Here is a 72,089-nt window from a genome sequence, read left to right as displayed (position 1 = left end):
TGGGACTTGAGCTGGTGACACGTTGGTGCAGCGGTCAGCACTGTCGCCTCATAGCAAGACGGTTCCTTGTTCGGTTCTTTCTGTTAAGATTCTCCATGTTCTCCTGGTGTCTGTGCAGGTTCTCTCCAGCTTCCTGCTCCAGGTCCAATCACACGGAGGCTGTGGTCATGTGGAGACTCTGAATGAAGCAAAGGTTTGAATGGGAGAGTGAATGGTTCTTTGTCCCAGCTGATTGGATCCAACAACCCTCAAAGGATCAACATAGATAACAGATGGATGGATGGATGGATGGATGGATGGATGGATGGATGGATGGATCATGAAAACACAGGGTAGTAAGGTTTATGTGCAGAGTGACCTTGTGAAGTATAGAGAAAGTCTTAGTACAAAGTTTGAAATCAGAAGTGCAGTCCTCTGTCATCAGACCCATCAGGCTCTTATTTTGAAAGAAATTAAACATCTTTAAGATCAATTATTGTTGGAGCTTATTATTTGTCAGATTCATTTCTCAGTTCTTTAAATATCCGTCCTGGTGACTGTGTCAGTAAACATTAAGTGATATAACAGGTCCCACTGCAGCAGCTGTGTGTTATCAGGGAGAGTTGCAGCAGATATCACAGAGGAGACGTTCTGTTCCCAGAATCTGAATGGATTCCACAGGAAGGAGGTGAATCCAACAGGGAGTCCTGGACACGGCTCCCACCTGCAGGAGGTTTCTCCTCTCCCGTCCTCATCATGTGGGAGGTGAACACCAGCTTCGAAACATGGAGGCGGCGTGTGAATACCAGGTCCGATTATAGAAACATGAGATCTCCAGCCAGACGGCGCCAGATGGACGGAGCAGATACGGGAGGATGAGGCCTCAGAGCCTGAAGCCAGTGAGAACCAGGGAGGATTCACCAGCCTGCCTCTATTACTGTGGAGGACTCATCAGCTCCTGCTTGAGTATTATGGGATGTCTTTAGATTTGTACCTGTGAAGGAAACCGAAGGTCGGGAACGTGAAGGAGACACAAAACTCATTCAGCAAAATCCTCACACAACAGATTTAAACTGTTTTCTTACAATTTCCTCTTTATTACATATGGCAAGGAGGTTCACTTAGTGTGTGTGTGTGTGTGTGTGTGTGTGTGTGTGTGTGTGTGTGTGTGTGTGTGTGTGTGTGGACAGACTGGACAGATTAAATGAAAGTGGTTGGGAGGATGGAGGACGGGTCGGAGAGGAACTCGTTGAATTTAGATTTGGATCCAGGAAACGAGTTCCTCTTCCTCTGAAGCGTCTCTCACAGCAGGAGGACAGACTGACCTCTGACCCCAGGAGATCCTGAGTCACAGGCTCACACACTGAAGAGGTGCACAACCTGAGCTCTGCCTGTCTGTGTGTTCAGTAAAAACTTTATGGACAAGCGAGGTTCACCACGAAACTATGAAACAAAAAATCAAACATCCCTGCTGCCAGTCTAGATAATTAATGGGACATTTGGTCGGAGGGGTACACTCTCACAACTCCCACAATGCAGTTCTCAAGATGTGAACCCAGTTCTCACATGTTACACATCTGCAGGTGCACCCCCCCCCCTCCCCCACTGCAGCATGACAACATCACAACCTGGCAGACAAAGTGAGGAACATATAAATGTCTTTTCCTGGTTGAATGCACATGAGACCAAACTAACACAACAACTAGTGGTTACTGAGTGGAACGACAGGTGTGCAGGGTTGTGTTGTGTGGAGACTCATCACTAGTTGTTGAGCTCAGCTTATGAATGTGAATGTGAACCTATAGAGGAAGTTCTCGCTTCATTGCCGACGTCCTGTGGCTCCAACACAATATGTAACAGCTATCGTTCACTGATGCAGGCTTACTAATACACAAACACACACACAGACACACACACACACATATAACACAATCAACTGGCAGCTCATCAGACAAATAAGATCAGTGATGCGAGACGAAGACGTGCTGAAGAAGTCAAAGTTAATATGTTGCGTGTTGAGACCGACAGAGAGAAGGTAGAGGTCGACTCGTGTGTTGATTTGAAATTGATGAAAATAACCACAAATAAAATGATAACTATGTAAACTCAACTGAGAGAGAATCACAACGTGAAGACACTTTAACACACAACTTTACAAACATGTTGTGGGTGAATAAATGAACTTTGAAAGAATACGGACACGACACTGCATCAACAACACAACTTGTTAATTTCCTTTAAAACTCTTGTGTGGCTCCGCCTCCGCTCACACTGGTGCTTTCAGGTGAATCAGGTTCTGGTTAAATTTAATGAGACACTTTACCTCCTGTGACTTGGCTCCTTCACTTCAGAAGGTGTTGGAGGTGGAGACTGAGCTCAGGTTGTTTACAGATTGTTCACCAGCTCAGTAAATCAGTGCAGATACTTTCCTGCATCTCCCACAGACACACACACACACACACAGACACACACACACACACAGACACACACAGAAACACACAGATACACACACATAAACACAACTCAGAAGCCAACCCGGTCTAATCATTTCTCAGGGGCGGCCTATTTCCCCTGTGACAGCGCCGACAGTGAACTGTAGCTGTGAACATCGAGTTTTACTGGTGACATGAGCGAATGAATTATTCCTAATGATTGTGCCCGGCTGCTCTGGAAGCAGCGTCGGTATCAGTGAGGCTGCTGCAGGTGGAGTGAAGCGGGGGGGGGAGAATGTTCTTCCTCTCGAAGGGGGGGGGGGGGGATGTCTGAGCTCATCCAACGTTACTGGAGTGTCGCAGCGTCTGGGACAAAATATCCATCCATGCGTTTTGTCCGTCTCCTCCAGGATCACAACGTGGTCGAGTGTTTATCACGTGTTGTAAAACACGGAGGCCGGAGAGAAGCTCATTGGTTCATCAGAAAAGTAAACAGGGATCGTTCCTGTTGAAGAAGTAAGGAGGCTTTAAATATGGATTATGGGATGGATCCCACCTCCTCCCATCGGCTCTCTCATCAAATCATCAGCCCCAAAACACGTGAACATCTGTTTTCCTTGTCATCACCTGTTTAACTGAAGGAATCATCTGTCAGTGGATCTTCAGCTCCACTTGGACACGTGGAGGTTTATTGCCGGTGAGTGCGACAGGTGGAAGGAACCTGTCTATTCACAGGTGGACACATGTTTACATCCCTCCACAGCTGCTGAGCCTCAAACCTCAACCACTGAGATCAGACCTGAGCGACGCAGCCGAGGAGTTTAACACACATCTGGTCATTTATCACCTGGAGCCGGTGACAGCTGCTGAACCAGAGACGATCAGTGAGCAGAACCTGCGCCAGGATATGAGGACCTGGTACTGAACCTGGTTTTGAACCTGGTGCTGAACCTGGTGCTGAACCTGGTGCTGAACCTGGTACTGAACCCGGTGCTGAACCCGGTGCTGAACCCGGTGCTGAACCCGGTGTTGAACCCGGTACTGAACCTGGTTTTGAACCTGGTGCTGAACCTGTTGTTAAAGGAAGGAAACGGACTCAAATGATCTTTGAATGTTTCAGTTTCAAAAACAAAATCAAATCAACTCTAAAGATCTAAATCCAAGTTTGAGTCAAACCATGTTTTCTCAGTTGTGTTCATTTTCCTAACAAGTGATGTCTTCTGCTTTTTATTTTGTCTCAATCGAGCCAGGAACATATTTAATGATCTATTTGATTCTCCTCCAAACTTTATTGGTTAATCTTGGATGAAATGAACTTGAATTGTTCTGATTAATTGAAAAAAGCTCAAACCACGACCAGCGTCCGTGTGATGAACCGAGTGATGATGATGTGTTTGAGCTGGTGATTGGCTGGCAGGCTGCTGTGGAGACACACACAGTGACAGACGTCCATTAAAAGCCGAGGAGCCGAGGACGAGTCACTCGGGTCGTTTGGCACATGATGGATTTGAGCTCGGGTTCGGGGACTTGTCGTAAACGGGTCATTTTGGGGCCGTTTAGTCAAACAGAGGATTGGTGTCAGTTCTGTGATGAGGACAAACTCGTGTCCTTGAGTGTCTCCGTCTACTTGTTCATTCATTACAAGTCTCTCAGGGCGGGGACATCATCAGCTAAATCCCCCAGTAATGATACTGAAGGGCAGTTTGAAGGACCTGCTGGATACCACGCCTTGATCTCTTCTTCACCACAGACACACAGATTGCACGGGCAAGCTAATTCCACTGTATTAAAGATGTTCTCATTTAGTTTGCTGATTCAGTGCGAGGCCTCTGGCAGATGTCTTGTTTTATGACTTGTGAGCTTCTCTGGTGCATCTGCTGCTCAGCCCACCAGTGGGTTAACCCTAACCCACTGGTGGGCTGGTTCCAGAAGGCTCCTCCAGCCGAGAGACGCTGTGAGTCCCTGATGAAAGTCCTGTTAGTCCTCCGTCTGTCCAGGAGACAGTGAGGCAGAGCAGAGGGGGATTGGATCCAACTCTTCAGAAGATCTGGATTTAGATTTTGTTATCATCATGATAATGAGTCCACTCAACTCAGCTGTGATCTTTAAAGTCAGCAGCACTGACCTCCTCCTCTACGGCTGCGTTCAGACACTGAGTCCAAGTGAAGGAGCTGCAGACGACTTTCTCCAACCGACAAAACCATGTGATCTCCACAGTGGAGTTAATATGGTAGGTTCGACCTCCGCCTGCTGCACCAGGCCTCACATGAAGCCCTGTGAACTGGAACATCCCCTCAGGTCAGCAGGTGCAAGGATTGCTCAGAACATCGCTCGCTCTCAGATTTGACTCGTACTCCTGGTGTCGTGTGGACAAATCAATTAAAATCTCAGAGAGACCGGTGGTGACTAATTGGTACCGAGACCTTTTATGAGTTAAGATTTTGGGAATATCTTCTTCTGTGACTTGTGCTTTTCAGTCCCGTCACTTTTCTGCAGATGTTGAATCCTCAGAAAACTTCTGTCTTGTCGAGGAGACACTGTCCTGACTCGTAATGGAATCCAGTGAGATCAACATGTTTCCTGCAAATTCCTCCGTCAACGCTAACAAATCTTTAAACATGAAGAAAGACGATGCTGCATATTCATGCCCCCCCCCCCCCCGCGTGGCAGGAGCTTTGATCACTGAAGCTGATGACCAAAGCAAAACCTTATCTGTTCTCCAGACGTGCTCCTGATGTCGATGGATGAATAAATAGCCAGACGGAGGGAAAAGCTCTCAGGGGCTGTCTGGCCTGTAAACAACACTTTAACAGTACAATCAATCTTTAATACCACAATCAACTCTTTAATAAATAACTCTGCCATGGACGATTCAGCAGGAGAGCTGAGGAGGGGAAGCACGGAGAGGTAAGAGGAGAGGGAACCGCTGGAGATGAAAGAGAAGTGAACACGAGGAAGTGAAGAGCTGACGCAGGAGGATAAACAGCTGGGAGGAGATGAAAAGACTGAATCAGGGGAAAAAGAAAGAGGGCGGATGAAGAGTGATGTTGAAAAAAAGCAGAAGAAGGAGAGAGAGAAATGTTGAAGTTATAAACAAAATGGGAGAAAAGTGGGAAAGAGGAGGAGAAGAGCATCTGTGTGGTGAGATGAAAAGGAAGAAAGAAGTAATTAGACAAATGTTTTTAATGAGTGGAAACAAGCCTCAAACCTCCGGTGAAGTAATATGTTAATAAACTGCATCTTCACTTAATGAATCAGCAGGAGGGAGAAGACCTCAGGTAGAAGAGGAGGAGAGGAGGGGGTGGGGGGAGGAGAGGAGGAGAGGAGAGAGGAGGAGAGGAGGAGAGGAAACACGACAAGCAGGAGGGAGAAGACCTCAGGTAGAAGAGGAGGAGAGAAGGGGGTGGGGAGGAGAGGAGGAGAGGAGAGAGGAGGAGAGGAGGAGAGGAAACACGACAAGCAGGAGGGAGAAGACCTCAGGTAGAAGAGGAGGAGAGGAGAGGGTGGGGGAGGAGAGGAGGAGAGGAGAGAGGAGGAGAGGAGGAGAGGAGGAGAGGAAACACGACGAGCAGGAGGGAGAAGACCTCAGGTAGAAGAGGAGGAGAGGAGGGGGTGGGGGGAGGAGAGGAGGAGAGGAGGAGAGGAAACACGACAAGCAGGAGGGAGAAGACCTCAGGTAGAAGAGGAGGAGAGAAGGGGGTGGGGGAGGAGAGGAGGAGAGGAGAGAGGAGAGAGGAGGAGAGGAGGAGAGGAGGAGAGGAGGAGAGGAAACACGACAAGCAGGAGGGAGAAGACCTCAGGCAGAAGAGGAGGAGAGGAGGGGGTGGGGGGAGGAGAGGAGGAGAGGAGAGAGGAGGAGAGGAGGAGAGGAGGAGTGGAGGAGAGGAAACACGACAAGCAGGAGGGAGAAGACCTCAGGTAGAAGAGGAGGAGAGAAGGGGGTGGGGGAGGAGAGGAGGAGAGGAGAGAGGAGGAGAGGAGGAGAGGAAACACGACAAGCAGGAGGGAGAAGACCTCAGGTAGAAGAGGAGGAGAGGAGAGGGTGGGGGGAGGAGAGGAGGAGAGGAGGAGAGGAAACACGACAAGCAGGAGGGAGAAGACCTCAGGTAGAAGAGGAGGAGAGGAGAGGGTGGGGGAGGAGAGGAGGAGAGGAGAGAGGAGGAGAGGAGGAGAGGAAACACGACGAGCAGGAGGGAGAAGACCTCAGGTAGAAGAGGAGGAGAGGAGGGGGTGGGGGGAGGAGAGGAGGAGAGGAGGAGAGGAAACACGACAAGCAGGAGGGAGAAGACCTCAGGTAGAAGAGGAGGAGAGAAGGGGGTGGGGGAGGAGAGGAGGAGAGGAGAGAGGAGGAGAGGAGGAGAGGAGGAGTGGAGGAGAGGAAACACGACAAGCAGGAGGGAGAAGACCTCAGGCAGAAGAGGAGGAGAGGAGGGGGGGGGAGGAGAGGAGGAGAGGAGGAGAGGAAACACGACGAGCAGGAGGGAGAAGACCTCAGGTAGAAGAGGAGGAGGGGGGGGGAGAGGAGGAGAGGAGAGGAGGAGGAGAGGAGAGAAGAGGAGAGGAGGAGAGGAGGAGAGGAGGAGAGGAAACACGACAAGCAGGAGGGAGAAGACCTCAGGTAGAAGAGGAGGAGGGGGGGGGTGAGGAGAGGAGGAGAGGAGAGAGGAGGAGAGGAGGAGAGGAGGAGAGGAAACACGACAAGCAGGAGGGAGAAGACCTCAGGTAGAAGAGGAGGAGAGGAGGAGAGGAGGAGAGGAAACACGACAAGCAGGAGGGAGAAGACCTCAGGTAGAAGAGGAGGGGGGGGGGGAGAGGAGAGGAGAGGAGAGGAGGAGGAGAGGAGAGGAGGAGAGGAGGAGAATGTAAAAGTGGGAGAGGAAACGAGAGGAGGAGTGGATGAATGATGAGGAGAAGCTCTGGAGAGATAAAGACGAGGACTGATGAAGAGAAATAGGAGAAGAAGATGTGGAGAGAGAGTTTAAATGAGGAATCGAGGGCGAGCGACAAGATGTGTTTATATTTACAGAGCAATAAAACATGAGTTTGTAATGTAGCACACTGGAGAGAGAGAGAGAGAGAGAGAGAGAGAGAGAGAGAGAGAGAGAGAGAGAGAGAGAGAGTGTGTGTGTGTGTGTGTATGTGTGTGTGTGTGTGTGTGTGTGTGTCTGTGTGTGTGTCTGTGTGTGTGTGAAATGCCTGAATCAAGTTGTTATTATGATGAAGGGATGTGGAGGAAAAACCAATCACAGCTGGCCTTCTCCCAACTCGCCAGAGAAGAGAGAAATTGCTATTCTCTTGAGAAACATCAATTTTGTCTGCCCACACACACACACACACACACACACACACACACACACACACACACACACACACACACACACACACACACACACACACACACGCTGATTGGCCACATCTTTACATGGCCGGAGAGTCTTTGCCACCATCGGAAGGATTTTTCACAACTGACCAAAGAAACATCTGCAGCAGCAGCCGGCTGGAGTCAACACACACACAAACAAACACACACACAGACACACAAACACACTCCCACACACAGTCCAGTGCTTGGGCAGTTTCATTGGTTTGTGTTTATTTCTGTCGATAAAGTACTGTCTGCATAAATTGACCACAGGGCAGCCAGGTTTTTATTATTTCAAACGGACTGCAGCCTCCCACAGGATGTGTGTGTCTGTGTGTGTGAGTGTGTGTTTGTGTGTGTGTGTGTGTGTGTGTGTGTGTGTGTGTGTGTGCGAGTGTGGTCACAGGCCACAGACTGCAGCTGCTGCTTGCTCTGCTGCGTCTCCTCAGTAACACCCTCCGTATGGATGAATGTGTGTTTGTGTGATTGTGTGTTCACGGTGTTGGAGGCGTTTCTCTCTGACCCTCGTGTCACACTTTGATCTCTTGGTGTTTCCTCTGGGGAGCCCGAGAGCAGCCAGCAGCAGAGAGGAGCAGGACTCACCTTCTACGCCCTTTTACAGAAAAGGGGGAATTGATCTTTTAGTGAGTTTCCTCCCGAGACATTCACACAGATTGAAACGCACACATTCGCCTGTTGTGCGACAAGGAAGCAGTTCCAGGTTGTGTGTGTGAGGTGAAGTGCAGGGCTGGAGACAAGATAACAACCGACTGTGGTTGTGTCGAGTCCACGTTGTGAGTTTGTGTTCTTTCTGTTTCATTCTGTGAGATTTGACTCAGTCTTCAGTGGAACTGGTGTTTTGGTTCACACTTGTTCATACAAGGTGATTTCAAGTAAAATCCCAAACTGTTGCAGCTTCCACTGGTCGACCGGTCACACCTCCTCTCTGCAGGAGGATTAATCCTTATCTCCTCCCGTGTTGGAGGTACCCTGAGAGGGAGTTTTAAAATCAGTGTCACCGCTCGACACATCAATCTGACGCGTGGCCGAGGCGTGAACACACAACCCACCGTCTTCCTTGTGAAAGGTTTTGTTGACTTTATGTATTTTACAGCCGAGTTGTAAGTGGCTCGTTCTGCGGCCGACACATCGACAGGCGGCCGACACACAAACACAACCAGCGTCAGATACGAGCATCACGACAAGTCGTTTGATTCACCGCAGCTGAATGAGCCCTATTACCAGTCTGTGCTCCGACGTGTGGCATTGTGTGTCGGCTGTTGTGTAGCGTGCTGCAGATAAGAGGCCGTGTCACTGCACCCGGCTGCTTTGTTCCCTGATAAGGACGCAGGCAGGGAGACGCTGTCCTCTGCAGGAGACACAGATGTTATCTGCAGGGGGGGGTGTGGCTGCAGAAGATGTACCAGGCGTGTGTGTTTATAGTGTGTCTGTGTTGGATGAGTGGATAGAACAGGTGAATAGGATACAGTGGAGGGAGAGTGTTTGTGTTTGTGTGTGTGAGTGTGTGATTTGTTTATCTACCAACAACAGCCACAAAGTTGTAATTATTTTCCTGCCACACGTTTCCTTTGCCACATTTGAAAAGTCGCCTCATGCACGGAGGGTTTTTCATTTTGCACAACTACACAGATTGTGAGTCTGATAAACTGGAGGAAGCTTCACATGATCATCTCAACTGTAACATCTGAATCTGTGTGAAGTGTGAGTGAGGAACCGTTCACACCTGAAGCTGAACATCAGGTGTGAACCGTTCCTCAGACCAGAAGAGGAGTTCTGGGTCTGGACCAAGCTGAACCTGGTTCTGTTGGTTTGCAGTGAGAACAGGAAGTAGTCTCCCATGAGCCGCTGAGCGTCCTGTGTGCCGATGAGCCTGTCCTCTGAAGACCAACATCAAATATCATTTCTCTACAGATCTGATTCTTCTCAACTCTTCACTTTGTTTATCTAGAGCCTCCAAGTCAGGATTCCTCTTTGAACGTGGTTTTATTATAGATATATTTACTTACATCTACACTTTCTGTCCTGGCTCCTTTGGAGACTCTCACTTGTTTCCCAGAGTTCCACAGAGGAAAGAAAACCAAGCAACTGGTATTCATGTGGGTATGACGCCAATGAGACGTAAATACATGTCATCAGAAATATTATAAATACTAAATGTATATATTTATATTCACTCTATGTATTTGTAAAGCGTCTTTGTTTCTGATCTATGCACAGATGTTGGTCTTTTGGGGGGGGGGCCTTCTCACTCACAGTATTCTGTGAGTGTAGGTGTTTCCTGCCCAGTCATCCTGGATGATCCTGGATCTGCTAAACGCCCGGCAGCTGGAACGTAGGAGCTGTGGGACGAGGGAGGAAGACAACTCCAGTTCCCTGCCCCTCACTGCACAGCCGGGCTGGATCAGACAGGGGTTAAGCACCTTGCTCAGGGGCACTTCAGAATTATTTACTGAGACGGAGCATCTTTGGCTGCGATAGCAGGGCTTTGAACCGTTAACCTTCCAATCACAGGGCCACTTCTCAACCCAACCCCCCCGGTGAACCCACCCTGACCAGGCCGTGATTAATGTAGGAGGCTGAAGTGGATGAGACAGAGGAGGCCGAGGTTCCTCTTCCTCTCCGTCTGTCTCTCTCCATCCGACTCGGCCACCGGCTGCTCAGTACAACAAATGTTCACTTTCCCTCGACGCTCATTAAAGCTCATGTCCTCTGACCTCTGTCTTTGTATCTGTCTCACACTTTTAGAAACTTCACCATTTTAATAAACATGGGACTCAGGTCCTCAGGGGTCATGTGTGTATATGAGGGGTAATGTGAGAATGCAAGACAACAAAATATAAACTTAGCTTGTTGTTTTTAGACATTTTAATGAACTATTTATAGAAAACTTAAGTGAAACTAAACTCTCCCTGTAGATTTGATACGTGATGCTGTTTGTACATGTTCTTACTGTGGAGAGTAAAAGCATTTAAAGAAAATAATTAGTGTTCTATGATATTGTGTGAGACACTTTCTGTTTTCATTTAGTTTTGTGTTCTCATTGTTTATAAATGTGTTGTTGTTGTACTGGAATGATGATATGTGTGTACTGGGGCCCAGCAGCCCGTTGTCGGACCTTCACGGTTCAGCCTCTTCTCCAAGGATTCATGATGTTTTCTGAAAAGGGGCCGATCCATAAGAGCGACTGGTTCTGTCCTCACCTGCAGAGCAGAGACCTCCTGGAGAGCGGAGCTGCAGAGGAGCTGGACCGAGCCCGATGAAAAGAACCCTCTGTTTGCCATCGCTGCTTCATGTCGATATGTTCTCTCCTCTTTCACTGCCTCTGGCCTTGAGACGTCAATTCTTAATTGATTCATAACTGTGTCTTTTCACCTTGGTTACCATAGCATTCAAACTCATAATAACTCATGTTCCCGTCTGGTTGTGAAGCGCTGAGCGCTCCTGCATCTCTCTGCTCAGCGCTGCCTTTTCATAAAGGTCAAATGCTGCCTGATGAAATATGTGTTTTCCAGAGGACTGTTCGGTTAATTTAAGGTTTTGAATTTTATATGAAGACGCACAGTTTTTATATCCACTGGAAACTTCAAGCTCGTTACCAACATTAACGAGGTGATAAATTAATTAGCCTTGATTACGGAGGTCTCCTGTTCATCCCGACCAGAACCCGAACCAGCTCCACCCGCTGCACCACGTCAGGTCCGGGTCCAGCTGCTGAGCTGCGGTTTGGAGGATCAACGATCTTAAGAATCAGAAGAACCATCTCTTCTTAATATACATGTCCATCAGCCAATCAGCTTCAGGAACATCTAATCGGTTCACATGTAAACGTACAAACAGTAACTTCTTCAAACACGTCTATACAAGTTCAGCTGCTTGTGTAATGATGCTCACAAACAACACAACCACACAACGGGTATTGCTGATGGTGTTGTCTCTACCTGCCGGACTCAAACTCCTACACAACCTGATGGAACAAACTCCCACTCTGTTCACAATGTGTGTGACAGCAGAGAGCGACTCTGTCCCCTGAGCGTCGCTCTGTGGACGCTCATTTTCTGACTCCTCGTGTTTCAGATCCATCGTTACTGATGGACTGATGTGTTTGGGACAAATAAAAGCATCTTAATAATAATCTTGATGTTTTGCTTTTTGCTTCACATTCTCTAACAAATTGGTTAAATAAAGATATTACGGAGTCGGTTCCTGACAGAGTCCTGGAGCTGGTCCCCGTGGAGCAGATGGTAATCCACCGGTGCCAGTGGAGAGACGGCTCCTGGATCATCTCACCAACTAATAATCACATCTCTGATAGAAAAACAACAGTCTGGCTGAGGGCCTGCTTCTGTTTCTGAAGGTTGGTGATTTATCATTTTTCTTCCACAGATTGTGAGAAATAATCCAACAGGGCAAACTGCTTTCATTGCAGCAGAACCTTTCATGTCAGAAGGTCCCCGACACCATTACAAACAAGGGTGGATAGAGGAATCGTTTTCAGAGATGAAGTCATCGAGAGGTTCATTCAAACAAAGTCCCTTCTGATGCATCTGTGAGCAGACGACCAGGCCGGTTGGAGGTGGAGTGTTGTTCCAGCTCCTCTGTGGTTGTTCAGGCCAGAGAGCGAGTGTGAGGTCCTGCGGCTGCTCGTGATCCATCTGCCTCAGACTGCAGCCATCAGCCTGTAATGGAACCATCAGCCGGGGAGCAGATGGAGAGAGCCGAGGCTCAGGGAGCTAATGGAGGTGGGCTCGGGTCTGCTGTGTGTCTCTGGATGTAAGTCTGCGCAATTGTGTGCACACAAATGTGTTTGTGCATCTTGTGGAAAAAGTGTAAGTGAGTCGGAGACAGAGGGCAGGCGCTCGGAACCCCCCACGAGGCCGGGCTAAGAGGGGTGAGCTGGTGTTGGTGGCGAGGTCGATCTCACTTCAAGTCTACTTGTTTTCTGTTTCCACATGTTCCTGCTCCGCTGCCCTCGGCCTCCACGTCTGGACGGTCCTCTCTGTGCAGCCGGGCGGAGCCACAGGGGGTCCGAGGCTCCTCTGGGGACGTGAAGCTGTGTGACTGAAAACACAATCAAGCTTCCACTCGCACACTGATAAGGTCACACACTGTTTTCATTGTGGGCTCCATTAGGTGTTTTTGAGGTTCTACCTGCGCTGTCAGCGTGCGACTTGTTATTTGAAGTGATTTCCCTCATGTGAGGATAAATATGCGTTGAATTCATGCGTTAGACTGAACAACATCGGATCCACTCCACATCTCCCTGAAAGGCCGAACTTGAATGGAGCAAAAGGAAACAGAGAGGATGAGTTTGTGCTCCGACGATCGAGTGATGATTATCTTTTGTTTTCGCGGCTTCCTGCTGTTTGTGATGCAGCTAGTGAGAGAAACATGAATTAATTAACACGCTACACGAAGCCTGCGATGATTCAACTTCTAAATCAGTGGATGCCTCATGTGTTCACCTACTCTCAGATTAACATCACACACAAGACACCTCCCACATTCATGTCAGTCAAAAGCAAAAGTATAAACTCATTATTAGCATCTAGTATTTCCTAATGAGGAACAGAGACTCAGTCAGGGTGAGTGGAGCCGGTGGCAGAGAGATGGACTGATCCCTGAGATTAGACTGTGACCCCGGAGACCTGGAGACAGATAACAATGAGAAGCTGCTCTGAGATTTAAAAACCTGCTCTGTCAGGTTTTTAAATCTCAGTTCAGCCGATTTGGTGGATTACGTTCAGATTGTGAAACGAACACCTGAACCCGAGATGAACCGGATGAGAAGAAAACCCTGATGAGTCTGACTGAGAGGGAGAGAAGCTGGAGGACCAGAGAACATGGGAGAGGGGACGGTGGAGGGGTGGAGGGGTGGAGGGCTGGAAGGATGGAGGAGTGGAGGAATGGAGGAATGGAGGGATGGAGGGATTAGTAGGGGGGGGGGGCAACTTGGAGCTAAAGTAAAGGTCAGTGTGGATCAAACAGTGATCCTCAGCCCTCTGTGTACTGCTGCCAACCTGCCACTGTGTGTGTGTGTGTGTGTGTGTGTGTGTGTGTGTGTGTGTGTGTGTGTGTGTGTGTGTGTGTTTGTGTGTGTGTGTGTGTGTGTGTGTGTGTGTTTGTGTGTGTGTGTCTGGTCAACACTCCTCTCCATCCCTTTGCTTTGGTTTGAGATGGCATAGCTCTTCTTCTGTAACACACACACATCAACACACACTGGTGCACAGAAACACAAACACACACTCATGGAGCTGCAGTGTGTCGCAGCTCATTATTAGTGGTAACACAATGATTCCCTCATTGCCTCCACCCCCCCCCTCCCTCTTCACATTAGTTGGTTGTTTGAAAACAGGGAAACGTGAAAGCAGCAGCTCCAGAAGTTAATTCATTAAACAACTTTGTTGTTTGTTTTAACATTTGAATATTTTCAAGGTGATTTTCACTGAATAATAAACAAACAAGAAACATGAAGTCCACTCGGATCATTGAAATGTTTGATTTAAACCTTGACTTCTTTCTTACGTCACGATGAACTTATTGAGAAACAAAACTTTTCTGTTTAAAGTCACTGAAGCTTCACAATGTTGTCACAGTCACAGTTCACTAACTCAAACAGAGATATTCCACAAACTGGTCTGACTGGTTTGAGATCTGCTCTTCTGCATTTTTACTCCTTGATTTAGATTTAAAGCCATTTTCAGACATGACTGGGTGAGTTAGTTTGTCTTCCTGAGAAGTGCAGCAGGAGATTCTCTGGGTCGGGAGCGTTCAGGTGAGATCTGCAGGAGGAAGTGACATGTGGAAGAATTCCACTGGAGGTTCACATCAACCTAAACGCCTCAGATCTCATGTTAGATCTCATGTTCTTCCTGTGTTCTTCCTGTGTGGCTCCTGAGATGTTTGTCTTCCTCCAGTTTCACGTCCGGCACATGTTAGAAACTTCATCAACACGTCAGCTCACTTCATGGCGGCCGCTCTCTCTGACAATGTTGTTTTACCTCCCAGTAGAAAAGTCAACTGTGTTCATTCTCCATTGTCAGAAAGCATCTGTGGTGTCATAGTATCATGTGGAATTAATGTTCAGGACGGAAGAGGGGGGGACGCAGAACCCTGGAGACATCCAGAGGGACCTGCTTCCTGATTTACAGATAGACCTGGACAGGACGGGTGATTTATCATTTTACACATCATCACACTAACTGATGTGTTTGCTGGTTCTGCTTCTGTATGGTGATTGGTCTGACGGCTGATGGTAGTGATGATGATGCTAGTGCCATGCAGGGCTGGCAAAGACTGAACATCCTCTGTAAAGTATGAATGTTTCACCACTTCTCTCATTATATCATCTTTTAAAGGTAGTTGGGCAACAGTAAAGATGTTGTGTTTCTTCAGCTCGTCACGGGTGAGTCAGAGGTTTGTGGTCAGATTTTAAAAAGTGATTTGTGAAACCAAAGCATCCAACTGAACGACAGAGATGAGGGAAAGTGGAAAGTTGGAACTTACCGCCTGTGACTTGTCCTCTTTCAATTCATATAATCATTTCATCCACTGATAATATAAAAGTGTGAATTAATGGAGCTATAACAAAGAAAACTAAATGCTTTATCAAACCAGCATGAGGAGCATCTGCTGGTGAAACGATGTCTTGGTTTTAACGACAGTTCTTCTAAATGAGAGATTTACAGCAGAGTAACATCCTGGAGGTGAAATGTGAACCAAGCGCTCCTTTTACTGCTTCACCTCCAACATCATTTTCAGAAGCTCATGATCCTGCAGCAAACATCATAAACTCCCAGAGTTACCACGGTGGCCAGATGGTCTTGTTAAAAACTTCCTCTGGGCGCGTGTGCACGTGTCTGTGCACGTGTAATGGACAGCCGGGCCGGATAGATGCCAGGTGACATTAAGCAGGAAACCTGGCAACACGGGTGATTCCTCATCTGCAGCATCGATAAGATCCTCAGAGGCGACGGAGGGATAATTGGGAGAGTGAGAGAAGGTGAGAGAGAGGCAATAAGAGAGAAACCGAGGGGGGGGGGGGGGGGGGGGGGCTGGAGGAGGAGAAATCGCTCTGTGGGGTTTTAACGACTTCTCTCCTCCGGGTGAAAACACAGACACTCTGAGGGAAGAGCCAGCGAGAAGAACCAGAACCAGAACATCGTTGTGCTGCTCATTACCAGCAGCACCTGCACAGCACACAGAGGAGAAGAGACTCAGTCTGTTCACTATGAACCAGGAATCCACACAAACCAGTGTTCAGTCACAGTGGGGAGGGGGGGGGGGGTGTGGAGAGGATGACCAGTCTGTTAGGAACCCACCAGTAAATGAGCTCCATCTAGATCTCATCTGGATCTGCACCAGAAATATCAGACCTGGAACTTTGACTGATTTTTAAATCTATTCTGTGAGAAACCAAAGAAAAATGTAGAATCTCACAATGTTCAGGAAAACAAACACACAAATAAAAACTCTCCACAACCTGATTTTGAATTTTGAATTTTGAATTGTGTTCCTTGTGAACTGGTTTGATAATGTGTGAAACATTCAGCTCGTGGTGCTGAAGCTGGAAGACGAGTTCAAAACTCTTCCTCACGATGGAACCGCTGCTAATGATGATGATTCATAGCAAGCTGACCTTTGACCTTTTGGACACAGAATGTTAAAATCATTTCAGTGCTTTTCTCCAATAACACATTTGTCTGAAATCTGTTATAATTAATGCACTAGTTCCTGGGTTATGGACAGAATCTTGTATTGTTTGATTTCCTACAAGGTGTTAATATGAAATCACATTTACTAAACGACAACAGAAGAAGCTCCTGGCAGAGTTTTATTAGAGTCATAATTCAGCCTCAAACAAAACATTGTTTTTAATATTATTTATAAACGTTCTCCAGCTGTTCACTGTGTTTGTTTTCAATGCACTTAAATTTAAAAATGAGTCTGAGCCGAGTGGCTGCGGTTTCACTTCAATTATTAAAATAAATTAATTTCCACAGAAAACTCACAGGTGAGAAATGTTGTGTCTTTGTGTGTGTGTGTGTGTGTGTGTGTGTGTATGTGTGTGTGTGTGTGTGTGTGTGTGTGTGTGTGTGTGTGTGTGTGTTTAGCGGTGGGCTGTATATCAGAGCAGCCGACGGGCCTCCTGCTGGAGACGGATGAGAGGGCAGATTGTGTTGAAGCTGATGAAGTGGCCTGACGCTCATTAGACGGCTTCTGATTGGTTGATGAATGCTTCACGATCTCAGGGCGTCGCTCACCTCATGATGGACGAGTTTGGGTTATGAGTCCTCTCTCTCTTTTGTGTATTGATAAAGGCAGTGTCGATAAAACCAACTCATACTGTGTGTGTGTGTGTGTGTGTGTGTGTGTGTGTGTGTGTGTGTGTTTGTGTGTTTGTGTGTGTATGTGTGTGTGCGACTTAGGCTTGCTCAGGCTATTGATTGGTCGATGCTAATTAGGGAGATATCTTCATCATCTTTATATTAATTACTGATCAATAATCTTTAGTGACGTGCGAAGCTGTTGTGGGATCAGTTTGTTCTGAGGCCCTTGTGCCCCCAGGAACCAATCAGAGCTCTTCTACCAGACCTCAGGTCTGTTGTGAGGCAGGAAGTTTGAGCTGATTCTGGACACAGGACTTTATAATGTGATGCAACATGTGATCACAAAATAAACTAAAGTCGTTAATCTTCACAGAACCATGAGAATCTCTGCAAAGTATAAATTCATTCAATCATTGTGAATGATTGAATGAATTTAGTTTTGGATTAACTTCACACAGTTTACAATTCAAGATGAAACTTATTTTAACGTCAGTTCGGTGAAATATTGATCATTTCAGGAAAATCTGTTCATTTTGTGATGTTTTGTAAAGTTAAATGTTTTATTTAATCAGACCCTCTGAGGACTAAGTCTCCTCCCAGTTCAATGTGACAATGGAAACCTACACTGGGAAGTTCCCAGGATGATCTTCTTCAGGTTCCCAGCCTCACCTGGATGGCTTCAGTATCACTGAGGAAGAGGGAACTCATTTTAGCTTGTGTGTTTTCATGCTGAAACCAATCCAGGGAGTAATCCTCAGTTTTCCACGGACTCAGAGTCGGAGGATGCAGCTTCACATTGAGCTGCAAACCTCCTCATCGTGCACAGAACACTGTGATCACAACACAAACCATCATCTGCAGATCTGCAACAACACATAACTGAGGCCTGGACACTGTCCCAGCTAGGACTCAGGGAAGAGAGAGCAACCCTCCCGACTGGAGAGCATCAGCAGAAAACGAGTCTCCACCACGAACACCCAGCTCGTGTGTCACGAATGGAGCGCTCCTCCTTGCAGCTGCACTTATTCATGAGTTTGTGAAGTAGTTAAAAAATGCAATTCACCAGAGTGGGAGACAAATGTGCTTTCAAAGGCGAATAAAGAGCAGTAAATTAGATTTATAAGGTCCAGTGACACGCAGTAAGTAGTTTGAAAAACAATACACGGATTGGTTATGATAAATAAGCTTTGGGAAAGTGCTGTGGGTCAATAATAAACTTTAAAATTATACGCTTTGTCGAAGCAGCGATTCTTCAAACTCGAGTTTTGCAAACTCGAGAAGAAAAACGGTGAAGGTCAGCAGCTGTGTGTCTGAAGGAGAGAGAGAGAATCTGTTCAGGAGGAGCTGCTCCCAGATCAGGGAGGAGCTTCACCAGGAACCATTCACTTCATGAACCTTCAGTTGGTTTCTGGCAGGAGTTGATTTCTGTGTGACACAGTTTGATGTTTGCATGGAGGTGAAAACACGGTGATAACTTTATGATATACATCCTGTGGAGGTGCTTTGATCAGAGATGATCCACAGCAATGAACCTTCTCTCACTTCAGATCAGGAGCAGATGTTCCACTGGAGGAATGAGAGGCTTCCAGAAGTACTTTGTCCTGCTCAGTTCTAAAACCACTGCCTCAGTGCACAGCTTTTACTTTTACACAATTAATTCAGTTTCAGGAGAAAATTCAATGATTTTTAAACGGAACATCGATGTCTTGAAAACAGATGAATGATGAATCTGAAACTGCTCAACTCACAAAAGAGTGTATATTCATTACATCATGTGAAATTAATGGAATTGAAGATAGAAAATTCTTATTTGCATAAAGGGGTTTATATTTATCTTTGGCAAAGTGAATCTTTTAAAGTAAAGTTCAATATTCCACATTTTTAAGGCACCAAAGAAATGTTAAAATCATCAATCAATTATCTGATAGTATATAATGTGTTATTTAATGTGACATGACTTTATATTTTGCCACATGATCTAAAAGGGAAGGATATATGTTTACAGTATGTGAGGTGATACAACCTACTGTGGTGATGTTGTCATGTATAAATATATATATGTGTGTGTATATATATATATATATATATATATATATATATATGTAATGCTATAGGACGTGATGTGGAAAGGTGATAAATATCAATATATCCTGCACATAACTCCTCATAAATCAATGCTGTGCTCCTGCTGGAAATCAAATCAGAGAATCCCAGTGTGAGTTATTCCTCGAGTTGTGTTCACAGGATTGAAAACGAGCGACTGATATGAAGTGAAAGTATTTCTGGAGCCGTCTGGAGTCAGAGGCACCTGAGCACTTTCACCAGAGCCACGTCTAATGACCGTCTGCTGGGAAGATGCTTTTTAGGATGAATGAGATTTTTCGGCTCCAGTGCCAGCAAGGGGCCGAAAAAAAGGGAACAGCAAGGGGCGTCGCAGAGCCCCCCCACACACAGTCCAGTAAGGAGCCTCCTCCTTACTCCTTGGGTCCTCCTGGTGGGCGGCGGTGGACGGTGACTGAGGACTGAAGTGGTGTCTGGTCTGGATGGTGGATCGTGGTCTAGATGGTTGCTGAGCATGGACTGTGCTTCATCAATGCTGCTAGAGACTTTGATTATTGATGATGTTCTCCTGCACGTGGCATCTATTGCACTTCTGTCCGTCCTGGGAGAGGGATCCCTCACATGTGGCTCTCTCTGAGGTTTCTACATATTTTTACCCTGTTAAAAGGGTTTTTTGTAGTTTTTCCTTACTCTTGCTGAGGGTTAAGGACAGAGGATGTCACACCCTGTTAAAGCCCTATGAGATGAATTGTAATTTGTGAATATGGGCTATACAAATAAAATTTGATTGATTGAATTTGATTGATTGAGCCTCCTCTGGATGAATAAATGACGCTCCTCTCTTCACTGTGGACTCATCGTTTCTCTTTCATCATTTTAATGTTCCCTCTGCGTCACCGACACGTTTGTGTTGAATCTGATGTGTGATGGGAACCTGTGTGCCCCCCCCCCCCCCCCCCATCCTCCTGAAACAAGGATCTCTGTGCAGAATAAATCTCTGTTCTGATGTGAAGGCAGAGCAGGAGGCGCCAGGGGCATCATCTTTATACAATTCACTTCCTACATTTATTCTGGTTATTTTATCATTACTATTATTATTTATTTATGTACTTAGGTTTCAATGTGTAAATTTAAAGCTCTCTGACTCTGGATCTGTCTTATGACTGAAACACTCAAACATGTGGATGCAGTCGAGTCCAAAAACCTTCTTGGATCACAAATGCAGTATGTTTTAATTGTTTGAATGTTAACTGCACAACACACGTCCAGTTGTTGTAGCTGTTGTGTCTTTAATCTGCTTTTAGATTAATAATATTAACAATTATCAAGTTAGATTTAAGATTTATCCTCAGTTTTACTATCCAGGTCCAAACAAAAAAAATTGATGTTCTTGTTGAGCACGGGGGGGGGTCGAGACTTCTCGCACAAGCAGAAAACAGAAACACAAAAGTCACAAAACAGAAACACAACAACAGCCGAATTGAGGAACAACAGACGTGTGTGTGTTGTGTCTCTTGCCCTCTTGTGTTCTCCGTTAAGCCTCTTGTGTCTCGGCCTCCGCAGCTGATTCCTTATGAGGTGAAGATGAATGAGGATTCTCACAATGATGTGGTTCGTTCTATTTGATCCATTAAAGAAAAACACAGAGACGAGTATTTGATTTGACTTTATCACAATCTTTTTCCGGGCTGGGTCCTCTCCTCATTTCCGTGGACACTTGGAAGTGAAGGTTTCCACAGCGGGCGATTACATTTAAATCAGCTCGCCACCGGAGAGATAACACTTGATGAATGCAGCACTCTGTCCTCAGCCGTCAGGTGGGATGTGTGAAGAGAGGCGGCCACCGCACTGAAAAACAGAATCACATTTTAAATTGAATTTTGAAGTATTGTTCGTCATGTGGCGGCGAAGTGGGAGAGATGGATGATGGGAGGTTTGTTTTTCTCTTTGCATGAATACCTGTGTGTTTACATCACATGTTTAAGGAGATTTACGTCCGTGCAGCTCTTTCATTGTGATCTTCTTACTCAACTACACAATAGGTGCAGAGGATGGAAGTGCGCTGTGCATGTGGGCTCTGTGGGAGACGAGAGTAACTGCTGAGTAAAGATGTCGGAGCCACAATGACTTAACGATGCTCCTGCAATTAAGGAGTGATTATACGAGGGGGGGGGGGGTGAGAGGAAGAGAAAAGGAGTAACAGCTGAAGGAGAACTCATAGAGGAGCTTCAGGAGATTAGTTTTCTGTGTCTGATGGAGGAACGAGGAGTCACCGTGATCCTGACGGAGAAGTGTCTCCTTCAGAATAAAGGCCGGGTTGCTAGAGAACACAGAGAGCTTCACAGGGCCGTGGAATTTAAATAGAGAGTGAAAGAGTGAAACTAGATCCGTATAACTACGACCACAGAGCACCGGGTTCGTCTGCTTCACCTCCTTTTCTCTCCATTTTGATCTCATCCGTCCTGCAGCTGAGGCAGAGGACAGTCCTACCCAGTTAATGACCTGGAGGCTACTGCATGGGTTCAGCTACAAGGTGTTTATGATCATCTGATGTCTGTAGCTGGACTCAGGCTCTTGATCCTCCTCTGACACTGCAGCCGTGGTCTCCTGAGGTCATGTGATGGTCTGGGGCTGCTTTGCTACTGGTAAAGTGGGAGATTTGTACAAGGTAAAGGGATTTTAAATAAGGAGGCTATCACTCCATTTTGCAGTGCCATGCCATACCCTGTGGACAGCGCTTGATTGGAGCCAATCTCCTCCTACAACAGGACAATGACCCAGAGCACACCTCCACATGATGCAAGAACTATTGAGGGAAGAAGCAGGCAGCTGGTGAGCTGTCTGTAAGGGAGTGGCCAGCGTAGTCACCAGAGCTCAACCCATTGAGCTGTTGTGGGAGGAGCTTGACCTTATGGTACACAAGAAGTGCCTATCAAGCCAATCCAACTTGTGGGAGGGGCTTCAGGAAGCGTGGGGGGAAGTTTCTACAGATTACCTCAACCAATTAACAGCTAGAATGACAAAGGTCTGCAATGCTGTGATTACTGCAAATGGAGCATTCTTTGACGAAAGCAAAAAGTTGGAAGAACAGAATTAATATTTCAAATAAAAACCTATTTCGAACCTTGTCAATATCTCGACCATATTTTCTATTCATTTTGCAAATAATTCGATAAATAAAAGTCTGACTTTTCATAGGAAACACGAAATTGTCAGGGTGACCCCAAACTTTTGAAAGGTAACGTACACATAAGGTTCAGTGCTGGGAAACTGAATTAATCCCATTCACGTAAAAAGTCAAGTCTTGTAATTATAATAACTTTAGAAAACTTTTGTTACAAAGTGTTTCACAAACAGGATAAATACGACAAGAAAAACAAGACAACAAATGATCAAATACAAAATCTCAACAAAGAAAACCTATCGCGTAAAAAAAACTTAATTTTCTATCACTCCTTCCAGTGAAATTACTTTTCTTTTCAATTTTTCATTTACTTTCTATTATGTTCATGATTCTTCCATTATTTCTAATAATAATTCCCTTGAATCGGGCCTGAAGACACACTGCAAAGTGATTTATTTTAAACGATAAAAAATGATATATAAAATAAATGATCAAATATGCATCTTATACATTTGATCTTCCTGCTGTTCTCCTGGATTTTTTACTTCCAGGCGGCTGCTCGCAGGAGAATCAACGCTTCCTGGAGCTTCTATACATCCGCTGTGTCCCCGGTGTGAGAAACGACCTTGAAGCAAACTCTAACAAACCTTTATTTAACTGACTGAGATGAGGAGTCTGGACTGAGCTCACACTCCGGTGTTCAGCTGCCAGAGCCTCGTCCTTCTTTGGATCTTAGTGTGAACAGAGTAGGACGACATCTGAGGATCCTCAGTGAAGTGTCAGAGCCTGCAGAGGCCGGAGGCTGTGAAGAACCCGTCTGTCGCTCTCATCCTGACATCAGTGGCTCGACTCGGGCCTTCAGTGAGAGGGCCGGATGTGAAGATGCATGATTCGGGTCAGCAGGTTTGTAAGTGAGGGAGGAGCGAGGACCTGCAGCTGAAAAGTCCCCAGCAGCTGGAGTCTGTCGGAGATGTGTTGTACGACCACATTAGACACTTGAGTGCTTACACAGCGAGAAAAGCAAAATCCACTTTAGGAAAACAGATATTTAGGGAAATGGAGCCAAGTGCATCTGAGATCCATCGACGGCCGAGCAGCATGAGGCACAAAGAGACATGTAGGAAGGTTCTGGAAGGGAAATCAATGCTTCCAACATACTGCACCCCCGACAGCACCATCTATACAGAGGAAATATGGCTGCCAATAGGAGGACGGGGAAACAGCGTGCGGTGAAATAACCAGAGGAAGAAAAAAACAGTCCCTAAGAAGTGGAGCTGCACGATGTCACGGCCGAGAAACATTCATTAAAACAAGGTCTGTCCACAGCAAGAGGTGAAGACGAGCGGCCATTCATCCTGAATGTGGAGCAATAAACGAGTGTTAACGTGGGAGGAGAGATGATAGGAAGGAGGGAGGGAGGGGGGGGGGAAAGAGAAGTGCTGCTGTGGATCAATTCTACAAAGCAGGAGAGCAGCCAAGGAGTAGATTTAGATCCACGATTCTAGATAATCAGAGTCGTATGGATGACCCGGAGTGATGGATGGATGAAAGTGAGGGTGGAGGAATGGAGAGAACTGTGCATAGAGAGAGAGAGAGAGAGAGAGAGAGAGAGGGAGGGAGGAAGCTGTGTGACCAGAAGAAGACACGAGGTGGTCAGAGATGGAGCGGCTCTAATCAGACGTATAAGATGTTGGCAGGAGAACAGATGGACTTCTGTGGAGGAGCGGATGGAGGGATGCAGGAGGTGAAGATGGAGGAGGTGTGACAAAGGACTGGGTGTTCCTATAATAACTGGAATAATGACGGACTCCCGTGATGGAGGGAGAGAAACAGAAATAGTGATTGGCACAGAAATTGATGGTGGTCCCAAAAATAAAAAACTGAGAAATGAAAAATCGGGAAACAGATGATGATGTCATCCAGCGTGATGATGAAGTGGTAACATTTTCCTTATCACTCCCTTTTTAACCACTTTACAAACTACATTATATTATATTATTATCATAATATTATTGTTATTATATATTAAGAGGATCTTGTCTTGTCTGTCTGTTAATTAGCAGGATTATTTCAAACTTGGTCCATTGAGCTTTGGACATGTTGTTGTTGTGTCGATGGAGCTACTTGCTAACTAAAGGCTAAAGCTACGTTCTGAGTGAGAGTTCAATGCTGAAGAGACGTGTGCAGTTCTTCCTGTTGCCTGTGAGCAAGGCAGCTGTTTCAGCACCGAGCTCAGGCTCTGAAATGAGCCACAGAGAGGAACTGGAACCAACCTGAAACTCCTAATTCTGCCTTTTCTGATTAACCTTTATTCCAGGCAGATTATTTCCAAAGAAAGAATATGACTTTGTTTTCAAATGAGAGAAAAACATCTGAATTAAAAAGAGGCAAGTCATTTAGCAGCAGCAGGATGGAGGGGTGTGTCACCTGGGGGGTGGGGGGGGGGGTCGTGATGAGTCGTCACTCTGAAGCACAAGAGGACAGAAGGTGATTGGCCGGTCGACAGAGGAAGTCAGTCCTCTTTAATAAAAAGTGTTGTGGTTCAGATTAGAGTCGAAACTTGATCCCCTGATCGGGAGGAGTCGGGACGCCACTGACTGATGGACGGCTGGAAAACGAGAAGTGATCCAAAAATGAAACTAATGGAGGTAAATGAGAAGAAACTCGACCTCACACACACACACACACACACACTGATGCAGAGCTTCACCGGTGAGGGGACGAGGAGGAGAGCAGGCGGCCTGATGGATGCTGATGTCACCATGTTAGGAACAAAGCATTTATTCCCACATGAATAATGTATTCACTTCACCATCAACCCGTCTCTTCCCGCCCTTCACTCCCCCCCCCCACGCTGCTGTCCATCCATCCATATCGCTCTGCCCGCCTTCTCATCTCCGAGCACAAATAAGAACAAATTGAAGCTGTAGGGATTGTGTACGTACGTGTGCACGTCCGAGGATGTGAGTGTTTCCCGTGTGTACTCGTCAGTGTGTGTCTGTCTGTGTGTGTCTGTCTGTGTGTGTTCACAGGAGGAAAGTTACAAATTGACGCGGCCTCGAACTACAAGGCTGCACGCGGTCGTCTGGACTGAACCATTCACACCTCACAGGAATACAGCAGGTGACTGTTTCCACATGAAGAAGATTCACATTTATAATCAAATGAATTCTACATTATTTAAATTGTTTTATCTGTTGTGTTCAGCACATTGGATTCAGGTGAACCTGGATGAAGGGTTCATGAATCAGATGCTTTCACACCTGTTTGTTTGGTTCAGATCCTCAGACGTTTGAATCTCTTGTGGGTTTAACAGCAGTTTTCACTCTTCACCAGATTTAACTTAATATAATACGATAAGTTTATTGTGAAACAGACTCAAGTGCAGAAAATAAAAACCTAATACAGTGTTTCCTCTAAATCCTCATCAGTTGAACCGTGGTGTGAGTTTCTGGTACATTTCAAATCCACACAGTCTGAGATCTCATGTGTTTGATGGGTTACTTTCCCACAATGCACCGATGCAAAACAAAGAGCGACGCCCCCTGGAGGAGACAGGACTCCTCCGTCCCTGCTGTGATGCTCCCACGTCACAACACACACAAACCAACGTGGTCAATCCAAGCTGCTGCTGCAGTTTGAAGCTTAAACTATAGAACTTGTTCTTCTTCACTGTGTTTGAAGCAGGAGAAGAACGACCCGGACTGTGGGATCCAACCAGTGACGGTGAACACAGTGGACACCCACAGCGGCTCCCAGTGGCATATAGGTGAGAGTGTGTCACTTCCTGTCCACCGGGTCGCCGTGCTGTGTCCACCTGAGGACACCAGACGCAGGGACACACACACACACACACACACACACACACACACACACACACACACACACAGCATGTACAGCAAATGTCTAAAGAGGGAGGTGAGAGGTTTTCTGAGCTTTGTGAAGCTTCACATCAAATCTCACAATAATTTATTCATCAAAGTCAGAGAAATCAAACACAAATGTTGAAAGACATCACACAATATTAAAGTCTTGTGTATCAGTGGAGTTGTTTTCTCTGATCTTGCTCACGATCAAACAAACAGACAGCGATGGAAACACAAGTTTTTATCTGTGGAGATAATAAACTGATCCATTCAGAAGACCCCCCCCCCCTCCCCCCGCTTTAAATGAGATTGAATTATGTTGTCACGGTTTTACTCTTTATGTAATAAAACTGCATTTCAAATTCAGAAATCTTTACCTGGGTGTTTACAAAGCTCTGCACCAGAACTGACTTGTGACTGATTGTAATCACAGTGTATCACACAGTAATTTCCCCCCCCCCCCCCCCCCCCCCCGCACTGCTCCCACAGGCTCTTACCTTGCAGCCTCCTCGCTAATTTTGTATATGTGTGATTTTAACTTCAGGCATATTTTATTGTTGTGTTTGATTGTGATTGTTCTCTGGTTTTATTTGTTGTAATGGCTGCTTTGAAAGGTCTTATGCAAATATAGTTTTTATTATTATGACAAAGCAAAGAGTGAATCCATTAAGAGAAGTGTGTCTGAGCTCTGAACTCGTTATTCCTGTTTCCTGCTTCTAAAAGCGACCTTGACAACCTTGACAGGCGCTTTATCAGTTATTATTATTATTTTTAATAGGATGCAGTCTTTTGCAGTTTTTACATATTCACCATAGACAAAGTAAATAATGTTACTGTTTTTAAAATGTGAAATAAAGAGAAACGAGGTTGATTTGACAGGAGAAGCAAAGGGAATGGAAAAGATCATTTAAGATTTTCCCTCAAGTCTCAGTGTCCTGTTAAGAGTTCAAAGTGGTCCTCACAGAGAGAGTCAAACCTGGACACACACATACACACACACACACACACACACACACACACACACACACACACACACACACACACACACACACACACACACACACACACAAAATCTATATTGCAATTGAGCACACTCCCCTCCTGAGCAGAGCTCCTCGTGGACAGAGGGAGGTGTTTCCACTTCAATTGCTCCACGAGAGATTCATTTGCATTTCTTAAAAGTCAAAGTTAGCAGCAACTGCTTGAAGAACTGGAGGGGGGGGGGGGTGGACGAGAGGAAGGACTGCGAGCGAGTGATAGGAGAGACGAGAGGAGACGAGGAGGAGGAGGAGGAAGGAAAAGACATGGAGGAGGAGGTAGAAGTGGAAAGTGACTTGTCTTGTTTTTGCAGAGTTTGACGACAACTGTTCCACCATCTGCACTCGTTTCCCTCTCTCTCTCTCTCTCCCCCTGTCTTCTCCTCCCTCTCCTCCCTCGCCACGTTTTTCTTTCTCCTCTCACCTGATTTCCTGTCTTCTTGTTTCAACTTGCATTTGCAATTCGAATGCGTGAGTGTGCATATTTTAAACTTTTTCACTGTTAGTATTTTTGTGCTGTTTTCACCGAGCAGCAGTGGAAGCAGCCGCCTGCTCTCTCCCTCCTCTCCTGCCTCTGCTGTTGAAAGGTGGATGAGCAGTGGGCAGAGATGATGAAGTAGACGGATGAAGCCACCTGTTCCTGTTTGTGTGAGTCACAGATTCACAGAATGAGCCCCAGAGAGCAGAGGCGTGGCTTCACTCACACACCGGCAGGAATTTACATCTTCAGCAGCCTGATCTCAGTATTTATAGCAGGTGATTTGGAATTCACACACGGGTGTTAGTAATATAACCAGGAGCCCAAACTGGGAGGATTCACCGTGGTCTTCCTCTGGGATGAAGGCTCATTAAAACACTCTTCTCCAGACCGAGGCTGGTTTCAGCCCCCGACCCAGTACGGAAAACCACTCAGCTCCACTGGGATTCAATATTCAGGAATTTGGGCCAAGTTCTTGGTGTTTATCAGATTGTCAGTGATCTATTGAATGACGTGTCAGGCGGTGGGCATCATGCTGTGTGTGTGTGTGTGTGTGAGTGTGTGTGTGTGTGCTGTCTTTCCTTTCCTGCTTTCTCTGCTCCTCCCCCTGTTTTCTCTACAGGTGAGATGGGAGTGGTTCCTTCCTCCAGCTTTTCCAACCAGCGGGGGGGGGGGGCCTGACCTGTCGTTGTGTTGCTATTAGAGCAAACTGGTTAATGTACAATGGTAGACATGGTGGGGAAGGAAGGACTGGTTTTTATCTTCTGGATTGTTTACTCCAACCAAATGTTTTGTAATTAAAGGACTTTTCAAAATAAAAGGCAAAGTCCACATGTTCCAGAGGAAGTTGTTGTAAATCCTTGAGCACTTAGTGTGTCTGTATGAATAGAAACAATGCAGACAGTGTTTACTGGTTCATAGGTTGATGTGATGTGTTGTCAGTGCAGCATCAGAGAACACACACTGGTTGTGTTCTGATAAAGTCTCACAACAACTGCCTGATTTCTGGAGAGTTGTTCTCCTGCAGAGACGTCGCTGGTGTGTGGGTTTACAGAGGAAACACTGAGTGTGTGGGTGTTTTGATGCACATCACATGTTGTTGCTCTTTATTTTCAATGTAAACTGGCACAGTCTCTGTGACACCCCCCCCCCCCCCCCCCCGTCCTAGTTCTCCAGCTCAGTATTGTTTAAGTCTTATCCTTTGGAAAGCAACGTGTTATTCAGAGCCTCGACTGACACGTCGTACATGGTGATGTGTTTCTGACCGGGGGGGAAGAGGTCATGGAATTCATACAGAGCAGAAGACATTTCACTGAGCTTTGACCAGGAGGCATCTCAAAAGATCTTTTTATGAAATCTACATCATGAGGATGAATCCATGCACATAAAACAAGGAGCTGCCTCTCTCAGAAGAGGATTCACCTTCAGTAAAGCAGGTCTGATAGGAGACAAACAGGATGTTGGACAGGACACCTCCTGAACTCGACTGTGGAAAATCTGTATTTTATTGTTGTTAACTAGATTTAAGTGTTCTGGGCCTCGAGTCCTTGAGCAGGTTTGAACAATTGCTCACATGATGATGTCTGAGAATAGATGAACGTGTGAGTGTGTGAGTCAGAGCTGAGAAGAACTCAATGTAAAGAACTTCTGTGTCATGTTTCCAGATGTGTCAGAAACTTCTTCTTCTACTTTCTTTTCTTTTTTAACTTTATATTTTCATACATCGATCCTTTTAATTTCTTTGAACTCTATAATTCATTTCACCTCTTTGCTGCTTACATGTTTTTTTTATGTCTCTGTCCAACACATTGAATTGAGGTGATGCTATTTGCACATTTCCAGTTTGCCTTCACCTGACGTCTGCAGCACTAAAACAAAAGAAGGAGAGAATAGAATGAAACTCTGAATATGATCCTATCTCAGCGATGAGCAGATGAATAGACTCAACAGTTCCTCCTCTTCCCTGAGTCCAGCAGCGTAAATAAAGTAAACTTTGCTTCTGTCTCTTTAATGAGACTTCAGATTTGCAGTTACATCACAGACTCCCCCCCCCCCCACCTGCACCACCTGACGTTTGTCTTTAAGATCTGACAAAAACCTCCTCTTGACAAAGTTAATATTTTATCATAACTTATCTTTACTCTTACAGAACTACCTCTGAACTTTGAACACTGATCAGATCACAATCATATTCAAGTAGCTATTTTACAACCAAGTCTCTTGTCTGTGTGAACTTGTTGCTGCCAAATGACTTTTGACCAGTTATCAAATCCAAGGCTTGAATTACTTTTAACAATCGTGTCCTGACACACCAGAGAAACCAGGAAGCATCTGTTCCTCCCTGAAGAGACGCAGGCTGAAAACCAGACGATCACATTCACCTTCCAAACCAAACTGAACCAAACCAGACCAGACGTCCTGAGTGAGTCCAGCTACAGGAGAGAAGAGTCAAACTACAACCTGCCGACGCTCCACACACTGACCGTGAGTTTAACAAACACCTCGACTCAGAGGGGAAGTGAACCTCAGTGAAGTTCATGGAGCTGTGACTGACTGACTGTCTGTTTTCAGCTTCACCTGGAGACTCAATGGCTTCCAGATTAGAAGAGGATCTCTGCTGTCCCGTCTGCCATGATGTCTTCAGAGATCCTGTCATTCTGTCATGTAGCCACAGCTTCTGTAAAGACTGTGTGAAGAGCTGGTGGAAAGACAAAGAAGTAAAAGAGTGTCCACTTTGTAAGAGAAGATCTTCAAAGTCTGAACCACCTAACCTGGTGTTAAAGAACCTGTGTGAGACCTTCTTACAGGAGAGAGATCAGAGCTCTTCACCTGCTCTCTGCAGTCTGCACTCAGAGAAACTCAGACTCTTCTGTCTGGACCATCAGCAGCCAGTGTGTGTCATCTGCAGAGATTCAGAGAAACACACCGACCACAGATTCAGACCCATCGATGAAGCTGCACAACAACACAAGAAGCAGCTTCAGGAAACTCTGGAGCCCTTGAAGAAGAAGTTACAGCGTTTTGAACGTGTTAAAGTAAAGTTTGAACAAACAGCAGAACACATTAAGGTCCAAGCTGGACTCACAGAGACGCAGATCAAGGAGCAGTTTAAAAAGCTTCATCAGTTTCTGGAGGAGGAAGAGGAGGCCAGGATGGCTGCACTGAGGGAGGAAGAGGAGCAGAAGAGTCGGATGATGAAGGAGAAGATTGAGTCTCTGAGCAGAGACATAACGTCTCTTTCAGACACAATCAGAACCACAGAGGACGAGCTGAGAGCTGAAGAGGTCTCGTTCCTGCTCAACTACAAGGCTGCAGTGGAACGAGTCCAGCAGCGCCCCCTGCTGGATGATCCACAGCTGGCCTCAGGAGCTCTGATAGACGAGGCCAAACATCTGGGCAACCTGAGCTTCAACATTTGGAACAAGATGAAGGACGTGGTCTCCTACAGTCCTGTGGTTCTGGACCCAAACTCTGCTCATCCAGAGCTCGTCCTGTCTGAAGATCTGACCAGTTTGAGACGAGGAGAGGAACAGAAGCTTCCTGACAATCCAGAGAGGTTAGATGAATACGCCTCAGTCCTGGGATCTAAGGGTTTTAACTCAGGGACTCACAGCTGGGACGTCCTGGTTGGAGACAGTACACACTGGTTCCTGGGTGTGTCAGCAGAGTCTGTCCAGAGGAAGGGAAAAGATCTGTCTGGATTGTGGGGAATAGGGTTCTGTGAAGGTAAATACTATGCAGGGTCACCATCAGCATCATCTGTTCTCTTTTTGCAGAAGATCCAGAGGATCAGATTGAAACTAGAATGGAACAGAGGAGAACTGTCATTCTCTGATCCTGATACTAACAAACACATTCACACCTTCACACACACTTTCACTCAGAAGATGTTTCCATACTTTAACATTGGAGGTCACTTGAAGCTGTTACCTGTGAAAGTCTCTGTGATGCTGGTTTAGAGCCGTTAGAGATAAAGATTTTATTCATCATGTTTATTTCTTCAAGAGAAATCTGCTGAATTTAAAAGTTAAATTTGTAACCAAGGTGTCGGATTATGAAAAAAGTTATCTAAAAATAAGAAAATAATTTCAGATGCTAAAATATGGCGACGCCTGCGAGCTAGTTCTGGCAGGCAACTCGAGATGCGCTGCACCAATCACGTGACATACATCACGTGACATACATCATGTGACATACCTCAATCTCCACAACCATCTATAATACACACCCACCTTATCAGGTGGTCTATTTAACCAGAGAGACATTTCCCATCAACCCCTCTTGCTCGCACTGCTGCTGCAGTATTGCTACCTGTTGCTTCAGTCCCTCCACCACCCCAGCATCCACCTGTAGGCTCCAACGGGGGGTTACAAGTATTTGCTCATCACTCCCATCATTCCTGTGTAATCATATGGGGAGTGATTAAGTTGGAGCCTAGACGCCAAACACTAAATCTGTTGTAATAAATATATTACATGATCAAACGTGAGTTGTCTGACAGAACTATAAATATCCGGGTCAGGAGGCTCACTTCCTCTTTCCCTTCTGTTATTGTCAGCCGTGTGGATCAGCTTTGAGTTGCACTGTGTTTTTGTTGTGGATGATTCCTGCTAGCATAGCGTGGTTTAAGTTTAACCTGTGAGTGTAGCTTCTTGCTAACGGCAATACAAAACCCCATAAGGTTTTGTATCATTTAGGGATGATGTTGGTGTGTATGTTTACTTGCACCTACCCTGTAGGGCTTGTCCCTAATAGCACTTGACATATTTGTTTAAATTTCTGTTAAATGTTTTGTTCTTTGTTAATGGTTAATTTATTAGCCAAAAGTTTGTGTGTTATAGCGATAATCCTGACGTCTTTATGAGATTTTCTATTATTTGAACTGAACAAAATGAAATTATTTGTTTTCCTTAATGACCTTTTGTAGGTCAGGCTTTTTTCCCACCTTTAGTCAGATGTTGCGAAACCCAAACTCTGACAGTTATGAAGAGCTTTACAGAAAGTCACTAATATGAACCAATCCTCCGTGCCACTACGAGTGGGAGGAGCAAACTCACACTAACCCCCTTTTTTTGTTTTTCCCTTTTTAACATTCCAACATGGCTCAACATAAATTATATTAATGAACTGAAATATACCTCTGAGCTGAAAATAGAAATGAACTGAGAAATATTAATTTTTGTTGTAAGTTTGTTTTACTGTTTATTGTTTAAGTGCAAATACAAATTCTATTTGAAACCTACCTGCATCTCCTGTGTCTTCACATTCACACTTTGGGCTCCAACCGAACATAGTTGTCCGAAATATGCCTGAATACATGTGGTTACAGAACATTAATGTCTAAACTTAGCCTTCAGACTGCGTTCATGCACAAAACAACACAATTATTACACAATGAACGAATCGTGTTCCACAACTCTTACATTTCTTCAAACCTCAATTCTGTAATTTGTGCTTTTCACTACGATTTAAAGATTTAAAAATCCACTGGAAGTAATCATACTTTGTAAAAACGTGATGAAATACAGAAGCGTAATGTTGTTTCTGTGGGACACATCTGTAAAGAGAGGACAGATGTGTGTAGAGACAATCCAGAGAAGAACTGGGCAACGTGTTTTAAATCACACGTCTACCGGGAACTATATGGATTCTGTCGTCTTTGAGAAGGAGATGTTTTCTTCTTCAGACGACAGGAAAACATGGATGAAGGGTTGAGTTTGCTCAGCTTGTTAAAACAGGAGCAGATCAGCTCTGACTGGGAAATGATCAAACGCTGAAGAGTCTCAGAGTTCAGAGGGAAACGTGACAACAAAGATAATGAAAGTCCCAAAGCAACAAATGCACATCATCCAGAAAGAAACTGAAGGGAAAGAGTTTCTTCTTCTTCTGTTCTTCAGTGGAGTGACAGCAGATTCTGCCTCGATGGATTACCTTCTTCACTTTAGAGTCAAACAGCTGCTGCAGCTTGGAATCTACAGCGTGAACTTCATCAGAGAAGTTCACAAAAAAATCCATCACTTGTTTTGATTTTGATTTCATACAGAGCAGAATGCATTTCATTGAGCTTTGACCAGGAGGCATCTCAAAAAGATCTTATTATGAAATTTACATCATGAATGATGAATCCATGCACATAAAACAAGAAGCTTCCTCTCTCAGAAGAAGAGGATTCACCTTTAGTAAAGCAGGTCTGATAGGAGACAAACAGGAGGTGGACAGGACGTTGGACAGGACGTTGGACAGGACATGAACAGGAGACTTCTTTACTGGACTGTGGAAAACCTGTTCAACGTGACTTCAGGAGAAAAACAAACTTGGACAAACAACGATGTCATTGTTCTGTTTTGCAGCAAAAACAACCATGGATGAAATCATGAATTTTTTGTTTGAAATATTGTTTGATTTTAGTCACAGCTGTACAAGAACACAACATCTGGTCCGTGACGCTTAGATAATCGCCACCAAGTGACCAGGCGATGGTCCTAAGGGATAAATTGGGTCTGAGTCTGCAGCGGCCTTTAGTGATGCAGACAATCTTGAATTTTCAATCTTGAATTTTCAATCTTGAATCTTGAATCTTGAATTCTGAATCCTGAATCTTGAATCTTGAATCTTGAATCTTGAATCTTGGATCTTGAATCTTGAATCTTGAATCTTGAATCTTGAATCTTGAATGAAGGAACTGTGTCAGTCACTGCTGAAACATAAAACCATTAACAGGGCCTTCTTAGTCTTATTTTTAACTAGATTAAATTGCATTAGGAATACATTTTTCTGGGCCTTGAGTCCTTGAGCAGATTTGAACAAATGTGAAAAAAACAAAAAAACATTTTATCAGTAATTTTTCAGAAAACATCCTGAGTGATGATGTCTGAGAATAGATACACTTAAAAATTCTATTAAACATGGCCACAAAACACAAAAAGACTGGACTCACGGTACACAGCCAAATGTACTTGGACCACCTTCATCACTACAAGAGAGCCCTCACCACTGCTAAATCTTCATACTATTCCAACCGAATCAACACCGATACAGGCAACAGCAGAGTCCTCTTCTCAACAGTCAGCCACTTACTTCAGCCTCCTAAAACCCTCCCTCCAGATATCTCCATTGATCAGTGCACTGCCTTCTTGGACTTCTTCTGCTCTAAAATCAACACCATTCACCAACAACTGGCCTTATCTAGCACCTCCTCAAACAATCCACCCTGGATGATCACCACTGGCCAACCTCTCATCAGCTCCCTCTCCGACTTCACCCCAGTATCAGAACACACCATCTCGGAACTCATCCATAAAGCCAAAACCACCACCTGTCAGCTCAATCCTCTTCCCACCTTCCTTATCAAAGCCTGTCTGCCATCCATTTCCCCCATGATCACGAACATAATTAACTCCTCCCACACTCCTGGTACTGTACCCCCCACTCTCAAACTGGCTGCCATCACACCTATCCTGAAAAAACCCGGTGCTGACCCAGCTGTCCTTAACCATTACCGGCCCATCTCCAACCTCCCCTTCATCTCCAAAACACTTGAAAGGGTGGTTACCGCCCAATTACAGTCCCACCTTGACACAAACAACCTCCATGACCCCTTCCAATCCGGCTTCCATCCAAAACACAGCACTGAAACAGCCCTGGTCAAAATCACTAACATTCTCCTCCGTGCAGCTGATTCCGGACTCCTTACAATTCTCATCCTCCTCGACCTCAGCGCAGAATTTGATACCATCTCGCACCCTTTGCTCCTGGGCCGCCTGGCTGGCATTGGAATCACTGGCGCAGCACTCTCCTGGTTCATACCTCACTGACAATTCGTGCAACTAAGGAACCACAAGTCTGGGTGTTCGGGTGTTTCACAAGGAGTGCCCCAGGGGTCACTCTTGGGTCCCCTACTTTTCACCATTTACCTCCTCCCCCTGAGCACACTCCTCCGTCACTATGGCGTCCATTTTCATTGCTACGCCGATGACACACAGGTCTACATCTCCTCTAAACCGACCGCTGCCATCCCTCCTACCTCCCTCATCACCTGCCTTGATGACATCCGGAGCTGGATGAGTAGGAAATTCCTAAAGCTAAACGGCAATAAAACTGTCATCACCAAATCCCAACACACCCAAGCTCCACCCATCAATCGTCGACGGATTCCCTGTACCCTTCTCCCCTCAAGTCAAGAGCCTCTGCGTCATTCTGGACAGCACCCTTTCATTTGCACCCCATATTCAAAACATCACCCGGACTGCATTCTTCCACCTCCACAACATCTCCAGACTCCGCCCATCACTGACCCAGTTCAGCACCGAAATCCTGGTCCACTCATTTGTCACATCCCGTATCGACTACTGCAATGCCCTCCTCACCGGACTCCCCACCAAACTCATCAACAGACTGCAAATCATTCAGAACTCGGCCGCCCGGATCATCACCTGTACCAAATCATCGGATCACATCACTCCTCTGCTCATCCAACTTCACTGGCTCCCTGTACAATACCGCATCGACTACAAAAACCTTCTCCTCACCTATAAAGCTCTCCACAATCTAGCCCCCACTTACCTCTACGACCTCCTTCAGGAATACACTCCCTCCCGCACCCTCCGCTCATCCTCTTCTGGACTGCTAACCATCCCCACGTCATGCCTCAGTACCATGGGTGCCCGAGCCTTCAGCTGCTCAGCACCAAGGCTCTGGAACTCCCCCACACATAAGACAATCAGACTCCATCACATCACTCAAGTCTCAACTCAAAACTCACCTGTTCAAACTGGCATACTCTTTATAACTGGACCCTGTGCACTTCACTTGTTTTTATGTTGATGTTCTGTTTTAATGTTGTTTCTTTCTTTCATGCTTTTATCTTTTATCCTGTATTATCTTATTGTAAGGTGACCTTGGGTGACTTGAAAGGCGCCTCTAAATAAAAATGTATTTTTATTATTATTATTATATACGTTTGGGTGTGTGAGTCAGAGCTGAGAAGAACTAGAATTAAGGAATTTGTGTGTCACGTTTCCATATGTGTCAGATACGGTAGCGTTTTTCATTCAATTTACATTTCTTTTTATTATCTCGGAAAAACTGCTTTTTTACATGCTTATATTTTGAAATTTACTTTTCTAACTTTTCTATCGACAGAACCCCCCTTCAGTTAGAACCCCTTTCAAAAGAAGAGTCCCAACCAACACCCTGCTTATGTCAGGAACTACACATTAACCTTCCATAATAAAGCCACTAACAACTGGACACAAATTTAAACTATCCTCAACCTATCTGTAGCATGTCCCCGAAAGGCAGTCGAGACTTTCAGCAGATGTTTTCAGGTTTATTTGAAACTTCCCTAACATCACCGTGAGAGCCTGTGCCTCTTTGGAGGGTTGCTAAAACAAACAACTTCTTCTTTGTTAAGTTACAGATTCGTAACAGGAAATGCACGTCTAGACAGGAACTTCATTTTCACAATAAAAACATGTAAAAAAAACTGCAATACGCTTCCGTGATAAGATGCTTCTTTTTCTACTTTCATTTTTTTTTTTTTACTTTACATTTTAATATACACATTGATCCTTTTTATTTCTTTGACCTCTTTAGTTCACTTCACCTCTTTTTTTTCCTTCTTATAAACTGTACTTTCAGGTTTTTTTATGTTTCTGTCCAACACATTGAATTTCCAGTTTGCCTTCACCTGACGTCTGCAGCACTAAAATAAAAGAAGGAGAGAATAGAATGAATCTCTGAATATAATCGTATCTCTGCGATGAGCAGATGAATAAACTCGACAGTTCCTCCTCTTCCCTGAATCCAGCAGCGTAAATCCTCCCTGTGAATAAACGCCGGCCGGAAGCCGTCCTCCGATCCTCTGGCCGCCGTCTGCTGCCTTTAAAATTCATTCCTATTGAACATGTTTGCCAGTTAATCATTTATCACTCGAGTCATCAGGGTCTTATCTGCAGTGTTTAGCTGCTAATCCTGTTTCATAAACTAATTAATATGTGATCTGACGAACATTATTGTGTCTTTTCTTCCGGTCACATCCTCGCACTCTGAAGAAGAAGTGGTGACAGGCAGTTTCGTGCTGTTTCACACTGCTGAGTTTTATTTTTAGCCTCCATTGCTCCACGAGACGCTGCAGTTAAAGCCACAGTTGTGCAAGTCCAGCAGTAATGTGAGACAGTGCAGCTGTCGGCATGGGAGCAAGTCAGTGACCATCAACGACCATTAGAGACAAACCAGACTGCTGTTGGGAAGAGGTCACAGGTATGTGTATGTGCGTGTGGGTCTGTGTGTGTTTGTGTGTCTTTCAACAAAAGATCCATGTTTGTAGATCCTGGTTCTCATCATTACATCTCATGTGTTATTTTAAACATGGTTTCCCTGAAGCGTGACTTCCATCAACTGCAGCACTTCACACGAATATTCATCACAAGTGTCATTAGAAGAGAAGATATCTTCATAAGTTTGATGAATTTAATTTCATCTAAACTTATGACTTTGCTTCTGTCTCTTTGATGAGACTTCAGCTCTGCAGTTACGTCACAGACTCCCCCCCCCCCTGCACCACCTGAACTTTGTCTTTAGGAACGTCCTGAGTGAGTCCAGCTACAGGAGAGAAGAGTCAAACTACAACCTGCCGATGCTCCACACACTGACCGTGAGTTTAACAAACACCTCAACTCAGAGGGGAAGTGAACCTCAGTGAAGTTCATGGAGCTGTGACTGACTGACTGTCTGTTTTCAGCTTCACGTGGAGACTCAATGGAGAGAGATCAGAGCTCTTCACCTGCTCTCTGCAGTCTGCACTCAGAGAAACTCAGACTCTTCTGTCTGGACCATCAGCAGCCAGTGTGTCTCGTCTGCAGAAATTCAGAGAAACACACTGACCACAGATTCAGACCCATCAATGAAGCTGCACAACAACACAAGAAGCAGCTTCAGGAAACTCTGGAGCCCTTGAAGAAGAAGTTACAGAGTTTTGAACGTGTTAAAGTCGAGTTTGAACAAACAGCAGAACACATTAAGGTCCAGGCAGGACTCACAGAGACGCAGATCAAGGAGCAGTTTAAAAAGCTTCATCAGTTTCTGGAGGAGGAAGAGGAGGCCAGGATGGCTGCACTGAGGGAGGAAGAGGAGCAGAAGAGTTGGGTGATGAAGGAGAAGATTGAGGATCTGAGCAGAGACATAACGTCTCTTTCAGACACAATCAAAACCACAGAGGACGAGCTGAGAGCTGAAGACGTCTCGTTCCTGCTCAACTACAAGGCTGCAGTGGAACGAGTCCAGCAGCGCCCCCTGCTGGATGATCAACAGCTGGCCTCAGGAGCTCTGATAGACAAGGCCAAACATCGGGGCAACCTGAGCTTTAACATCTGGAACAAGATGAAGGACGTGGTCTCCTACAGTCCTGTGGTTCTGGACCCAAACTCTGCTCATCCAGTACTCGTCCTGTCTGAAGATCTGACCAGTTTGAGACGAGGAGAGAGACAGAAGCTTCCTGACAATCCAGAGAGGTTTGATTATTACCCCTCAGTCCTGGGATCTGAGGGTTTTAACTCAGGGACTCACAGCTGGGACGTCCTGGTTGGAGACAGTACTTACTGGTCAACAGGTGTAAAAGAAGAGTCTGACCAGAGGAAGGGAAGCAAAGAATCTGGATTATGGGAAATATTGTTCCGTGAAGGTAAATACTCAGCACTGTCACCATCAGGATCATCTGATCTTACTATGCAGAAGATCCAGAGGATCAGAGTGAAACTGGACTGGAACAGAGTAGAACTGTCGTTCTCTGATCCTGATACTAACAAACACATTCACACCTTCATACACACTTTCACTCAGAAGATGTTTCCCTACTTTTACATTAAAGATGATGATCACCCATTGAAGCTGTTACCTGTGAAAGTCTCTGTGACTCTGGATCAGAGCCGTTAGAGATAAAGATTTTATTCATCTTGTTTATTTCTTCAAGAGAAATCTGATGAATTTAAAAGTTAAACTCGTTATTCTAAAGCTTTGTTTATTTCTCCTTTTACTTTTAACTCATTTTTATTTCTCCTGTCGACTTTTCCACGTGTGTAAAAAGATTTGATTATTTTCTGATCTTTATCTTTGTTTGTTTTTTACTTTCATGGAAAATGTTTTCTATCATTTAGATTTTGTGTGGATCCATGAAGTCGAGCAAACTGATGAAGATCCACATGAAAACACATTTATCAATAACAGCTGATCATTGTTCACATTCAACAAACTTTATTAAAACTCACACATGAGACATGATTCATGTTTAATCACATAAAGTCTGTTCACATATGAAATAATCCAACATATATGAACATTTGTCTGTTTGATGTGATGAAGCCAAAATGATTCTGTCTGTAAAAGTGTTTATTCAACAGCAGCCGAGTGATGTGATTTAAATATTGTGATCAAAATAATTAAAACTATGAAACAGAAACAGAGTTTTGACCTTTTTTTGTTGAAATGTAAATGTGAAGCCAAAATGATTGTGTTTGTAAAAGTGTTTTGATTCATACCTCAACAACAAAACAACAGAGGTTTACTTCAGCGTCAACATTTTAATTCCTCCTAAACGCTGAAGATGCATCGACGCCTGTTTGTGAGCAACATAATAAAAATAGTAGACATGCTTCTGTCACAAACTCTGGTCACATCGTTTGGTTAAAGAGCAAACTAAGCATCAGCTCCCCATAGGTAGCATTAGCCGCGCTAGCATTAGCTACGTTAGCATTAGCCTTGTTAGCTAACGTTACCCACAAGCCACCATTCTTGAGGGCATTAAAGTGAAGGTCATGGCCGACCCACAATTCAACAAATTATTATAAGTACATGCTGAATTAGTGATGTTCTCCATGTTTCATCTACAAACATGCCAAGTGTTATAATTTGATTAATTAAACACAATCACCAGTATCAATGATATTATTTTATATATATTTAGTGATAAAAATTAAACTTATGTCTGACCTGCAGTTAACATGGGAGGGTAAGTAATCTTTTGAAAAATGATTATATATTGATATGAATTAACTCTTGATGACTACAGTGAGATGGAAGATTTCATTCTTGTAGTTTCCTTATCCTCACCAATGATGGTAATCATTTGTTTTTATTTTGAACTTTACCATGTTCCATGCTGTATGTTACAGATACTGTCACCTTTGTCTCTATGACATCTTTTGAACATATAATAACTGTTTATTTTGCCTGTGTTATCTTTAATTGATGAAATCCAAAGTTCATCTTTGTGTCTGTTCGCTGCAGCGGTTGGATTAACTTCACTTCAGCAGCTTCATCACAAACTGCTGCAGGTTCGTATTTATGCATTTAAAAAGGAAAACGCACATTAATTAACAAGTGTAGTGGAGTCCATCATATAATGGGTCAGATTTAATGATGCAGGCTAGTTTTCATCTGCAGGTTGATGGTAGAAAAACATACAAATACATGTATAACACCACAAGTACACACACAGTACATTAGAATCAACATAATACTGTCATATTCTTATTCATCATCCTCAATGTAGCCCAGTTACTGTGGAGCTTTTCTTTACTGAGGTTAAATGTGAAGATGTAAAATAACAAAACAGTAAAATAAAAGTGTACGAGGTGAAAATAGATGATTATTCACAAATAACAATGATCTACAGATGTAACACTGGTGTTGGTGGGAAACCAACATGAGATTTAAGTGAAGTGAACGGGACGAGAGCATCGATTCAAAACAGAAGGTCCAAACCACATCGACTGCTCCGCCCCCTCTAACCAGTGCCTCCACTCCTCCAGGGCCATCTTGACAGCCAACAACTCTCCATTCCCAATATCATAACATTGTTCGGCTGGTGACAATTTGCGGGAGAAAAAAGCACACAGGTGCATCTTCTGGTCCTCAGCTGACTGCTGGGAGAGGACTGCTCCCACCCCGGAGTCCCATTCGTCCACCTCCACCATAAACTGGTGCTCTGGGTCTGGAAAGACAAGGATGGGAGGAGATGAGAACCTGGACTTCAACTCAGTGAATGCTCGTTCAGCAGCAGAGGACCACTGGAAGGTGAGTTTCTTGGAGGTGAGATCTGTTAGAGGAGCCGTCAGAGAGCTTTAATGTGGATGAAACGATGGTATAAATTGGCAAAACCCAAGATCTGCTGATGCCTCTTCTGAGTGGGGGGGTTAGGCCAATCAGACACTGCTTTGACCTTGGTGGTGTCCATCAGGATACGACCAGCCCTGATGATAAACCCCAAAAATGTTACCCCTGTGGCATGAAATCACATTTTTCCGCTTTCATGAAAAGTTGATTCTCCAGGAGCCTCTGGAGAACACTGTGCACATGCTGAACACGCTCCAGTTCAGACTTACGCCGGGTTCACACCGGACGCGGAAGCGGCGCCGAAGCGAGGCGTAAGCGCTAATCCCTAGAGCGCCGGCGCTTGGCGGTTCACACCAGGCGCGATTATCAGCCTGCAGTAAAAACGGCATTTAATATTTTTTTTCAAGCATGTACTTACTTGTTGCTCCAAAAGTAACTGCAACAGCATCCCAACATGTGTCCTTTTTAGTGTTGTCTTTATACAACATGTTTCGAGGATCATACAACTCACTGTACTTCTCCACTTCAATTATATGTTGAAGAACTTCTCCGCTGTTTGCTCCGTTAAATGTCGGGTGCGTTAAATGTCAGATGTCGAGGGTAAATGACGTATTCTCCACTCAAACCTATGTGGAGAATACGTAGCCCACCCCCCTCTCTCTCTCTTTTTATCTTTATGTCTTCTTGTGTGGCTGTAGTGCATGGGCAGATGGGGACATTTAATAATGTGGTCGGTAAAAGTGGTAAAATTAAAACTCCTGGACAACAGAAGGTGTATACAAATTATGGGATGCATATTTGATAATTAATCTCACATAAAATATGTCGTCAATATCGTTTAAAATCATTTTTCAGTGTGTTTCCTGTTGCGATACGCTCGCGTCAAGCGGAAAAAATAGACTCGACGCCGAAACGATCGCCGCACAACGCTACGCTTCAGCCTCCGGTGTGTTCAGCACAACGATTTAACATGGGAGTGGATGGGAGCCAGAGGATTGGCGCTGCGCTTACGCCTCGCTTCGGCGTCGCTTCCGCGTCCGGTGTGAACCCAGCGTTAGTCTGGAGAACATCATTCACCATAGTCTGGAAGACAGCAGGAGCATTAGTAAGTCCAAAAGGCATAACCAGATACTCATAATGACCACTAGGGGTGTTTAATGCAGTTTTCCATTCATCCCCCTCCCTGATCCGAACAAGGTGATAGGCGTTTCGGAGGTAAAGCTTGGTGAACACTGAAGCCCCTTGCAACAGTTTGAATGCAGAAGAGATTAGTGGGAGGGGGTTCCTGTTTTTAATGGTGATGTTGTTCAGACCTCGGTAATCAATGCAGGGTTTCCACAAAAAAGAACCCAGCTCCAGCAGAAGATGAAGAAGGACGGATAATGCCGGAAGCCAGCGAGTAATTAAGGTACCTCTCCATGGCCTTGTTCTCAGGAGTAGACAGGGAGAAGAGTCGCCCCCTGGTGGTGAGGTACCAGGAAGGAGATTGATGGCGCCGTAATACGGGCAGTGTGGGGGAAGTGAAGTGGCCTAAGCGTTGTTAAACATCTCCTTTAAGTTCTGGTACTCAGATGGAACTCGTGAAAGATCTGTAAACTCATTAAGCAGATTTTAGGCAGACAGCATTACAGTGGTTACTGTCTGCCAGTGCCAGTGACTGTCTGCCTGGTCAAAAACCAGGCAGACAGTCAGAGGTAGCAAACAAATCCGATAGGGAGCAGACAAAAAGGGAAATCCAGGGTCCAGAAGGCAAGTCAGTGCGGAGATCAGGTATATCAGTGAAACAAGGGATAAGGCTGGATAGCTAGGAAAAAACCCACAAGACCACGGGCCTTCAACAGGGGGTCCGCAATCCCTAGGGTATCTGCGGAGGTACTGCAGTTGGGTCGCAAAATTTTTGGTTGATTAGACAATTTTTAATCCTTTTTTTTTTTTCAACCAATTTTATTTAAATGTCTTTAAATCAACATTAACATGAATCCAACATATTGTAGCGAACGTATTAACCGAGGCAGAAGACGTTATCTGTCAGTCAGCGACACACAGGAGCTCTCACCAGCTGGGCACCGGTTCACTCACAGCAGGAGACGAGCCGAGACCTGTCCCTCCAAGCCTCCTGTTCACACACAGGAGGACCCGCCCCTCGCTGCTGTGCCAATCACAAGATAGCATGTTACACGCGGGTTCCCCGTGATTGGCCGAGAGCCTATTCAGTCCCCAGCTGACTAAGATCCCAGGTACAGGGACGCATGCTGCAATATTATTGAAAAGAATATTTGGGAACATTTAATTCACCCACAAATCTGTTTGCAATCATATTCGCAAGATATACCTGGTTCTTAGTATTGAATGCACAATAGCAGGGTAACTATGTTTATACATGGCAGTATGCCCAGTTTAATATAAAACACAATTTTATACAATATATATATATATATAGAAGGGGGTCCCTGCTCCATCTCTATCAGTTTGGGGGTCCTTGGCCTGTACAACATTGAAGACCCCTGCACTAGACGATCTGGCAAAGAACAGAGGAAATGGGCCGGTATGTATACTGGGTGACCGATGACTGATGGAAAGCAGGTGGGTCTGGGGCTGGGGCAGGTAATGGGATTTGTGGGAAGGGGTGATGCAGAGCAGGGGGGAGTAGCTGAATTCTGAAACAACCTGAGAATTAATACATGAAAAACCAGATAACAGAAAATGAAAATTCGATGAGCTGACTGAAGTTGTGATAATTTGTAGTATTACAGCAGCAAGAGTCAAAAAGACATCAGCAGGTAATAAGAAACATGTAATACTGAAGTCATGAGGAATATAGAAACATGGAAATATGTGAATGTAATTAAAATAATATATAGACAGTAAAGATATATGCAGTGTGAGAATATGTACAGTGAATGTATCACACGTGAAATGTTGATTTTGCAAAACGCAGATGAATCAGGCACAGTTAAGAGTTAAGAGTGCATTCCATAGGGGGGTGGATAGTTTTCACTGGCAGCAGAGCTGCTTGTACATTTGTTTCAGGTTTTACAGGTTTTATCATCCAGCATCTCAAGCTCCACCCTCTCCTGACACACCTGAGAAACCAGGAAGCATCTGTTCCTCCCTGAAGAGACGCAGGCTGAAAACCAGACGATCACATTCACCTTCCAAACCAAACTGAACCAAACCAGACCAAACGTCCTGAGTGAGTCCAGCTACAGGAGAGAAGAGTCACACTACAACCTGCCGACGCTCCACACACTGACCGTGAGTTTAACAAACACCTCGACTCAGAGGGGAAGTGAACCTCAGTGAAGTTCATGGAGCTGTGACTGACTGACTGTCTGTTTTCAGCTTCACCTGGAGACTCAATGGCTTCCAGATTAGAAGAGGATCTCTGCTGTCCCGTCTGCCATGATGTCTTCAGAGATCCTGTTCTTCTGTCATGTAGCCACAGCTTCTGTAAAGACTGTGTGAAGACCTGGTGGAAAGACAAAGAAGTAAAAGAGTGTCCACTTTGTAAGAGAAGATCTTCAAAGGATCTACCACCTAACCTGGCGTTAAAGAACCTGTGTGAGACCTTCTTACAGGAGAGAGATCAGAGCTCTTCACCTGCTCTCTGCAGTCTGCACTCAGAGAAACTCAGACTCTTCTGTCTGGACCATCAGCAGCCAGTGTGTCTCGTCTGCAGAGATTCAAAGAAACACACCGACCACAGATTCAGACCCATCGATGAAGCTGCACAACAACACAAGAAGCAGCTTCAGGAAACTCTGGAGCCCTTGAAGAAGAAGTTACAGAGTTTTGAACGTGTTAAATTAGAGTTTGAACAAACAGCAGAACACATTAAGGTCCAGGCCGGACTCACAGAGACGCAGATCAAGGAGCAGTTTAAAAAGCTTCATCAGTTTCTGGAGGAGGAAGAGGAGGCCAGGATGGCTGCACTGAGGGAGGAAGAGGAGCAGAAGAGTCGGATGATGAAGGAGAAGATTGAGTCTCTGAGCAGAGACATAACGTTTCTTTCAGACACAATCAGAACCACAGAGGACGAGCTGAGAGCTGAAGACGTCTCGTTCCTGCTCAACTACAAGGCTGCAGTGGAACGAGTCCAGCAGCGCCCCCTGCTTGGTGATCCACAGCTGGCCTCAGGAGCTCTGATAGACAAGACCAAACATCTGGGCAACCTGAGCTTCAACATCTGGAACAAGATGAAGGACCTGGTCTCCTACAGTCCTGTGGTTCTGGACCCAAACTCTGCTCATCCAGAACTCGTCCTGTCTGAAGATCTGACCAGTTTGAGACGAGGAGAGAGACAGAAGCTTCCTGACAATCCAGAGAGGTTTGATACTTACACCTCAGTCCTGGGATCTGAGGGTTTTAACTCAGGGACTCACAGCTGGGACGTCCTGGTTGGAGACAATACTGACTGGTTCCTGGGTGTAAGAGCAGAGTCTGTCCAGAGGAAGGGAAAAGATCTGTCTGGATTATGGGGAATAGAGTTCTATGAAGGTAAATACTATGCAGTGTCACCATCAGGATCATCTGTTCTCTCTGTGCAGAAGATCCAGAGGATCAGAGTGAAACTGGACTGGAACAGAGGAAAACTGTCGTTCTCTGATCCTGATACTAACAAACACATTCACACGTTCACACACACTTTCACTCAGAAGATGTTTCCAGACTTTAACACTATAGATGATGATCATCACCCATTGAAGCTGTTACCTGTGAAAGTCTCTGTGACTCTGGATCAGAGCCGTTAGAGATAAAGATTTTATTCATCATTTTTATTTCTTCAAGAGAAATCTGCTGAATTTAAATGTTAAATGTGTAACCCAGGTGTCAGATGATTTAAAAGTTATCTAAAATTAATAAATTATTTCTGATGCGGTCAGGTGGGTCACTTCCTCTTTCCCGTCTGTTATTGTGAACAGTGTGGATCAGCGTCCGGCCGCCAACACAGCGTGGAAAACTTGTGTCAGATCAGCAGTGAATCGCACTGTGTTTTCATTGTGGATGATTCCCACTAGCATAGCGTGGTTTAAGTTTAACCTGTGAGTGATGATGTTGGTGTGTATGTTTACTTGCACTTAGCCTGTACAGCTTGTCCCTAATAGCCCTGGACATATCTGTTTGCATTTCAGTTGAATGTTTTAATCTTTCTTAATGGTGAAATTATTAGCCAAATGTTTGGGTGTTGTTGCGATAATCCTGACGTCTCTTTATGATATTTTGTATTATTTGAACTGAACAATTAGGAATTATTTGTTTTTCTCAATGATCTTTTGTAGGCCAGGTTTTTTCCCACCTTTAGTCAGATGTTGTTTGACCCAAACTCTGACAGTGATGAAGAATTTCATAGAAAGTGACTAATATTAACCTAACCTCCTGGCCACTACGAGTGGGAGGAGCAAACTCACACTAACCCCCTTTTTGGTTTTTCCCTTTTTAACATTCGAACATGGAATGTCCTTGGATCAACATAAATTATATTAAAGAAATGAAAATATACGACTGAACTGAAAATAGAAATGATCTGAGAAATATTAATTTTAGTTGTAAGTTTGTTTTACAATTTTTTGTTTAAATGCAAATACAAATTCTATTTGAAACCAACCTGTGTCTCCTGTGTCAAAATATATGCACAAAACAACACAATTATGACACAATGAACGAATCGTGTTCCACAACTTTTACATTTCTTCAAACCTCAATTCTGTAGTTTGTGCTTTTCACTTTGATTTAAAGATTTAAAAATCCACTGGGAGTAATTATACTTTTTAAAAATAGGGGTAATGTTGTTTGTGTGGGACACATCTGTAAAGAGAGGACAGATGTGTGAAGAGTAAATCCAGAGTAGAACTGGGCAACGTGTTTTAAATCACGTCTACCGGGAACTAGATGGATTCTGTCGTCTTTGAGAAGGAGATGTTTTCTTCTTCAGACGACAGGAAAACATGGATGAAAGGTTGAGTTTGCTCAGCTTGTTAAAACAGGAGCAGATCAGCTCTGACTGGGAAATGATCAAACGCTGAAGAGTCTCCGAGTTCAGAGGGAAACGTGACAACAAAGATAATGAAAGTCCCAAAGCAACAAATGCACATCATCCAGAAAGAAACCGAAGGGAAAGAGTTTCTTCTTCTTCTGTTAATTTACCATAAGCTCCTCGATTTGGATTTGCAGGAATTTCTGATCTTCATCAAAATATGTTGTGATATATCTTTTTCACAATCCTGAATATATTCAGGTTCCACACATCACGTGATCAGGATTTCTTATTCCTGAAAATCAGTTAAATGCAGTGTAAACAGTTTCCACCTGGACCCTCAGCAGTTCACCAGTCAAGCCAATCAGATGGGTGTGGTTAAGACCACTGATCAGGACACCACCAGGACATTGGTTCTGATAAACAACTACTTCTCTATCTAGTGTCAGTTATTATTTATTCCACGTCATGATGTCATCAGCCAGTTGAAGCAGGAAGCACCGTGTTACTGTCAAACGATCACTGCTCATCTCCTCAGTGTATTTAATCTTTCATTCAAACAATTTAAATGTAACTTGTTAATTTAATGGTTATGAATGTGAGTAAATACCCGGTAAAAAAAATAAACCAATGTCTCTCTCCGTTGAATCAGATTTTTATTAAATATTTCCAATCTCCTGCTGCTCTTCTCTTTTTTTAGGTTTAAGTATAACGTTGTAAAATTGGATTAGAAACGTAAAACTGTAGTAGTTCAGCTGATTACTCACAAAAATCAGAAAATGTATTTAAAGAGATTTAAAGTAAAGATTAATATATATATATATATATATATATATATATGGAAACTGTGCATCAGCCCAACACTTGTCCACAATTACCCAGATACACTGAACTCTACTACCACCTCCTGTGTGTGTATGTGTGTGTGTGTGTGTGTGTGTGTGTGTGTGTGTGTTTGTGTGTGTGTGTGTGAGCGAGCAGCTGGCTGACAGAGACAAGAGAAAACAAGATAAGAGAGAAGAGGAATCACATCGTCTTCACGCAATACACCTGACAACAAACACCACTGCTCCCTCCCTCTCTCTCTGTCACACACACACACACACAGACACACACAAACAGTTTGTGTCTTTGTTCTGAACGGTCTTGTCGAAGAGATAAAGAGAATCAGAGTCCGCGGCTGCTCTGTGTCACATTCAGATATCAATTAATCCTTTATCTTTTAATTCAATTTGATACTTTTGTCTAATTGGTTTAAGCAAATAATCTAAAATAGTCCAGATTGTGGCGGAGACGTTTAACACTTGTTAAACTCTCAGAATTTCTCTTGTGAAACATTTGTCTTCTCTCAGTGGAAGAGCAGATAAACGAGCCATTGTCCGTTAACAACATGTCACATGTTAGAAACCCTGGATCATATCGGATCATTTAAACTTACAAAGGTCAACTGGACCCAGAGAGCAAAGAGGCTGAGGCAACAGATCAACTGGTGCCAGCCCTGACGCCAGAGGCTTGAATCCAAATGTTCTGTTCCCTGTTCCGCTGCCAGCGTTGGACCCAAGCTGGTCCAGGTGAAGCTAACTGCAGTTAATTGTTAGTCCACAGCTCACAAACCCACAAAGCTGAGGTGGTGTGTGTCCACGGGGCCGGAGCTGGCTCCCATCAGCCTCAGAGCAGCTCGGGGGGGGGGGGAGGGAGCGACCCAGTGGACCAGGACAGAGAGAGGAGAATGAGAACAGTTCTCCTTTTCAGCGAACTGGCACCGGAGGGAGAAGAGCAGTCGACTGTGTTCTATTCTAAGCAAACTGAGAAAACACACACACACACACACACACACAAACACGTTGATAATGCATCTGCAAGGTCCGATCTGGGCCAGTGTCACAAACTGCATCAACCCGACAACCTTCCTGTGGTTCCGTCTTTCTGTCCCACTTCATATGAGCCCAGTTTTTCAAATGTTTCAAGCTCCATTTTGAATCTTGCCTGGAACCTGCTGCCACAGCAGCACTGAACAATTAGTTTATCACTTTTAAAGCTCAGGCCACAATGGCTTCACGGGAAGACTGTGATTGCTGGAACAGCCACAGTTTCATCACCCTCCCTCTATGGCGCCAGGTTTTTCCTCCTATCTTTGAATGTGGCTGTTGGGAGCGATTCTCAACGACCCAACATCATAAACACTAATTTGTTTGGAACACCTCTCCGCCTTGAGGCTCCAGATGCTGAGGCTGTGTGACGGCCTCCACAGGACCCGTCATGCTCCATTCAGCCCCCAACAGGAAGCACGACACCAGGAACCGGAAAGGAAGGAAACAGCTTCACACCAGAGAACACACACACACACACACACACACACACACACACACACACATCAATATATATACACACGCACACACACACACACACACATTGTCACAGATAGAGGACTTGATAGAAGCAGACAGAAATGGATTGTTCTCAACTCTCTCAATATATAGTAAGTCTGTCCTCTGTGTAGGTGTGTGTGTGTGTGAGAGAGAGAGAGAGAGAGAGGGGGGGGAATTAGAGCTGTCACTAGTCTGATAACAATGTTAAGCTGAGGAAGTGTGGTTATTACACACACGCACACACACACACACACACACGGCCTCTTGACAGGAAAGGTGACTTTAGTCCGAGCATGAACGAGAGAGAGAGAGAGAGAGAGAGAGAGAGAGAGAGGAGAAAGAGAGAGAGAGAGAGAGAGAGAGAGAGAGAGAGAGAGAGAGAGAGAGAGAGAGAGAGAGAGAGAGAAAGAGAGAAAGAGAGAGAGAGAGAGAGAGAGAGAGAGAGAGAGAGAAGAGAGAAAGAGAGAGAGAGAGAGAGAGAGAGAGAGAGAGAGAGAGAGAGAGAGAGAGAGAGAGAGAGAGAGAGAGAGAGAGAGAAAGAGAGAGAGAGAGAGAGAAAGAGAGAGAGAGAGAGAGAGAGCGAGAGAGAGAGAGAGAGAGAGAGAGAGAGAGAGAGAGAGAGAGAGAGAGAGAGAGAGAGAGAGAGAAAGAGAGAGGTGTAAATACCTGGAAAGAAAACAAAAGAAGGAGCTCCAACAGTTGATAAAGTGAGGGTGAAAGTCAGGAAGAGGAATAAAATGTGTGAGTTTATATTTCTGAATGACAGCCTCCTGAAAGCAGGTGTAGGATTAAATGTAGGACAGATATATACAGTCATTCGTCTGCAAGGAAGCTCAGGATTAATGTAGGACAGATATATACACTCTCCTTGAACCGTCACCTTATCGTGGTGGAGAGGTTTGCGTGTCCCCGTTAACCTGAGGGCTGTGTTGTCTGGAGCCTTGTGCTCCTGGTAGGGTCTCCCATGGCAGAGTGGTCTCAGGTGAGGGGCCAGACTAAGAATGGTTCAAAACCCTCAATGAATATCGACGAAAGAGGAGATGGGACCCAGCCCGGAGGAAGCCCGGGGCCCCCGTCTGGAGCTAGGGCCCAGACGGAGGGCTCGATGGCGAGCGTCTGGTGGCCGGGTTTGCCACGGAGCCCGGTCGGGCATAGCCCGAACAAACTACGTGGCACCCCCCTCTTTTCATCTCATGGGCCCACCACCTGTGGGAAGACCCGTTGGGGTCGGGTGCGCAGCCACATGGGTGGGCAGCGAAGGTAGGGGGTCTCGACGGACCAGACCCGGGCGGCAGAAGCTGGCTCTGGGGACGTGGAACGTCACCTCGCTGTGGGGAAAGGAACCGGAGCTTGTGAGGGAGGTGGAGCGCTATCAGTTAGATCTGGTGGGGCTTACCTCCACGCACAGTCTCAGCTCTGGTACCATACTCCTGGATAAGGGTTGGACTTTATTCTTCTCCGGAGTTGCCAAGGGCGTGAGGCGTCGGGCGGGTGTGGGGATACTCATAAATCCCCGGCTGAGCACCGCGGTGTTGGAGTTTACCCCGGTAGACGAGAGGGTCGCCTCCCTGCGCCTAAGGGTTGTAGGGGGGAAAACTCTGACTGTTGTTTGTGCGTATGCACCAAACAGCAGTTCAGAGTACTCGGCCTTCTTGGAGACCCTGAATGGAGTCCTGTATGGGGCTCCAGTAGGGGACTCCGTAGTTCTGCTGGGTGACTTCAACGCCCACGTGGGCAACGATGGAGACACCTGGAGAGGCGTGGTGGGGAGGAACGGCCTCCCTGATCTGAACCCGAGCGGTCGTTTGTTATTGGACTTCTGTGCTAGCCATGGATTGTCCATAACAAACACCATGTTCGAACATAAGGGTGCTCATAAGTGTACCTGGTACCAGAGTACCCTAGGCCGAAGATCAATGATCGATTTTGTGATCGTGTCATCTGATCTGAGGCCGCATGTTTTGGACACTCGGGTAAAGAGAGGGGCGGAACTGTCAACCGACCACCATCTGGTTGTGAGTTGGATCAGGGAGTGGGGGAAATTTCCGGATAGACCTGGTAAGCCCAAACGAGTAGTGCGGGTGAACTGGGAACGTCTGGAGGAGGCCCCCGTCCTAGGTATCTTCAACTCACACCTCCGGCGGAGTTTTTCTGGCATTCCTGTGGAGGTTGGGGGCATTGAGCCGGAGTGGGCGGTGTTCAAAGCCTCCATTGCTGAAGCTGCGGCGGCTAGCTGTGGCCTCAGGGTCTTAGGCTCCTCAAGGGGCGGTAACCCTCGGACACCGTGGTGGACACCGGTGGTCAGGGAAGCCGTCCGATTGAAGAAGGAGGCCTTCCGGGATATGATATCCTGGAGGACTCCTGACTCGGTTGCAGGGTACCGACAGGCCCGAAGGGCTGCAGCTGCTGCCGTGTTGGAGGCTAAGCAGCGGGTGTGGGAGAAGTTCGGAGAGGTCATGGAGAAGGACTTTCGGTCGGCACCAAAGTGTTTCTGGAAGACTATCCGGCACCTCAGGAGGGGGAAACGGGGAACCATCCAAGCTGTGTACAGTAAGGATGGGACTCTGTTGACCTCAACTGAGGAGGTTGTCGGACGTTGGAAGGAACACTTTGAGGAACTCCTGAATCCGAATAACACGCCCTCTATGTTGGAGGCAGAGCTCGAGGTTGATGGTGTTTCATCGTCAATTTCCCTGGTGGAGGTCACTGAGGTGGTCAAACATCTCCGCAGTGGCAAGGCCCCAGGGATTGATGAGATCCGGCCAGAAATGCTAAAGGCTCTGGGTGTTGAGGGGCTGTCATGGTTGACACGCCTATTCAACATCGCGTGGGAGTCGGGTACAGTGCCAAAGGAGTGGCAAACTGGGGTGGTGGTTCCCCTGTTCAAAAAGGGGGACCAGAGAGTGTGTGCCAATTACCGGGGCATCACACTTCTCAGCCTCCCTGGTAAGGTCTACTCCAAGGTGCTGGAAAGGAGGGTTCGGCCGATCGTCGAACCTCAGATTGAAGAGGAACAATGCGGTTTTCGCCCCGGACGTGGAACTACAGACCAGCTCTTCACTCTCGCAAGGATCCTGGAGGGGGCCTGGGAGTATGCCCATCCGGTCTACATGTGTTTTGTGGATCTGGAGAAGGCGTATGACCGGGTCCCCCGGGAGAAACTGTGGGAGGTGCTGCGGGAGTATGGGGTAAGGGGGTCTATCCTCAGGGCCATCCAATCCCTGTACTCCCAAAGCGAGAGCTGTGTTCGCGTCCTCGGCAGCCAGTCAGTTTCGTTCTCAGTGGATGCTGGTCTCCGCCAGGGCTGCGCCTTGTCACCAATCCTGTTTGTGATATACATGGACAGGATATCGAGGCGTAGTCGGGGTGGGGAGGGGTTGCAGTTCGGTGGTCTGAGGATCTCGTCACTGCTTTTTGCAGATGACGTGGTCCTCATTGGATCATCGGCCTGTGACCTTCAGCACTCACTGGATCGGCTGGTGGCCGAGTGTGAAGCGGCTGGGATGAGGATCAGCACCTCTAAATCTGAGGCCATGACTCTTAGCAGGAAACCGATGGATAGCTTACTCCGGGTAGGAAATGAGTCCTTAGCCCAAGTGAAGGAGTTCAAGTACCTTGGGGTCTTGTTCGCGAGTGAGGGTACTATGGAGCGTGAGATTGGCCGGAGAATCGGAGCAGCGGGGGCGGTATTGCGTTCGCTTTACCGCACCGTTGTAACGAAAAGAGAGCTGAGCCGCAAGGCAAAGCTCTCGATCTACCGGTCGATCTTCGTTCCTATCCTCACCTATGGTCATGAGGGCTGGGTGATGACCGAAAGGACGAGATCACGGGTACAAGCGGCCGAGATGAGTTTTCTCAGAAGGGTGGCTGGCGTCTCCCTTAGGGATAGGGTGAGAAGCTCAGCCATCCGTGAGGAACTCGGATTAGAGCCGCTGCTCCTTCACTTAGAAAGGAGTCAGCTGAGGTGGTTCGGGCATCTGGTAAGGATGCCCACTGGGCGCCTTCCTTGGGAGGTGTTTCAGGCACGTCCAGTGGGGAGGAGACCTCGGGGAAGACCCAGGACTAGGTGGAGAGATTATATCTCAACACTGGCCTGGGAACGCCTCGGGATCCCCCCGTCAGAGTTGGTCAATGTGGCCCGGGAAAGGGAAGTCTGGGGCCCCCTGCTTGAGCTGCTCCCCCCGCGACCCGACCCCGGATAAGCGGATGAAAATGAGATGAGATGAGATGAGACAGATATATACAGCTGGAGCGAGTGAGGGACGGACGGGAGGATGGAGAGAGGAGAGGAGTGGAGGTAGTGAAGGAAGGAAGGAAGGAGTGATGGGAGGATGGCGGGAGGGGGACACACAGACTGACGATGACTCTGGGCCTCTTCATAAGGATGAAGAGCGTTAGTTTTAGTTTAACCACTGAAGTACGAACTTGGATTAGAAAGGATTTAGAAGTTAACCATCACACAGACACACACCCTCTGATTGACCTGTCGTCTACACAAACACAGACACACACACATCCAGAATCTGACGAGTGTAAACTCTGCCTGACCCGACTGCAGCGCCGCCGACAAACTTCTCTGCTACTTGTGTTTTTATACTTCATCACTATCTGTTCTCACTTTGACTCTAAGAGGCTTAGCTCGTGGTGTCACTCTGTTTCTCAGGACATCCTAAACAGACGCTGCTCACGGCAGCAGGTTGGACTCCTAGAGAGCCGGCAGCAGGTTGTGTTGTCAGCTGAGGACGTCAACAGGGAGGTTTGTGTTTGTTTGTGTTCTCTGAGCTGCACGGATGTGTTGTTGTCACTGAAGGTTTCCTGAGCTGCTGCTGCTCCCTGGCTCCAAACCACAAATCAGTGTTTCGGGTTCAAAGTGAGATTTTAAACATTTGGAGGAAAAAAGAAAAGCAACACCTGCTCGTCCAGAAATAACTGGAACAGACGGAGCTTTGTGAATTAAGAGTCAATGAGTCACTTCTAGAGAGTTGCACTTTACGACCTTCTTATTTTATAGAAATGTATTTCTTCTGCTCTTATCAGACCTGGTCAATATTCAGGCCTCTAAATGAGAACTGAGGAGTTCGTGCCTTGCCCGAGGGCACACTGGTTAGAGCTGTTTAAGAATTCATCCTTGTTTTACACCTTGTTTTTACATCTGCAAGGTCACACACATCTATTCCTGCGATTATTCACTATCACTGGGAGACTAACAAAAGCCTTATTCTCATTCTGCACAGCACTTAATGGAGCACGGGACATTTAAAGTGGCAAAGGGCAGCAACTGCAGCTCGGGGAATAAATCCACACAAAAGTCAATTAAAGTCGTAAAGTGCAATCACAGACACACAAGGAAATCACACACTCACACACTTTAACGTTCTCAGATCCATCGTACGTTCAGAGATGGTGTCGGCTGTTAGACGTACAGAAAGCGGTTCCATGGAGGCTTCTTCACACTTTACAGAATGTCTCAGGTCACGCTCCTGAAAACGTGGCTGATCCAGGATCTGCTGCAGATTCTCTTTTTCTCTGATAACCGTTCTTTCCGTCCACACTGAGATGTTTGTCTCATGCAACAATAATCCATGTCTGGATTCATCTGAGTTTCCCTCTGAACCCGACAGGTTTAGACTCAGTGTTGATCTGAGGAAGGTTTTACAGAATTCATCCATCACAAACCATTTAGTGAGGTTTCTAACACGCTGCAGCTTCGTTCACGTTCCTGCACACGGTCGTTTCTTTACTCTCCTCTCATCTCTTTTCTCTTTTCTTCAAACCTTTGATCAATGATATAGATCGAAAACTCCACAGGTCACATTTCTGCTCCGAACCAAGAATTCAACACTTCTTTTGAATCATATTCCAAGTCAGGATGAGACTTTGTTTAAGAGCAGAATCAGTCACTCTGTAAGGTCTTTAATTTACAGTTCAGACTCAGAACTAAAGAGTGGAGTCTGTGCTGCGTTGTTTGAAGATGAAGATGTTCTCAGGACGAAGCTGTGAGGACGGGTGCTGAGCTTTGTTCCGCTCAGACTCCGACTCACGACAGATTCAACTGCTCGGCCGGGAAGATGAAAACCTTTCTGTGGGAGAAAGAAGATTATTGCTCAGAGACAGAGACTCTGCTGTCACGCTGTCATCTGCTCCCTCTGCACCTTCTGTGCTTCCTCCCACTTCTCCCACTCGTTCAGAGTTTCACCAGTTCAGACCAGTAAGATTTATTATGTCTGTGCCTGAAATATGCTTTGTACAAGCTTCATCACATATGTTGTGCATGCAGGGAGTAATTCTACCACATGTTGTAACATACGTGTCATGTGAAGGAAAGTTTTACTGAGAAACTACAAGTCTCAGCATGAATCTCCTGTAAGTTGTGAAACTTCAGCCTCACAGAGGATTGAGTCTTGAGTTGTGTTCGACCTTTTCACAATAAACTGCAGGAAGTCCTGTGGAAACTCTGCATCAAGCAGCAAAACAAAAATAGAACAAAATCCCATCAATCAAACATCCTGGAAATGTTCCATTTTATAGGAAACAAGCTTTTTGCTCCATGGAAGAATTAAACATGAATTACACAAAGCAAAGTCATGTCTAAGTCACTGTTGTGTAACATCAGCTCCTGAACACATCAACACATGTTTAGAATAAAAAAACAAACACTGCATTTGACTCGGCCTCAGAAAACAAATATATCAACATTCATCCGGGAGATAAAATCACAGTTTGGGTAAAATAATGAGTTGATGAGAAGATGTTGATGACAGAGCTTAGTGTTTAATGTCATAAATGTGATTTTTCTGCAGTCGACATCAAAGCAGACTCCTCCTCTAATTCCTCCCTTCCCTCTGTTGACTCCTCACCTCCTCTCCTGACTCCTTCTCTTCCATCCACCTCTCACCTTGTTTCCTCCCTCCTCCTCCTCCTCCTCATCTTTGCTTCCTTTTCTCTAGCTTGGTCCTTCTTCCACCTCCTCACTTCTCCTGCTGTCTGGTCCCTGTCTCCTCCTCTCCCTCTTCTCTCCCTTCATCCTTTCCCATCGTCTCACAGAAGAAGGAATCAGCTCCCTGGATGAGGAGTGTAGGAATCTGAGCACACAGCAGGAACGTGATATTTGGGATTAAGAGCAGCTCAGCACTTGTGTTTCTCACACTTCAGTGGATTGAGTGAAAGTCTTCTGACTCGTGTCCGACATGTTTCTCTCTGATCCCTCAGCTCACTCCACTCCACTGTGAGCTGGTGTCTCTCTGTGAAGGGTTAAAGAAGAAGAGTTGATGAGGACGTGAGTTCAACGAGCAGCGATCAGGGTCCAACACGTGCACACTCAGCGATCGAGTGCACTAACCGCCTGGACTCGTGAAGTGTGCCCACTTTCACCCCCCCCCCCCCCGATGTGCTGCATCTCCAAACAGGCCTTTTAAAGACCCAGTGGAACCAGCATGACCCCGTCAGCGTCAGCTGGTTTATACTGGATGTGGAGATGAGGAGACATTAGTTTTATAGCGAGAGCTTTTACAGCCAATGAAAACGGGCTAATTGCAGCAGTGCACTCTGGTCCGTTCAATGGGTTTGATGGTTTAAATGGAAAACAGCAGCTGTCGATAAACACTGATCACAATCCAGCGTTAAACCCTCACGAGGCCAAAGGAGGAGGAAGTGTGAGACCACGTCGACCTGCACCATGTGACACCATGAAGACCTGATGAGCAGACTCTTTAAATCCAGAGCGGAGCAGAGACAGAGGAAACATGTGTGGACACCACCTGGTGGAGCAGACGTCCTGAATCCACAGGTTTGATTCCGATGATTCAAAACGTTCTGTAGATTTGTGAATCATGAATGCATCATGGGACATGTTGGGCCAGGAAGGATCCACCCGGTGGTCGGGGGGGTGGAAGGACACATCAGTCGACCGTCCACTCGTGCCTCTGTGAGGTCACAGCTTTAATGTGCTTTTCATTTTTGACATATATCTCAAATCGCTGCCTCTGGCAACTACATTCTTTATCATAATCATTTTCTTTGTGTAAATGTGTAAATGTGAAAGCTTCATTTCAACAGACTTAAGGAAACGTAAAAAGATAAAGTCTGTGGAAACTGCATCTCACTCAGACATGCACCTCCTCCAGAGAGGAGGAGGTGCAGAGTCCAGCTCACGTGTGAGAGCCGCTGCACTGGTTTGTCATCATTGTGTTGTTAATGTGCTGCTAACATGTTGCTAATGTGATTCAACTGCTGGAGACCAGGTGAGTCACTTTTTGAAAAAGGCCAATGAACAGCTCGTCTGAGCTGGAACCCAGTTTCACTCCACTCGGTCACAGTGGGAGTCCCCAACCAGATCAGCAGTTAGTCCCCCCCCCACAACACACAACCACACACACAACCACACACACACAACTGCATTTCAAAGGCACAAACACATTAGACATCAGCAGAAAAATTGCTGTTGATTCGCTCATAAACTGAGTCACCCACTCCCCTCGCCCCCGGCTCTTTCTGATTGGCTAAGAGTTGTCAGCTTTTGTGCAAGTGCATGTGTGTGTGTCTGTGTGTGTGTGTGTGTGTGTGTTGCCTGAAGCGCCCCAATAGGTCTTGATAAGAGTCAATCAGAACAGAGAGAGAGAATAAAGACAGATTGAGTGCAGAGCGACCGTAGGCGAGAGAGCGACGCTGAAGAGAGCGAAAGGTTAAGCGACAGAAATATATAATAGGAGAGAGAGAGAGCGGGAGAGGGACAGAGAGAAAGAGAAAGAGAGAGAGAGACTGACAAAGCGTGACAACAAAGATGGAGAGACATAATGACTAACAGAGAAAAAGGAGAGAGGGAGAGAAAGAGGGTTAGAGGAGAAAATTACCGCTCACTCAGACTCCCAAGAGGAAACGATGAGGAGTGTCCACATCGACCAGAGCTGACACCTGTGACACACACACACACACACACACACACACACACACACACACACACACACACACACACACACACACACACACACACACACACACACACACACACAGTATTAAGAGGTAGCCTAAAGGGGAACCTAGATTCTCTCCATCAGCTCTGAGAGAGGAGGAGAGGAGGAGAGGAGGAGAGGAGGAGATGAAGAGATGAGGAGATGAGGAGAGGAGGAGAGGAGGAGAGGAGGAGATGAAGAGATGAGGAGAGGAGGAGAGGAGGAGAGGAGGAGAGGAGGAGATGAGGAGCCGTGTGAATTCCTGCAGCCGCTGACTGTAACACAACAGGTGATGGGAGTTTCCTCATTACATGTTGCTCTTTCAAAATAAAAGTCATCTTGTGAGATCCCAGGCAGTGTAGACGTCAAGCCACAAATGAAGTGAGCCGATCCAGAACACTGGCTGTGTAATACACATGTAGTACACATGTTATACACATGTTACTGCAGTATTCCACTAGAGAGTACCCACAGACAGTAAGAAAACAACATGGTGACCCTGGAGGTCGTTCATCAATCATCTGAACAGATTCTGGTTTGGACGTCGTCTTGTTTATTCTCAAGTTCACATGGAGACGGATCACAGTTATTAATATTTTCAGTTTTTCATACGACATCTCAACACGTTAGAAAAAGATGAGATTCCAGAGTGGACAAGACAAAACATACAAAAACTCAAAATACAAGTTATAACCTCCACAGTTAGAAAAATAAATGAAAGAAAAACAAAAGAAGAAAACATAATTAACTGCAGTGACACAGGAGCGTGCACATGAATAAATAAACATATTAGAATCGAGTTGTGTTGTGATTCTTGACGCTCGGCTTCTCAACAACAGCTTCTTAAACTCTCCGGCTCAGAGAACGAGTCGAGTTGTGCTTGTTACACTTTGACCCGACTGCTGCTACACAAGATGCTCACAGCAACACAACTGAGCTAAAACACAAGAACACAGGACAACACAGGCTCCAGCGACCTCCAGTGACCTCTGTGGGCCTTAATGATTGTGTCTCTGTGTGCGCTCCTCAAACCAGTGAGTCAGTGATTCCTCTGGAGAGTTTGTGCTTCTGTGCTTATGCCTGAGTACATCTAGTTATTAGAGCATGTTGCTGTGTGTGTGTGTGTGTGTGTGTGTGTGTGTGTGTGTGTGTGTGTGTGTGTGTGTGCTGATGAAGTCTCTGCACGTTGCAGCGAGTGAAAAGGGTGAAATTGGGGAAACATGAGTTGAAAACATAACTCTGAGGTTAAAACCCCAATCCAGGAAATATTCACCCAAATGAAACCAAGTTTTCTGAAGTAATTTGACTTATGAATATGTTTCCCTGTGATTTTCTTCTTCCTTTTCTCACTCGTGTTTGTTTCCTGTGAGATTTCATGATCACTGCTCATTTCTTTGTGTTTTTTATTTATGAGGTTTGGTCTCAGTCCGTGTTCTTCACTGCTGTGACCCTGTTTCACATCAGGATCGATGAATCTTCAAATCCATTTAAACTCATTCGTCACTTGTCATCTCCTCACGCAGTTATCATCATCGTGATCAAAGCTCCAGACTGATTAAAATAAGAAAATCTCAAACTGTCAAACTGTCGGGTGACGAAATCCAAACATCCACGAATCCAACGAGAGGCTTCAGACGCTCAGAAGAGGCTCGACAGAAACTCACTAACAAATCAGATTAAAGCAGAAAAGACCTTGAGTTGATCTGTGAAGGTTTGAATGAAGTAACTAAGAGAAAACTTTCTTCATCAGCGTTTTATCTGAAGTGAAATATATTTACACGAGTAGAAATAAACACTCGAATACACACGCGTGCGTAAATAGAAAACTAGATTTAAACTGTAAGATGAAGTTGTGGAGGGAGGAGCTTGTGTTCGACCTCCTCACCGACAGGAGCCAGCTGAGGGGATCTGAGCACCTGGTGCCACGTCCCTCCGGAGACGTCCGGGGGCTCGACCCGACGGGGATCAGACCCCCGGGAGCCGATCCTGGACACGCTGAGGGGGGGGGGGGGGGGGGGGGGGGGGTGTCTCCCATCTGGCCCTGCAGTGTGTTCAGGTCCCACTGGAATCACTGAAGAAAGCTGGTTGTGTAAAGGAAGCTCGGACGACTCTGTTCTGTCGTGTGTTTTAAAAATAAAGATGGATTCATACATTTTATTACTGGAGAGAAAGTGACAGTTATTTTAATATTTTGATTATTGGGCTGGTGAAAAGGAGCCTGGTTATTGGAATGAAATTAACTGTTTTAATGTTTATTTTAATTCAGTGTAAAAAAAACAACCCTCATTATTATTGTACAAAACTATATATTTTGAATAATGAATTATTCTTTGTCCGGTTTATCTTCTAATGTCACATTGTCAATGGTTAAATTATTAGTTTGAAGAGTTCAAAATAATGTAAAACAATACATGAATAAAGATTGTTTCTTCAATCTGTGTTTTATCCTTTAACTGTTTTGTCTTTTTATGTTTTTATGGCAGGTGCAATGTTCAACTCATTTTTATTCTGCTCTATTATTCTGGGCGTTACACCAAATGTCCTTGTACTGTTCTTGTTGTTGGGTCCAAGAAAAATCTACCACAGGGAACAATAAATTGTGTGTGTATGTGTGTGTGTGTGTGTGTGTGTGTGTGTGTGTGTGTGTGTGTGTGTGCGTGCGTGTGTGTGTGTGATTTATAACACACAGTGCGATATAGAACTGTTGCTTACTACAGTGATTCACATCATCTCTACTAGTGGAAGACTCTCAGGTCTGTGATTGAACTGCAGCTGTTGTCTTTTTAAAAGACACTGAAGCAGAAGTTAGAACTCAAGAGTCAAACTCGTCCACAGATCAGATAAAGTTAGGAGATAAAGTGTCTCTGGTCATTTTCCTGAGGAGAGCTCAGAGGGAGGGATTCAGCTCCTGAAGAGAAACGTGTTCTTCTCCAGAGAACCGAGGATTCTGCAGCTCATCGTGAGTAGATCAGGATTTCTCCAACCTGGATGTATGAGCCCAGGACAGATGGAGGCTGTGGTCTCTCCTCCTCTCTCCTCCTCTCACCTCCTCTCTCCTCTCTCCTCTTCTCTCCTCTTCTCTCCTCCTCTCATATTGATATGGATTAACAGGACTGATGCTCGGGGCCTCCACCAGCCGTCGCTCTCATCAATAAAAACACAGTCACTGCAAACATCTGTCGACCGATACCTCAACATCAAATCATCGGAGCTTCATCACTTCACCTCCATCTTTAATAACTTGTTCTTATAATGAGCCAATTTTCCTCCTCTGATCAATAAACACCCGAGGCTTCATTCCATCAGGTTTCTGTGGGAGTGGGATGTTGGTGGTTTGGTTTCAGTCCTTCGGAGCAGCAGGAGGTAACATGACTTTAAATCACACAACAGCAGCCTGAGTGATCGGAGCAAACGAGTGGGGGGGTGAGCGGCAGCGTGGTCGTGATGCAGGTGAACATCATCTCCCCTAACGCTGGTATCTTCATCTGAAATCACCATCTCAGCTGTTCACCTCCAGGTTCTGATGGAGAAAGAGATTCAGATTTACATTTCAGCTCAGACTCTCATTGGGAGACAGAGGGTTAATGTCTCACTGGTGGCGACACTGGACACCTGACCTCTGACCCCAGTGCAAGCTAGAGACAGATACAGAAAGATAAAGAATAAAGAATAACTCCTCCAGGGGCTTTGAGTAGAAGACCTCCCCCTCCACCTGCTGATGTCTGAAGATAACTCTGTTTCTTCATATCTTGGGGCCTCCACTGGAAACCTGGACCTTCCACCAAAGTTCTTTGACTCTTGTCTAAACTCTTGGAAGTTGCTTTTACTCTGCAAAGTCCTGAAGTCCCTCAGCCTCCAGCCCAGCACAGATTTAAAAGCAGCCGCGGGGAGCTGGTCATGGCTGGACTGCAGACTACAGAGGCCCCGGCCCCAGGGCCCAGGAGGTCAGGGGCCCCCCGCTGAGATCTGCTGTGGCAACAACAAACAGCATCGATGCAGCTCGGAGCCGATTTCAAGGGTTAGAGATCAAAATAAAGCTTCTAGTCATATCTTCTCATCAGAAGTGTTGTTCAACAAACAGGATGAAGGCACAGAAACAAAGAAAGAGAGAATCTGAATGAGAACAGAGGGAGCATGGAGACTACACACAGGAGGGGGGGGGGGGGGGGGGGTAATTGAACTCAGGTGAAAGTCGTCATGATGGCTGCAGACAATCACCAGGCTGTGAAACTGGACAGAGACAGGAAGTAACACACAAGGAAACAAAGACCCCAAAGTGCAGATAAAGACAAATCCTCAAATCCGAATATACAAACATCTGTATAACTTCAACAAGGCTCCACTTAGTCTTAATCTAATTAATAATCCTCCATCAACTGCCAGCGACAAAGTGAACGAGCTGCTTTTTGAAGTGTGTGAATCTAAATATCGTTTCCACCACAACTTGACAAAGACTGAGTTTCTACAAATCCACCAACGTGTGATTATTTAGCTGTGACAGGTTAAAAAGGGTTTCAGGGCCTGGATCAGCCACAACGCCACCAAACTACAGTTCCCATGATGCTTTGCAGATCGAACACTAACAACACAACTGTCGTTCTGTCTCTGAGGAGCTCAGATGTTTCAGATCAGAGGACGAACCTCATTCATCTGAGAATCTGGACCGAATTCACTTTAAACCTCGAGCTGAGGAGTTCTATGGCAAAGGGAGAGAGAGGGAGAGAGAGAGAGAGAGAGAGAGAGAGAGAGAGAGAGAGAGAGAGAGAGAGAGAGAGAGAGAGAGAAAGGGGTGCTGTATACTTCAGGGGGAGACGAGGAGTGTGAGGAAGGACAGCGGTGAGGATGGAGGGACAGGAAGGGAGGATGGCAGATGACTACTAATGTGTAGTTGGAGAGAGACTCACACACACACACACACACACACACACACACACACACACACACATGAAGAGAGAGAGAGAGAGAGAGAGAGAGAGAGAGAGAGTTGTACTTCCATTGGGCAGCTGAGAGGAGAGGGTGGGCTATCAAAGAAGAAGTAGTGTGGTGAATACTGATGCTGCAATCTGCCACTCTCACACACACACAGACACACACTCTCAAAGACACACACACACACACACTCTCTCTCTCTAACACACAGACACAGACACACACGCGCCCACACACACAGACACACACTCTCAAAGACACACACACACACACACACTCTCTCTCTCTAACACACAGACACAGACACACACACACACGCCCACACACACCCACCACACACACACATGCCCCCCCCCCCACACACACTAACACAGACACACACACTCTCAAAGACACACGCACACAGACTCACACACCGACAGACACACACTCACACACAGACACTCACAAACACACTCTCACACACACACACAGACACACACTCACACACACACACTCTCACGCACAGTCACACACACACACACACACTGCAACATGAAGAGCACACGAGAGGACAGATGAAGAGGGGGAAGATGAGGAGAAGCAACAGAGGAAAGAGAAGCAGTGGATGAAGCAGAGAGAGGAGGATGAGATTGAACTGAGGAAAGAGAATGATGAGGAGGATGAAAGAGAAGAGGACTGGGAGGATGAGGAGGGGAGAAAGGAACAATTAAAGACTGGAGGAGATGAAGGAGAGAAGGAATTGGAGGAGGAGGAAATGAAATAGAAAAGTGGAGATTGGAGGTGAAAGGCCACGAGAACCAGAGAGAAGGGAAAGAGGGAGGATGGAGGAGAAGAAGAGGAGAGAGATAGAAAAGAGTGGATAGGAAAAGAAAGAAGCCGACTGTTCCATAGAAGACACACAAACACACAAACACAGACACACACACAAACACACACACACACACACACACTCCTCTGCGTCATGTGAACTTTATGGATATTGATATTTCTCTCCTTCAGGGGAAATCGCTGCAGTTTAAACTGGGAACTGGGAAAATGTAATCTTCATTGGATTTGATTTAATATTTCAGACTTTATTGTTATGATGTCACATTCACGTTTCATGGTTTCATTGCTTCACTAATCCTCAGTTTGTTACCCAGCGGAGTCCAGAGTGTTTTTACAGACGTTATAGTTTTATAGATTTTATAGAAAGTGTTTTTATAGAACACATCAGTGACAGACTTCAGGTTTGATTAGTGAAGATAAGATCAACTTTATGATTAAATCACATAAGCTCTTCTGTCACTGGTTCAGGCATCGTCTCTAATGGGCTAACTGGTTCATTTAACATCAATTATCGTTTTAATTGCTTTGTTCGTTATGGAAAAAAAACCTTTCTGAGGAACAAATCCTTTAAAGACACTTCTTTGTGAATCATTTAAATTCAAGCAGCTTCTGCTCTCAAACTCAAATTGAAAATGTAAAAATACTTCCCCGCTTCTGTTCGACCATTTTTTTAAATACAATTTAAATTTATGCAGAGTTGACACGACAAAGTACAACATGTATTCTTACATATTCAAAACATATTACAGACTGTGTGTCAGTGAGCACGGGCTGAGAACATTGGTCCGTGTGAAGGCTAAAACGATGGCTGTGTGTCTGTGTGTGTGTCCGTGTGTGTCCGTGTGTGTGTGTGTGTGTGTGTGTGTGTGTGTGTGTGTGTGTGTGTGTGTGTGTGTGTGTGTGTGTGTTAAGCATGTAGAATGTGTGTGGGCTGCAATGACACTGTTTTCTGTTTTTCCTCTCTATTGTCGGAATCGCTGTGAGTGTGTGTGTTTAGTGTGTGCAGTTAGGACTAAGCGTGTGTGTATGTTAAGGACCGTCTGTGAGAGCGCATGTGGGCTTGTGTGCATGTGAGTGATAAGAAGTGTGCACTTGGTGTGTGGTTGTGATGTTGTGTGTCTGTGTGTAGGCAGGTAGAGCACCGTAGCTCATCTCAGCCGTCCGCAGGGTGAAGAACGCTCAGTAGTCTAGCCGCCCACACTCCACCTACGCCTCACACACAAGCACACACAAACACACACACAAACACAAACACACTCACACACATGCACACAAACACAAACACACAAAATACATACACTAAAGTATAAAAATATTGTGTTACTGTGAGTGAACAGATGGACTGAAGCTCGCTCACTGCAGTCAACAAACAAATTAGACCATACACCTTTGTGTGTGGACTGTGTGTGTGCGTGTGTGTTTGTGTGTGTGCGTGTGTGTGTGTGTGTGTGAGAGAGAGTATTTCCACCTGGTTCAGTATAGATCCTATTAAATAAGTCATGCAGGGGGGGCACAGTGGAGAGCTGGAAGCACGAAAACACCTTCTGGACCTTCACACACACACACACACACACACACACACACACACCCACACACACACACACACACACACATTGAATTAAATTATAAAAACAGCATTATGTGAACCAGTGGTAAGAAGCAGGCGAACTGGGACGCGCCCACATCACATGACTTCATCTGAACTCAACCTGGACCTCGTGGTTCTAAAGGTTGTTTAAAGGTGGATGTGAGTGCACACTGCTGATGTTAATACAGGAAGCTCCACGTTTATTTAATCTATTGAATTCAAGAAACATTCAGACTTTAACTTCTTCACCTGTCTGCACTCGACATATCTTCATGAGCATAATTTGAGGTAGTGTCTCAGCAGCAGTGGCTGGTTCTGGTCCCTCAGAGCTTCTCCAGGTCCGGTTGAAGCTCCAGGGACGTGGATCTGCTGAGTCGGGGGTTTGATATCAGATCCATGTGATGAAAACAGATGCAGAACGAGGGTGAACACTTCTCTGTGGGGGATCTAGGTTTGTTCTGAATCGGGGCCAAGAATTTACACAGAGGAGCCAAATAGATCAGCACATTTCAGTTATATGAAGTACAGATTTGAACAGAGCCCCACATCATTATATATCTACTAAAATGCGTAGAAAATAAAAACTCTTTAACAAATTGTTATTGTGAGTATCGTAAAGGAAAGAAATGTCCAGATTGATAACCAGATAAGTTGATGCTCATGTTGTCGACCTGCTGAGACGCTAGAAACAAACTTTCCCAGTTAAAGTAGTTTTTATTGTTGGCTATGAAAACTGAGATCTTGTAAATCTTCATCTTGTAAATTTGACTCTTGTCGTGTTTAATTCACACAACGACAGAGTTCTGCTGCAGCTGCATTTTCCTCAGCTCAATCTTTAATTCAGGCCACGTGATACATTCAGATTCAGATTTAATAACTTAAAACCACTTAACACTCACCTTAGCTTTGAATCTGTCGAGGTAGATTCTGGTGCTAAATTTAATTTAGCACCAGAATCTAATCTCATGATTCATAAACGGAAGCAGAGTTTAAGAACCTGATTTTCATGTTTGAATATATTAAAAGAACCGGAGGAGGGACGGATCTCACTAATAAACTCATTTAGTTCAAGAGTGGCTGTGACTCATCACGGAGGCTTTTCTGATAATTATTCGTCAACAGGAAACGTGGTCGAGTGACTAATGTGCAAACGCCTTCAGGGAGACACCCCCCCTCACCAGACAAGGGTCCAGGCTGGATCTGGATCTGGATCTGGATCTGGATCTGGATCTGGATCCGGATCTGGCCGGCTGCCCCTCCTACCTGAGCAGGACTGTGTGAACGCAGAATCATTGGAAACCTCAAACAGCGAGAGACAAGTGAGAGAGAGCTGCTGAACGCCCCCGTCTGCCCAGTCTCACTAACAAACACACAAACACACAAACACACACACACACACTGTGGTTTTATTTCAGGGCACGTCCACCCTCTGTTGGCTACTCTCTATAATCATGACTGGATCTTTGAGGTTCCTCACATCACTTCAGTTTTAATTGACCAGATTCATAGTTTATGTTCATGTTATCCACACACGTGTTGATCCTCGAGCTGCTTCATGTTGACTCGTCTGATTGGACGCTGGACGACAGGAAGCTGCAGAGTTTATGTAAATGCTGGCGACAGTGAAGCTCCTGTAAACAATACGAGCTGACGGAACAACACACAACACATTTGCAATTGAAAACACTTAAAGTTAACTCATGGTAATTTGTCCTGAAGCCTGCGTTCTGAAAAACGGATTCTGAGTCGTGGCGATGCCTCGGATTATTTATTTTCAAAAGCTAATTTCCAGGGATATTTACTTTGAAGATAAATATGAAGGGAACTCATTTGAGCTGGGGGGGGGGGTGGTCCTCTGTAATAATTAAGAGGGTTTAAGTTTGTGTGGTGGTGATGAAAAGAGAAGCTCTCAGTGATGTGGTTCATATCCATTCATACATATTCACAATGAGCTCAGATGAACTTCAGTGGCTCAGCTCCTCTGACCGACCCCTGGTGGTGTCGGTTCGAATCCCCGTCTGTCCTCACATGCCTGAACACGCTTATCACGTGACTACTCAAACGCCTGAACACGCTTATCACGTGACCACTCAAACGCCTGAACACGCTTATCACGTGACCACTCACACGCCTGAACACGCTTATCACGTGACCACTCAAACGCCTGAACACGCTTATCACGTGACCAATCACACGCCTGAACACACTTATCACGTGACCACTCACACGCCTGAACGTGCTTATCACGTGACCACTCACACGCCTGAACACGCTTATCACGTGACCACTCAAACGCCTGAACACGCTTATCACGTGACCAATCACACGCCTGAACACACTTATCACGTGACCACTCACACGCCTGAACACGCTTAACACGTGACCACTCACACGCCTGAACACGCTTATCACGTGACCACTTAAACGCCTGAACATGCTTATCACGTGACCACTCACACGCCTGAACACGCTTATCACGTGACCACTCACACGCCTGAACACGCTTATCACGTGAACACTCACACGCCTGAACACGCTTATCATGTGACCACTCAACTGTCTGAACACGCTTATCACATGACCACTCGTACGCCCGAACAGGCTTATCACGTGACCACTCACACGCCTGAACACGCTTATCACGTGACCACTCACACGCCTGAACATGCTTATCACGTGACCACGTGTGGACGAAGACTTGAATGAAATGAAATGGTTCTGTCTTCCAACCAGTGGTTAACACCATCAGACACACTCTTGACGATCTGGTCCGATAATGGAGAGAATAAGAGGTGAAGCTTTGCTTTGCTTCATTTGCATGGAGTCCAGCTGCTGCACCAGCAGCGTGTGAGTCCAGTTCAATATGTGTGTTTGAGGCGGTGCATCAGGATCCATGGTGGACGCTTCAGTCTGACTCACTCGGGTGGAAACAGGACCTGGTGTCAGACATGAGGCTGTTTACCTGTTTCAGTTTTTCACTCGATTAGCTGTGAACCTCCTGTGGCTGGATGTGACCTGTGCTTCACGGCTCATTGTGTAGAACATGTCCGACGAGAGAAGCAGTCAAATGAAGTCATTTAGTGTATCCACTTTATTTTGGTGAATGGTGTTGTGTTCAAACCTCATCCTAATGTCACATGTAGTGTTTTACATGCATGTGTTGTTTGAAAACCAGGGGACGCCACCTCATGTTCCTCCACCTTCACCCGGTGCTCTGATTGGACGACTGACCTGTCGCCCCGCCCCTCTGTGTCGATGAAGAGATCGAACAGATCGGAGGCTCTTGTTAACGAGTTTTAAAATCGCGTCATCAGAACCGAACGTTCATATCGTCGGGAAGAGACCGAAACTTTCTCACTCTGGTTGTTTGCACAGAATCGTCCAAACTTCCACTTTCTCCGAACGGCAGAATTGCGATGCATTGTCAGCAGCTGCTGCATCAGTAAATAATTGTGTATGTTTTATTTATGCTGCTTTTGTGCTCGTGGTTTCACTGAGAGGGAAGTGAGGCTCTGCAGAGAGATGCCTATCTGTCCTCTCTGTGAAGCAGCCTCTACACAAAGTGGCCGAGCGAGATGGACTTTAATGGTGTTCGTCTATTTCAGGAACTAAAGAGCCGATCAAATGGACCAGGGCAGCAGCAGCTCCAGCAGACACATCCCATGATGCTCAGAGCCTCTCCTGCATTACAGAGGGTGACGAGACACCAGGAAGTGAAGGAGACCAGATCTGCACACAGGCAGCTGCTCCGGTTGTGTGGCAGTTTGTGTCCCTGAGTTTCAAACACAAACACAAACACAAATTACAAAAACATCAGCTTCCCTGAAAAGCTCTCATTTCCATTTCACCTGCACCTTCAAGGGGACGACCCTGAGACAAGACGCTCCTGTGACAGTGTGCAGAGGTGTGTGTGTGTGTCTGTGTGTGTGTGGGCTGCAAGGCAGAGGGACTATTAAGGTGTGCGGGACAGTGTGTGTTTGTGTGGTGACAGTGTGTGCACCTTGGTGTGTTTGTGTATTATCTCTTGGCGAGGGAGAATCTGTTTAGCTGCTCAGTCCATCTCTGAAGGATTTAGATGCCCTTATGGCTTCCTGTTGTGTGTGATATGATTGGTGTGTGTTTGTGTGTGTTTGTGTGTGTGTGTGTAATGGGATTATTTGGCTGGATAGGATAGCGTCTGTCATCTGGGAGGATCCTAACTGAGGCTGTGGCTGAAATACATAAATTGTAAAGAGGGTGAATCACCTGGGATTGGAAAATCATATTTCACACACACACACACACACACACACAAACACCAAAGGAGAAACAGGAGCGTACACTTATTCAGCCAGGTCTTAGATGCATACAACACACATTCCCACACACAATGTTCCTTCTCTAATGTGTGCTCTCTCTCTCGGGCCCACACACACACACACACACACACACACACACACACACACACACACACACACACACACACACACCATACACACACACACACAGAAAGTGGTCCCAGGTATCAAACCTGTGCAAAGACAAGAGACACAAAAATGTACAATGTTGTTCAGAGAGGTGTTACCTTCTCTCCCTGCTCTGCAGAACTGGACCCTGCAGCACTTATCTGTGTGTGTGTGTGTGTGTGTGTGTGTGTGTGTGTGTGTGTGTGTGCACGCTGTAAGGCTTCTTCTAGCTGTGCTCATTACTCTCGTAATGGAATAGAGGCATCTGCTTCATCTCTCTTTCCTCTCTTTCCTCGTCTCTCTGAGTCATTCAATATCTCTCTCCCTCCGTCCTTCAGTGGAAACTCAGCAACAAGGGAGCGGCTGGGAAGAGAGAGAGGGATGGAGAGAGAGAGAGAGAGAGAGAGAAGGATAGAAGGATAGAGAGAGAGAAAGGAGGGAGAGAGGGAGGGATAGCAGAGTGCAAACAAAGAAAAGACAAAGGATGATGGTGAAAAGTGTCCAAGAGGGACACACCGGTAAGAGAGGGAGGCAGATAGGATGCTGGAGAGACTGGAGAGAGGAGAGGAGGAGAGGAGAAGTGGAGGAGAGGAGGAGGAGAGGAGAAGAGGAGGAGAGGTGGAGAGGAGGAGAGGAGGAGAGGAGGAGAGGAGAAGAGGAGGAGAGGTGGAGAGGACGGAGAGGAGAAGAGGAGGAGAGGAGGAGAGGAGGAGAGGAGGAGAGGAGGAGGAGAGGAGAAGAGGAGGAGAGGTGGAGAGGAGGAGAGGAGAAGAGGAGGAGAGGAGGAGAGGAGGAGAGGAGGAGAGGAGGAGAGGAGAAGAGGTGGAGGGGAGGAGGAGGAGAGGAGAAGAGGAGGAGAGGTGGAGAGGAGGAGAGGTGGAGAGGAGGAGAGGAGAAGAGGAGGAGAGGAGGAGGAGAGAAGAAGAGGAGGAGAGGTGGAGGAGAGGAGGAGGAGAGGAGAAGAGGAGGAGAGGAGAAGAGGAGGAGAGGTGGAGAGGACGGAGCAGGAGAAGCATAAGGACACCAGAACACTCAGTCCAGCTCACACCTCCTCTGAAGCCTTTTTAATCAACATCCACCAACTGTTCTCTGAAGATATATATTCTCTTGTTTTCCAGATCCACTCAAACATTGCAGACAAACACAGGAAGTTGGCTGTGGCTCAGGGGGTAGAGCGGTCCACCTCTAAGCAGAAGGCTGGCAGCTTGAT

The 72,089-nt window shown here is 45.7% G+C and overlaps 3 protein-coding genes across 3 annotated transcripts; all 3 read left to right on the top strand.

Annotated features, from left to right (window-relative positions):
• Positions 1-29,874: 29,874 nt before the first annotated feature.
• On the top strand, positions 29,875-31,645 carry LOC133951281 (zinc-binding protein A33-like). The gene is made up of 2 exons (XM_062385126.1): positions 29,875-30,170; positions 30,258-31,645. Exon 2 carries the CDS (start codon positions 30,275-30,277, stop codon positions 31,643-31,645), a length of 1,371 nt encoding a protein of 456 aa, XP_062241110.1. The 5' UTR covers positions 29,875-30,170; positions 30,258-30,274.
• Positions 31,646-38,200: 6,555 nt separating this feature from the next.
• On the top strand, positions 38,201-40,119 carry LOC133951365 (nuclear factor 7, brain-like). The gene is made up of 2 exons (XM_062385271.1): positions 38,201-38,340; positions 38,428-40,119. The coding sequence occupies exon 2, from the start codon at positions 38,445-38,447 to the stop codon at positions 39,615-39,617; it is 1,173 nt and encodes a 390-aa protein (XP_062241255.1). The 5' UTR covers positions 38,201-38,340; positions 38,428-38,444; the 3' UTR covers positions 39,618-40,119.
• A 4,672-nt stretch (positions 40,120-44,791) lies between these two features.
• On the top strand, positions 44,792-47,375 carry LOC133952388 (zinc-binding protein A33-like). Its single transcript, XM_062386804.1, has 2 exons — positions 44,792-45,050; positions 45,138-47,375. The coding sequence occupies exon 2, from the start codon at positions 45,155-45,157 to the stop codon at positions 46,544-46,546; it is 1,392 nt and encodes a 463-aa protein (XP_062242788.1). The 5' UTR covers positions 44,792-45,050; positions 45,138-45,154; the 3' UTR covers positions 46,547-47,375.
• The last annotated feature ends 24,714 nt before the right edge of the window (positions 47,376-72,089 follow it).

This window comes from Platichthys flesus, chromosome 4 (assembly GCF_949316205.1).
Source record: "Platichthys flesus chromosome 4, fPlaFle2.1, whole genome shotgun sequence".
Lineage (NCBI taxonomy): Eukaryota > Metazoa > Chordata > Actinopteri > Pleuronectiformes > Pleuronectidae > Platichthys > Platichthys flesus.
The sequence above is the reverse complement of the archived record's forward strand: the minus strand, read 5'-3'. Positions and strand labels throughout refer to the sequence as shown.

Bases quoted from the DNA above. Each gene is read 5' to 3' on its own strand.
- LOC133952388 (XM_062386804.1), top strand. From the start codon at position 45,155: ATGGCTTCCAGATTAGAAGAGGATCTCTGCTGTCCCGTCTGCCATGAT.
- LOC133951281 (XM_062385126.1), top strand. From the start codon at position 30,275: ATGGCTTCCAGATTAGAAGAGGATCTCTGCTGTCCCGTCTGCCATGAT.
- LOC133951365 (XM_062385271.1), top strand. From the start codon at position 38,445: ATGGAGAGAGATCAGAGCTCTTCACCTGCTCTCTGCAGTCTGCACTCA.